This window comes from Salvelinus fontinalis, chromosome 39 (genome assembly GCF_029448725.1).
Source record: "Salvelinus fontinalis isolate EN_2023a chromosome 39, ASM2944872v1, whole genome shotgun sequence".
NCBI lineage: Eukaryota > Metazoa > Chordata > Actinopteri > Salmoniformes > Salmonidae > Salvelinus > Salvelinus fontinalis.
In genome coordinates, this window is record NC_074703.1 from 24,316,950 (window position 1) to 24,388,662 (window position 71,713).

Here is a 71,713-nt window from a genome sequence, read left to right on the forward strand (position 1 = left end):
GTAAAGGGTTTAAACACTGTTTACCATGCTTGTTCAATGAACCATAAACAATTAATGAACATGCACCTGTAGAAAGGTTGTTAAGACACTAACAGCTTACAGACGGTAGGCAATTAAGGTCACTGTTATGAAAAGTTAGGACACTTAAGAGAACTTTCTACTGACACTGAAAACCCCCAAAAGAAAGATGCCCAGGGTCCCTGCTCATCTGTGTGAATGTGCCTTAGGCATGCTGCAAGGAGACATGAGGACTGCAGATGTGGCCAGGGCAATAAATTGCAATGTCCGTACTGTGAGACGCCTAAGACAGCGCTACAGGGAGACAGGAAGGACATCTGATCGCCCTCGCAGTGGCAGACCACGTGTAACAACACCTTGTCACGAACCGGCTCAAAGCCCGTAACAAAAGGGAGACAACGTGGAGAAAAGGAGTAACAAAATATATATTTATTAACTAAAGTAACTAAGTATAATATACAATGGTGTGTGTAATCAGTAATCAGTAGTGTAAGTGAGTGTTTTGCATGCATGAATGTGATAACGCAGGGTGTTGAAAGATGCTAAAACAAACAACCAAAAAAACACCAAGAAACACAAACAAATCTATCAAGGTGTCTGCCTGGAGAGAGTCTCCTCCATGAATGGGGAAGTGGTGTATTTATCCTGGGAGACACCGGGCCCAGGTGTCTCCCATGTAGCTGACGACCCTCCCAACTCCGCCCACCGACATCCTAATAAGGAAACAAGAACAAAGAGAGAATACGGCAGACAGAGTGGGAGGGTCGTCACATTCCCCCCCATAAAACCGGGGACCAACAAGGACCCCGGAACAACATACCAGCCTCTGCGTCCCAAATTGATGAGGGGTTACGTGTGCACACTTCACATTTGCCCCAGCCAACCTCCTCCTCCCCAGACCTCAGCAACCTTTGTGCACGGGAAGCAATATTTAAGAGAGAAGACTACCCAGACCTCAGCAACCTTAGTGCATAGGAAGCAACATTTAAGAGGAAAGACTCCCCAGACCTCAGCAACCTTAATGCATAGGAAGCAACTTTTAAGAGGAAAGAAGAATACAAGACCAGGAGGGAACAGACAGGAAAGACAGAACCAGACAATACAACCATTCAAGAACAGGGCACACGAGATCACATCAACTACAAACTCCAACGAAAAGAACAAGGTCCTTCATTTTTTAACTCCCAACGATTCATAGCCACTTCCCAACGTAACAGACTACTCATTTCAATCTACCCTGCAATATACAATCGTCAGGACCAGGCACATCTTCCTCCTCATGCACAGATCTAGCATGACAAAAACCCAAGGAAACACCGGTATCAGCCAAACGAACAGGTTTACCATCCTCTGTAGACTCCCACTGTTCATTCTCAGAGGAACGTACATAATAGGGTTTTAACAAGTTCACATGGCACAGCTGGTGTGCTTTTCTCCGTTCTGGAGTGGCAACTAGATAATTTTGCTCAGTGTACTGGCGCATCACTGTATATGGACCTTGAAACTTGGCTTGAAAAGGAGAACCAACAATTGGCAGCAGAGCAAGAACCTGGTCACCCGGACTATAGTGAAGCTCAGTTCGGCGATCAAATATGCCCTTCATCCTCTCCTGTAAAGATGATAACTTCTCTTTAACCATTTCACCAGCGGCGTACAGGCGTCGCCGGAAATCACAAACATACGATAACAGGGACTGAGGAGGCTCGGGAGACTTCCAGTCATCCTGGAGAACAGATAGATGTCCAAACACAAGGTCATTTGGACTGAAACCCGTGCTCTCCTGTGAAACCTCCCTAGTGGCTAACAGTAACCAAGGCAACCCCTCCTCCCAATCATTATCCATCTCAGTACAATAAGCTCTCAACAAAGACTTAAGTGTTTGATGGAAACGTTCCAGTGCTCCTTGACTTTGCGCGTGATAGGCGCTAGACAAATTGTGTTTAATATGGAGCTGTTGGAGAACCTGACCAAACAGATTAGAGGTGAAATTAGATCCTTGATCACTCTGAATGACCGTAGTTTCTCTCAATGTTTGGAATACCTGAGTCAAAGCTTTTAACACAGACTTAGTCGTGATAGAGCGGAGAGGATAGGCAGCAGGAAACCTAGTGGTCTGACATCACAGTGAACAGGTAACTACTACCCTTTTTAGAACGAGGCAGAGGACCCACACAGTCAATAATCAGATACTCAAAAGGCTGGCTGAGTACAGGAATAGGAAACAATGGTACCGGCTTAATAGCTTGATTAGGTTTACCAGTTAATTGACAGGTGTGACAAGTTCTGATAAAATCAGAAACATCCCTTTTTAATCTAGGCCAAAAGAAATGTCTTAATATGCGATTGTAGGTTTTCCTCACCCCCATATGTCCAGCAACGTCATTGTGAGAAGTTTCCAACACCAGCTTACGAAGCTTAATTGGTACAACAACCTGACTAATTGCCTCCCCCAGAAAGCAACTACCATGAGACACCCACTTTCTCATCAGGACATCCTCTTGGAGAAAATAGCCATGGGCGACATCTCCCAACTGTTCCACAGGCACAATTTGGTCAATCAAACTCTTCTAATGTGGAGTCATCCCGTTGCGCATTGATTAGATCTGAGCGGGTTACAGATAACGGGATGACAGGGAAAACAGTGACATACTTCTTTGTATTATCATTAGTCGGCGCAGTAACCAGTTCGCCACGGCTCATAGAACGTGTCACTGCACACGCAGAGAACACCTCTGGGAAACTCTGTACACTCATCAGGAATCCCAACAAATGACGGCTTAGTGGAAACCACTAGAGATGGAAACACGACAGGCCATACACGATCACCAGCCAAGTTATTCCCAAGGATAATGTCGATACCCTCAATAGGCAACGAAGGACGCACCCCCACAACAACTTCACCCTTCACCCTTCACCAGCCCACAATCCAACATCAGTTTATGCAACGGAACTGACAGAGTGTTCAAACCTAGTCCCCTAATTAGAACACTATTCCCTGAATCAGTCTCGGCAGAAAAGGGTAACAGACTCCAACACAAATGATTCAGAGGCTCCTGTGTCTCTCAGGATCTTAACTGGCACTAGGTCCGTACTTCCTAACATAGACACAAAACCTTCCGTAATGAAAGGTAAATAGTCTGGATCAATATGTACTTTCACATGCTCCTGTACCTGAGGCAATGAGTCATGAGTGAACTGATGTAGAACAGGCGCAGCTAACGCGGTAGGCTTAGATTTAGCATAAGCACCCTTTGATCTGAGAAGTGGACATTCGTTTTTCCAATGACCTGAACCTCGACAGTAGTGACACTCTTGTCCAAAGTCAGCTTTTCCACGGGAGTCAGGCTCAACCCTAGTTGAATTGAACTCTGCCCGTGAACAAAAGTGTCTCGGTGAGCGAAGCCCAAATCTATCCAAACGCCCCCACTCATTCTGAATACGGGGCTCTGCAAAGACACTTTTGTGAGTCAACACATACTCATCCGCCAAAACCGCAGCTTCAGCGACATTCTTTACTTTTCGTTCGTTAATATAAGTGGCAATACGATCAGAGATTGTGTCCTTAAATTGCTCTAACATAATCAGATCACACAGCCCTTGGAGAGTCACAACTTCAGAGGCGGAACACCATCGATTAAACTGTACAGATAATTGTCGCGCAAACTCAACATGTGTCTGTTTATCATCCTTTTTTAAAGTTCTAAATCGTTGGCGGTAAGCCTCGGGGACCAATTCATAAATTTGTAACACAGCCGTTTTAACCTTATCATAACTGGCACTGTCGTGTACACTAAGAGCTGAATATGCTTCCTGCGCTTTACCAGTCAGCACACACTGCAACATTAAGGTACGGTCAGAATCAGGCCAACTCCTAGCGTCAGCAACACGCTCAAACAACGAAAAGAATGTCTCAGGGTCCTTTTCATTAAACTGAGGCAATAACCGTAAGTTCCCAGCAATATCAACTGTGTCCGGGGCACGACCAAAAGAGGAACGACCCCTAGGTAAATCTGGGTCACCTTCCCAGAACAAACTCTCCCCTGAGATCTTTCCTTCCCTAACCAACTCTATCCGTTCTTGTTGCAACTTGATTTTAGCATGCTCCATATCTAATTCCTTTTCATACTTTACACGATCATACTCTAGCTTCTCACGATCATACTCTAGCTTCTCACGATCATGCTGCCGATCATACTCTAGCTTCTCACGATCATGCTGCCGATCATACTCTAGCTTCTCACGATCATGCTGCCGATCATACTCTAGCTTCTCACGATCATGCTGCTGCTGTAACAGAAGTAGTTCTTTCTGCTGTTCAAAAAGAAGACTACTAGGACTAACCGATGGAATGGCCATTGTAACGTTACGGGGAGATAACTCCTCAGCAGAGGCTGGCCCAGTGGTAACTTCAAGAATACCACTCTCCATCAGATTGGCCTTCAATATCAACCTAATAGAATTCTTTAGACGTTTATCACTAATTTCAACCTTGTAGTATTCGTCGATTTTCAACAGCTGTTCTTTAGTACCGAATTCTAACAATTCCTCTGATGGAAAGCGAATGAACTCAAATAACAAAAGACGCCATAGTTACAAAAAAAAAAATTCTCACTCTTCCCCTCTGCTGAGCACACCAGACCACAACCCCAAGAAATGACAATCACCCTGAGTACCACAGAAGAGATGATACAGAGCTTCCCCAAAACCTACATTAACTCAACCCTAGTCTTCGTGCGGATTTGCGGTGGGTATTTACGCACTGTAGCCCGCTGGCAAGGAAATAAACCCCCCAGCATCCTGGCAGATTCCACCAAGCCACGGATGTGCCTCCGAGACAACTGCTCAGTCCACAGACACCACACAAAAATAACAAACATTAACCATGCCCAACATATTCTAAAAAGGAAACACGTCGCTAAACCTATCAGGGGTAAAAGGCTATAGCGGCAGGTAGCAAGTTCCACTACCCTACCCAAATCTCCCACTGAGGTACACAGCCGATTACTCACCTCAGACCGATGTCCCAACAGAAAGTAGAACAAGGGTTTCCAGGCTGGGCAGGGCCCTGGAAACTAACCAATGTACTCTCTCCAACGCAGCACACAAACCAAACAACAAAGGCAACCAATACTGGGCCTATCAAACTCAAACAAAAATATACAAACCAAACGCGTACCTCCACTTTCTCCCAAACCAATAAGTTCAATTATCCCGGACGAGCCCCCACTTGTCACGAACCGGCTCAAAGCCCGTAACAAAAGGGAGACAACGTGGAGAAAAGGAGTAACAAAATATATATTTATTAACTAAAGTAACTAAGTATAATATACAATGGTGTGTGTAATCAGTAGTGTAAGTGAGTGTTTTGCATGCATGCATGTGATAATGCAGGGTGTTGAAAGATGCTAAAACAAACAACCAAAACACCACCAAGAAACACAAACAAATCTATCAAGGTGTCTGCCTGGAGAGAGTCTCCTCCATGAATGGGGAAGTGGTGTATTTATCCTGGGAGACACCGGGCCCAGGTGTTTCCCATGTAGCTGACGACCCTCCCAACTCCGCCCACCGACATCCTAATAAGGAAACAAGAACAAAGAGAGAATACGGCAGACAGAGTGGGAGGGTCGTCACAACCTGCACAGGTTCGGTACATGCGAACATCACACCTGCGGGACAGGTACAGGATGGCAACAACAACTGCCCGAGTTACACCAGGAACGCACAAAACCTCCATCAGTGCTCAGACTGTCCGCAATAGGCTGTGAGAGGCTGGACTGAGGGCTTGTAGGCCTGTTGTAAGGCAGGTCCTCCCCAGACACCTCCCCAGGTCTGGGGCGGTGTGTCACAGCATCATCGGACTGGGCTTGGTGTCATTGCAGGCGGTCTCAACACTGTGCGTTACAGGGAAGACATCCTCCTCCCTCATGTGGTACCCTTCCTGCAGGCTCATCCTGACATGACCCTCCAGCATGACAATGCCACCAGCCATACTGCTCATTCTGTGCGTGATTTCCTGCAAGACAGGAATGTCAGTGTTCTGCTATGGCCAGCGAAGAGCCCAGATCTCAATCCCATTGAGCACGCCTGGGACCTGTTGGATCTGAGGGTGAGGGCTTGGGACATTTCCCCCCAGAAATTTCCAGGAACTTGCAGGTGCCTTGGTGTAAGAGTGGGGTAACATCTCACAGCAAGAACTGGCAAATTTGGTGCAGTCCATGAGGAGGAGATGCACTGCAGTACTTAATGCAGCTTGTGGCCACACCAGATACTGACTGTTACTTTTGATTTTGATCCCCTCTTTGTTCAGAGACACATTATTCCATGTCTGTTAGTCACATGTCTGTGGAACTTCAGTTTATGTCTCAGTTGTTGAATCTTGTTACGTTCATACAAATATTTACACGTTAAGTTTGCTGAAAATAAACGCAGTTGACAGTAAGAGGACGTTTCTTTTTTTGCTGAGTTTATATTGCCTGTTTGCATAAAATGTTTTAATTGTAATATGTTCACCTGCCCAGGGAGAAGGAAGAAGAAGGAAGGAAAGGAAATGAAGGAAATGCAGAGGGAAATGTACTATAAGTTCAATCTTGTGCAACACATCATTTCTCAGTGTTCTGAGATGTATGTTTTTGCTGTATGTCATCCCCGCCTAAAAAACACATGAAATAAATAGGCCTGTTTTAAGCCAATTTCTTGAGTTATTCACGCACATCTTCCAGTAGGATGTGAAAAATTTATTCGGCGTGGTCCTACAACTGTTTATTCTGTCTTGATGACTCCTCTGGTCATTGTCACGCCATGCAAGACATCACAAACAGATCAGGGATCAGGCTACAATTGAATGTGCTTCCTTATCCATTTGAAACCGTGTTGAAGCAAAGTGGTTCCAACGGGGACAAAGTAAGTGATGATGACTTCGGTTCCCTCTTCCCTCTCTCCCCCCAGGATTTTGGTCTGACGGCAGCGATTGCCTTCCTGTGGCTAGTGTGTTCCTCAGCATGGGCCAAGGGGCTGCAGAACGTGAAGGATGCCACCGGGACAGCGGGCATCACCTCCACACTGGCACTCTGCAAGGAGAGCGACGTGGCCTGCGAGGTCACTGACTTCGCCAACATGCGCACCCTCAATGTCTCGGTGGTGAGTAACTCAACCGTTTTTTTCTAATCTTCTTATAGATGATACTTGTTAGTCAGAATGTATCAAGTACACATTCACTTGAATTACGTGATACTTACATAGACAAAAAAGAGATGAAATGTAACATTTTCCTTTAGTTTTTCTGCACATCCAACAGAAATACTGTGTTTGCCATGCTCACTTCTGTTTGACCACATGGTCTCACTGTGACCAAAGCAATCTCTGCCTATCTCCTCTAGGTGTTTGGGTACCTGAATCTGATCGTGTGGGCTGGCAACGCCTGGATTGTGTACAAGGAGACCCGCTGCCACTCTCAGAAGTACACTGCCCAGCACGGGGCCGGGGCCGGGCGTGGACAACAAGTCCCTGCTGCTATCTAATACTCTACTCCACTTCCAATGCCCAAAATAGCCCCTACACACCCTAAGTACTCCTGTAGATCTGAGAGGATTGGATAGACACACTCGACGTTTTATGGTAATAGGCAGCTTCATCTTGCCTGCTGATTGTCTGAGTGGAAACAGCCATATTTTTACTGTGCCTTATTTATCAATATCTATGCTTTGTCAAATATATCTGTGCCTTCAATACCTGTACCAATATTGGGCCATGCCTTTCTGTGCCTTAGCATGCTGATGCTTTCTCTCCTCGTGCCTTCTCTAACTTCTAAACCGGTGCCTTCTCTTACCAGTAAAGCTCACAAACCCCTGGTACGTTCTCCTAAGCTGTGGTACAGACTCATTGACAGCATTTGTGCACTTTGACCTGCAACTACATTGTCTTTGTTCTGGGCATTTCTAGCAAACCCTAACCTGGGATGATTCAGATTCTTAAACAATGTGTCCTTTCACCTCATGGCCTAGAAGGAATCCTGATCTGTCCTCACTTGCCTCTTTTTGCCAAGTGTGGCAGTCATGCTTTTGTCCCTCTCCTTGCCCCAACCTGGGCTCAAACCAGGGACACTCTGAACACTTCAACAACTGCCTCCCACGAAGCATCATTATCCATCATTTTTTTTATTATGTTCTTTAGTCCGCCATGTTTTTTGTACTTTGTATTATGTTGTTTGTTGAACCACAGCCACTAAGAAATGGTGCACTGTCTGTGCATGTGCTGGCTTTATGTTTTGAAATCCCCTGTTTTTTTTATGATTGCTTAATCAATTATTATTTCCTGTCATTACCTTTGCATTTCTGATCTATTTTCTGTTATTACCTTTGATCTAATAAAAGTGTAGTAACTTGAAGTGCCTGCGTATGGAAGGCCAACGCTGAGTGTGTGTGTGTTTGTAATGTCTGGTATACTGGTTATGCCTCTGTCTTCCTCTTGTAATCACCAGACCAACTTGAGCTTGATGGAGGATTTTTATGTATCGGCCCTGTTGTGGAGAGAGACGGAGCTGTCCTTTCCACAACATGCAAATTATGAATGTCTTCTTTCTTTTTGAATAAAACCCAATGCATTTCCTACATTCTGTGTTTCCTTTTTTTTTGTATAGAAGTAGAATGGTCTCTCTCTCTATGGTAATATTTACTTCATTTACAAGCCATACTGGGGAGGTTGCAGGAGATTTCTGACCCAAAGACTCCTGAAGAGATAATGCAGCTTTTGTTTTATGGTCTGTCCTGTGACCTCACTGTTTACTGTTTGTCTGGAGAACAAACAGGATATCATCTGGTGAAGCTGCTCCAGTGTATCTGAGCTGATCACTGACATCTTTGATGCATCATTCCTCTCTTCCTTAAAGTGCTCATCTGACATGACTGGATCATTTAAATCTATGTGATCATTGCTTAGACCTACCAGACTGTCTTTGAGGGCGACAATTACTTCACGGAAGGATGAAATGATGCAATATTATAGTAGCCTATTGGAACATGGCTCAAGTTTTCCTCCCAGTGATGTCCTGCAGCTAGAGAACCACTGTTACATGCTCAGTCATGTGGTCTGTGGTAGTCCACACTGACACGTGCAGAAGGCATGGAGCCCTATTGGCTTTGTTTCCTGTTCCACGCCAGCCGACTATCACTGATCTATAACTAATGTTATAACACAGTCTGTAAATATAACACAGGTTTTACCACTCATCCACACATTTTTTTCCCATTCATTTCTCCAACAATCAATTGTTGAATGTTGTATGGGTACTGACTGTATGGATATTTCCACAAACATCGACATCGCCATACCAATGAGCCAATGTCGTAGGCTGTTTGTCTGTCCATCATTTCGTGGAGACGCTATTTCCAATTCCAACCACAAGAGGTCAATGCTGAGTCATATTTTGTTGTTGCTCCATGGCGCTGAAGAGCTCTTGTAACAATGTATATGATTCCTATGGCAAATTTGTGATCAGCAAAAGTGATATTTTATATAATAATGTGTATGGGCAGCAAAGGGTATTTTCTTTGTGTAGTGCAAAAGTATCCAATATTCTTGTCTGTAGTAAAAGTATTATTGACCGACTAGGATATTGCTGCTTCATAACGACTGCACATGTTGTTGTACTGTATTATACTGTAATATTGCTCATATATTGGTCAAGTGTGCTGTACTTTGGCTATTGCCAGCCTAAAATCTCCCACTGTTACTGAATCATTAACTAAAACATATTGAATATGTAAGACATCGGAATATATTTCAGCAAATAAACAATGGGTGAAATGCAATTTGAGAAAAAACAACACACGTGTCATTTATGTATCAGAAAAACAAACGTTTGAACTTATGAACTTCAGAAGCGCACACACCCCTTTGCAACCTTTCAACTCCTTACCGCCAGAGGCCGAGCGAAGACGGAACATTACGAAAATGACGTCAGGTTGCTCCGCTAGTCTCGTTTAGCTTACTGCGAAGGAGAGGAAAAAAGCAACCAACAAGAAGGAAGTGCAATGGCGACATTGGAACGCCAACTACCAAATCCGGATACGTTCCTGTGCAAACCTTGGTCAACTTTTATCAGCGCAGCAAAATTACACTATTCTGACAGTAAGTGCACGTCAATTTTGTCTTCCATTTCTATAAAAATGGCACGTGCGAACAGTGTTGTTGAACTGAGATTGAGTTAGCCAGCCGTGTCCTCCATGCATCTGTCAAAACTGGAAGATAACAACCAAATATTAAGTTAGTTACCAAATGCATAACAAATCGATACAACTCTCATGTTTACGAATGCTCTGTATTCATTTCTCTGATGCATTCTCAATATGTTCGTGATGTACATGGGTTAGTTTACTGCTGTCTGGCCAGGATAACTTTCGTTGCTTGTTGGTGACAGTTTGCTTGATTTATCAAGGCACCTTGTCAGTTAACGTTACAGCTGCGAGCCAGCTATTTATCTAGCTGGACTTAATGACACGTTTCAGCGTGGCGTGCGGGAGATTTGTGTTTTTTTTTCAACCACCAACTAACCTCTCGTACATTAACTCTAATATGAACCGTATTTTCTTACAGACTCACTCGTCGAAAACCGCTTGAAAGAGCTGTACAACAACTGGGACGGAACTAAACTCAGTAAAGAAGGTAAAGTTGATCAGAACGTGCTGTAGTGACTGTCACCTGAGCCTTGTTCTTGTTCGTGTGGACTGATGATGCTCTAGTTGTCACTCCAGTATTCTTGCCAATGTTCTTGCATATTTTAACACCACGGCCAAACAACAAGGCACAGCCTGTCAACTTCTAAGCTAAGCGATGATCGCAGAATACATATGTCCTAAAACTGTTTATTATGAAGATAACGTGTTTTATGTATGATCATGAATGTACGTGTTTGTTCATTACAAATGAATTGATATCTAGTGGCATGATATTGGTCAAGCAAGAAATGTCACGTGTGCATGAGTATGTTCCCTTCCTGCTTACCTAGAGTTTGTACCCTAGAGGCTCTTGGCTCCACCTACACTGTACAAATGAGGGGATTTGTTAACTAGAGGTTGGTGGGCCACCCAGAGTGACAGACAGGAGCCACACTCAAGTGCAGTACACTTCAGTACTAACTCCCCTGTCTTCAGTTCAGTCAGACTGTGAGTGCCAAAGCAGCCTCTCGCAGTCCCAGCCAGACTGGAATCACCAACATGCTCTGACTGCTGATCCCAGGCCAACACACTGAGACAGAGTAAGATTGACTTGGCCTTTAAACACTGATCTAAGGCCAGTTGTGTTTGCCCTGGACCCCCTAATGGATAAGGTAAGGAGATCCACTCACTGAGTCAGAATGGAGTCTCCCAGTGTTTTTGTTCCCCGGCCAAGAGTCAGGCAGGTTGTGAGACACACACACGCACACACGCGCACACACAGTCACACCATCAGCTGATGAGGTCACACCATGTGTCAAGCAGACAGTAATAGCTAACTGGCGCTGAAGATGACTGAGTGATGTCATTACAGTCCAATGACCTAATCATCTCTGAGATTAGTGCCAGACAGCGATTATGCCCATAGTTATATGGTAAACTCAGCTTTAGGCCTTCTCTCCACCACATAGGTCAACAGCGGATGCAGTCTATAATTCAATTCATTATCTGACAATGTTGTTTAGAGGATAAGTGAGACTTGACAATGCACAAATATATCGAAAAATGTTTTCCCTGCTTTAAACTATTTTCTCAGCGGGTGTCTGACAGACAGTGTGTTTCTCTCTCTGCCTGGGTAGCGCTCATTCACGAAAGACAGATTGTTTTAGCAGCAGTGTTTTGGCAGTTTCTGTCGTTTTGGCAGGCGAGCGCGGGAGTAAGCTACACACTGTTCTCATTTGTCTTGGCAGAGACCGATGAGAAAAAAAAGTGCTGCTTTTATAAGTACTATACTCGTTGTTTTTGGTTTAGGGATAGAGATTTGAAATAATTTCACTATTAGAATAATATCAGGATTTTTTTCTCTCGGATATCTGGATAGTCGGAATACATGTTTAAAACATTATTTATTTTTTTACTTGTTTTTAGTAGGAGGAATGACCTGTGTGTGTGTGTGTGTGTGAGAGAGAGAGAGAGACTGCGAGAGAGACTAAAAAGTAGCCACGCTGGCCCGTGCGCGTTAGACAATCTTGTAACAGTTAGCTGCTGCTTATTCCTCATGCCATGACTGCTTGTTTTGACTGCATCATATCGATGTACAGAAGATAGCTAAGCTAGCTAGCTAAATTAGCCAGCTAGGTAACTAGCTAACTGAGGCTACAGTTACTGCACTCCTCGTCCTTGTAAATACATGGCAACACCATGATTCCGATTGAACAACAGCCTACCTCTTAGTTGTTTGTTGTAGCCCACTCCTTCTTATTTAGCTAACTTTTAATTCTGTCATTGTAATTCCATTTTTCATTGATTATCTCACTTCACTTGCTACACTTGGAACCTCTGACTGTAGAGCAGCTTTGATTGGCCGACAAAATCAACAAGCGTGAAACGTGTGTAGGCTACCGTCATAGACGGCTACAGGTGTCTTTTTAAAAATCTTTTTTTTAATGGGGTGAACGTCATAAACACTACTTTTTAAAAGTTGGTTGTTTTATTAAATTAAACCATTTCCAATGTCATCCTTGTATTTAACAATGTCACATGGATAATTAAATGTACATACCAAGCATTTTCATTGTTAATTGTTAATAAATAGTGCGGCAAGTAGCCTAGAAGTTAAAAGTGTTGGGCCAGTAACTGAAAAGTCGCTGGTTTGAATCCCCGAGCCAGGTGAAAAATCTGTCTGTGCCCTGTGCAGCTGCTACTACTGTTAAACCTTTGGACGCCATCTACCGTAGTGCCCTTCGTTTTGTTACAGGTGACACTTTTGGTACTCATCACTGCATCCGATATCGAAAGGCAGCTGGACTTCACTAAAGACATAGATTTCTACATTTCATAAACTTCCATCTTATCTAACTTTGCTGTTGAAGTATAGACACCTGAGTTGCCTAACCTGTTCACAGGATTGGTTAACTGTTGAGTTTCCTAGGATCTCCACCGAGCTAGGTAAATCTGCTTTTGGTTTTAATGTACCGTATTGCTGGATGAAATCCATTTCATCTTGATGTTCTGGTACAGTTTAGAGTATTGATCAGGGATTTATTTGTGGAGGGATGTAACTGTTTTTCTAAGTGATTTGTGATGTTTTACCTGTACTTCCAATGACTGTGTTTTTGTATTGTAATGTGTGTATGTATATATATATTTGATTATGTTGATCCCCATTTAGTTTTTGCAGAAGCAGCAGCTACTCTTCCTGGGGTCCACACAAAACACAGAACATGACAAGTAACAAAACACCGATAGGCCGGTGGACAAGGACAGTCGCACACATCTTAAAATACAAAGATATACAATCGATCAGCAGGCATTATTGTATGTTTAGTGCTAGCCAGAGTGATGCTTCAGTCCTCACTTCCATGAGCCCTTGACTGGCTCTGAGGCTGCATTCTCCTTCTCCCCAAAGTGTACACTTGTGGAGAATTGGGACGCAGCCAAAGATCTCCTGACGGTCCGGGACAGCATGAGTACCGCCTCAGTTAGATACCCGCCAAGCATGACTGGCCTCGTATCTATTCCAGTCGACAGGTCAAGGCGAAGACGAACCCAATCCTCAGTTTTCTCACAGGTTGATGTTTATCGTCATGAGTTTTGTCCTGGAGGCAGCACTGAGCGATTTCCCGTTAGTTAGTTGTATGCATTGTGGGTAAGGTGAGGGTTAAGTTTAAAATGGGATTTGATGACTTTGTGGCACTCTGCAGAGCTGTCTCCAGAGCAAGATTCACGATGAAAAACGCTAACCTGCCCACCCCCCCGGGATGCAGAGTCCACATCGTGATGAGTAACATCTCTGAGTTGCCTGTTTGGAAGTAGGAAGATACATTTTGATTGGATCAGCTCAACCCCCCCCCCCAAACATTAACCATGGGAGGAAACAACAAGCTGCCCCTAGATCAATGTCAGTGCAGCTTTCTGATCCTTCTCCTAGCTCACCCCTGTCCCTGTTCCCGTCTCTGTCTCCTGCAGAGATGCACGTGTTTGGCCAGTTTCCCAACCAGGAGGATTTCTGTCTCGTCATCTGCAATGTCTGCAACCAAGTGGTCAAACCCCAGGGCATCCTCACGCACTACGGTAAGAACCCTAACCGCTACACACTACCCACTACCCAAACACACTACAGTAAGAACCCTAACCGCTACACACTACCCACTACCCAAACACACTACAGTAAGAACCCTAACGCCTGCCCATCACAGTAAGAGCCACCCAACATTGGTCAGTGCTGGACCAAATCCAAATCACATTTTATTTGTCACATGCTTCATAGACAACAGGTGTAGACTAACAGTGAAAGGGTTAATTACGGGTCCTTTTCCAACAATGCAGAGTTAAAGTTAAAATAATAAATCATTGAAAACCAGCTCTTGACGGTCCGTTTGCTTACGTTCTCGTTGATCCCCAGTGAGCGGAGCGCGCTTACATCTGCTGCTGGCTGGCTGCACATGTCCTAGAGCGAGGAGTCCGTCTGTGCCAAGAGACAGGCAAAACACACATGCATATGCACACACACGCACGCCCCCTTGAGTGCTCTCTCCTGCCCCCTGCAGGTTGCTGTGCCCAGCTGCAGTCCTCTCAGACAGGACCTAGACTTTTTCCTAACCACTTAAATGGTTATAACGCATGTAAATCTGACCTTAGATCTGTGGTTAGGGGAAACAGGAAAGCTTCCTCTCACAACAGCTGCTCACTGACAGGCTCTGAGGAGGTCAGGTCTGCTCAGGGGTCAATGCCTTTCAGCTATGCTCCTCCAGCGCTAGTGTGTGTGTGTGTATGGAGAAATACTATTTCTGCCAGCCAGGCTGCAGGAGTCAGACACATCTGTAGCTGGCGGCGGAGGCTGATTAAGCAGTTTAACGAAAAAGCTTTTGTGTTATTCAGAGGTGGGGTGTGTGTCATTCTGAGAATGTCTGTGTGCTAGATTGTTATTCATAGTGTGTGTGTGTGTGTTGTTGTCTGGTGACTGCCCTTATGGTCCTGGATTAATTGAGCTCCTTGGCGGCTCTGTCCTCTCAGCTTAGTTTCGTTTCCTGACTTTGATGTGTGGGCTGGCACTCACTGCAGTACAGTGTGTTGGCGAGGCAGTTAGTTGCTTGTGTGCTTGCTTTGGTTCCAGTGTGGGCAGTTGTTGTGTGTTGTGTTGGAGCAGCTGCAGTGATTGTGTGTGTGTGGTTTAGTGTAGTGGTAATTTGTGCTGCGTTGTGTGTGTCACGTTATGAAATGTATTGGCTGTTGCAGAAGGGTTTGGCTCTTCACTCTCTCTCCCCTCTCTCTTTGTCTCTCTCTCTTTCTGTGGTGGATGTCTTCCTCTAGCGCTGGCGGTGCGGATGTAAACAAACCCAGCTGAGCTCTGAGAAGCTGGCCCTGAGCTTCCTACTTCCTGTGGTTGCTAGCCTCACAGGGCTCTCACGCTAGCCACCGTTTCGCTCGCTTGGCAATGTCATGGCAACAGGCTTGAGGGAGTAGGTAGTCGTTGCCCCTAACCACTGATAAACACTAACCACTGATACAGGGTCAGATAGTTTTAAAACCCCTTAATCATGTTTTTAAGGTTAGGATAGGATATTTTGACCCTAGATCTATGTTAGGTGCCTTGCCTTGCTATGTTGTCTTAGGTCTCTCTTTATGTAGTGTTGTGTTGTCTCTCTTGTTGGGATGTGTGTTTTGTCCTATATTTATATTGTATTTATTTATTTATTTTAATCCCTGTCCCCGCAGGAGGCCTTTTGCCTTTTGGTAGGCCGTCATTGTAAATAAGAATTTGTTCTTAACTGACTTGCCTAGTTAAATAAAGGTTAAATAAAAAAATGAAAGGTGGAATCTTGTACCTTGGAAGGGGAGAAGCACAAGACATAGACTTGGGTGCATTGTTAGATGTACGCTAAACTACAGTTGTAAGTACCCAATGTGTGTGTGAATCTGGATGGGCTGCTGTGTAACTGCTGCTGCTGCTACTACTACTACATGCCTAAATGAGGTGGACTTTGGTCCTAGCTCCCAATACAGCTGCCCCACTGCTTTATCTTGCCTATTTACTCACCTGCACACACACCTGCCTGCCGGACGCAGTTACACGCTCACACACACCTTGAACATACGCACACACACGACTGCCGCCTGGCGTACACACACACACACAGAGGCCTTGACGCCTGCTTAATCTGTGTGCTCATTCATCCATAGTGTTCTAACGACCTGTTGGTATTTCAGCACTCATTGGCAGGGTCAGGTAATCTCCCTGTCATTCCCACACACTGTCATCTTATTGGCTCCTCACACTGTCAGTCACTAAACTGTGACCAACGAGACAGATTCTGTGGAGTGGGTGATACAGCCTGTCAGACAGTAATTGGCTGGGGACAGTTGGCAGGGTGGCTGTGGTGCCGGGGCCAAGTCTATTTAGGAAATTGCCAGGGCAGAACAAAGATGTTGATTCCAAAATGAATAATCGTGAAGAGTTTTATTTGCTGACAGCGATATAATGCATTATTCTATCCCCACTGCACAGTTCACAGGCATTCCACACAAATTTTAGTGCAAAGTCTGCATGAGTAGTAGATCTACAATAAGCATTTAATGAGGTGTGCGCGTGCGAGAGCACGTGTGACATGTGGGTGTGCGAGAGCGCGTGTGTGGGAGAACGTGTTTGTGTGTGGGTGGGTGTGCGAGACCGCGTGGGAGCGCCCGTGTGGCTGTGTTGTGTTTTTGACATGTCCCTCTGTCCTGATTAGGTGTCTGGGGAGTAGAGTCCCAGTGAGGCAGAGAGAGTAAAGGACCTCCCCACCTCCTCCTCCTCCTCCTCACCCCCCCCTCCTCCCAAAGACATGCATAGCCAGAACCGTAAGTCTCCTCTCCTTCAGTCCTCCTTCCTTCCTTCCTTCTCTATCCTCTCCTCTCCTCTCTCTGTTTCCACTCTACTGCAAAATGGATCACAGTGTTTCAGACTAATTTTTTCACTTGGTGGCACCAGCTCATGATTCGGTCGCACCCATAAAAAGAACGTTGTCACGCAATATACAGTCGTGGCCAGAAGTTTTGAGAATGACACAAATATACATTTTCACAAAGTCTGCTGCCTCAGTTTGTATGATGGCAATTTGCATAAACTCCAGAATGTTATGAAGAGTGATCAGATGAATTGCAAAGTCCCTCTTTGCCATGCGATTATTGCAAATATTGCTGCCAGTAAGATTGCACCTAAATCAACCATTTATCGGATCATCAAGAACTTCAAGGAGAGCGGTTCAATTGTTGTGAAGAAGGCTTCAGGGCGCCCAAGAAAGTCCAGCAAGCTGCGGGATCGGGGTACCACCAGTACAGAGCTTGCTCAGGAATGGCAGCAGGCAGGTGTGAGTGCATCTGCATGCACAGTGAGGTGAAGACTTTTGGAGGATGGCCTGGTGTCAAGAAGGACAGCAAAGAAGCCACTTCTCTCCAGGAAAAACATCAGGGACAGACTGATATTCTGCAAAAGGTACAGGGATTGGACTGCTGAGGACTGGGGTAAAGTCATTTTCTCTGATGATTCCCCTTTCCAATTGTTTGGGGCATCCAGAAAAAAGCTTGTCCGGAGAAGACAAGGTGAGCGCTACCATCAGTCCTGTGTCATGCCAACAGTAAAGCATCCTGAGACCAGTAATGTGTGGGGTTGCTTCTCAGCCAAGGGAGTGGGCTCACTCACAATTTTGCCTAAGAACACAGCCATGAATAAAGAATGGTACCAACACATCCTCCGAGAGCAACTTCTCCCAACCATCCAGGAACAGTATGGTGACGAACAATGCCTTTTCCAGCATGACGGAGCACCTTGCCATATGACAAAAGTGATAACTAAGTGGCTCGGGGAACAAAACATAGTTATTTTGGGTCCATGGCCAGGAAACTCCCCAGACCTTAATCCCATTGAGAACTTGTGGTCAATCCTCAAGAGGCAGGTGGACAAACAAAAGCCCACATTCTGACAAACTCCAAGCATTGATTGATCCTGCCATCCGTCAGGATGTGGCCCAGAAGTTAATTGACAGCATGCCAGGGTGGATTGCAGAGGTCTTGAAAAAGAAGGGTCAACACTGTAAATATTGACTCTTTGCATCAACTTCATGTAATTTTCAATAAAAGCCTTTGACACTTATGAAATGCTTGTAATTATAACTCAAAATTCCATAGTAACATCTGACAAAAATATCTAAAGACACTGAAGCAGCAAACTTTGTGGAAATTAGTATTTGTGTCATTCTCAAAACTTTTGGCCACGACTGTACAGTACCGTTCAAAAGTTTGGACACACCTACTCATTCCAGGTTTTCTCTTTATTTGTACTATTTTCTACATTGTAGAATAATAGTGAAGACATCAAAACTATGAAATTACACATGGAATCATGTAGTAACCAAAAAAGCTGTTAAACAAATCAAAATATATTTTATATTTTGAGATTCTTCCAAGTAGCCACCCTTTGCCTTGATGACAGCTTTGCACACTCTTGGCATTCTCTCAACCAGCTTCATGAGGTAGTCACCTGGAATGCATTTCAATTAACAGGTGTGCCATGTTAAAAGTTAATTTGTGGAATTTCTTTCCTTAACGCGTTTAAGCCAATCAGCTGGGTATTTACAAGGTAGTGGTGATATACAGAAGATAACCCTATTTGGTAAAAGATCTGGTCCATATTATGGCAACAACACCTCAAATAAGCAAAGAGAAACAACAGTCCATCATTATTTTAAGACATGAAGGTCAGTCAATACTAAAAATGTCAAGAACTTTCAAAGTTTCTTCAAGTGCAGTCTCAAAAAACATCAAGCGCTATGATGAAACTGGCTCTCATGAGGACCTCCACAGGAAAGGAAGCCCCAGAGTTACCTCTGCTGCAGAGGATAAGTTCAATGGATTTACCAGCCTCAGAAATTGCAGCCCAAATAAATGCTTCACAGAGTTCAAGTAATAGACACATCTCAACATCAACTGTTCAGAGGAGACTGCATGAATCAGGCCTTCATGGTCGATTTGCTGCAAAGAAACCTCTACTAAAGAACACCAATAATAAGAAGAGGCTGCTTGGGTCAAGAAACTTGAGCAATGGACATTAGACCGGTGGAAATCTGTCCTTTGGTCTGATGAGTCCAAATTTGCGATTTTGGTTTCCAATCGCCATGTCTTTATGAGACACAGAGTAGGTGAACAGATGATCTCTGCATGTGTGGTTCCCACCGTGAAGCATGGAGGAGGAGGTGTGGTGGTGCTTTGCTGGTGACTCTGTCCGTGATTTATTTAGAATTCAAGGCACACTTAACCAGCATGGCTACCACAGTCTTCTGCAGCGATACGCCATCCCATCTGGTTTATGCTTAGTGGGACTATCATTTGTTTTTCAGCAGCACAATGACCCAACATACCTCCAGGCTGTGTAAGGGCTATTTGACCAAGAAGGAGAGTGATGGAGTGCTGCATCAGATGACCTGGCCTCCACAATCCCCCGACCTCAACCCAATTTAGATGGTTTTGGATGAGTTGGACTGCAGAGTGAAGGAAAAGCAGCCTACAAGTGCTCAGCATATGTGGGAACTCCTTCAAGACTGTTGGAAAAGCATTCCAGGTGAAGCTGGTTTAGAGAGTGCCAAGAGTGTGAAAAGCTGTCAAGGCAAAGGTTGACTACTTTGAAGAATACAAAATATATTGTTTAACACTTTTTTGTTGTTGGTTAGTACATGATTCCATATGTGTTATTTCATAGTGTTGATGCCTTTTACTATTATTCTACAATGTAGAAAATGGTAAAGAGTAGGTGTCTAAACCTTTGACTGGTGCTGTGTATTTTTATAGTAATCTTATCAAGTAATTCCCAGTGTTTTATTAATACGTGTAATAGGCTCCTACTATTCAATAAATAAGTTGTTTCATCCAACATGTCCAAGCAGGAATGCATGATTCAAGATATTTTGATGTGCAACCTAATCCAGTGATCGTCATGGATTTGGGGTTGACAATTAGGATATTGATATATTTTACTGTCAAAATAGGGCTCCAGATGTTCTTTTTTATTTTTATTTTATTTTATGGAGATGAATTTGTCTACATCTTCATATATATGCATTAAGGGACAGTTAGAAAATTACTAGGGGGTGGGGGTAACTTTCTTTGCTTTGTTCCGGGCTCCTATTCGTCACACTTGATATTTGCCTTTCCAAAGGCCGCGAAACAACATGTTTCCTTGCCCATGATGAGGCTTTTTATCAGCGTAATTGACCTCACAATAAGCCAGTGTCGAGTAACTTCCATGACAGCTTTGTGGTGCTGAAATGGGAAGCAGCAGCCGCTGTGCAATCAATCAGGAGGTGGAAAGCACATGGTGCTGAAATTACGCTAATTTGAGTAAAAAAACTAAAAAAAAAACATTTCACTAATTAACTAACAAGGAAGGCTTTGTGTTGGAGCCTATTTCTTCCTATTTAAGAAATAAGAGGTAGGCCTACCTGTTTGGCCGACAATTATACGCTATGTTTAGATTTGTCGGACAATTCCTTCAATTGTGTCACCACTCCTTAAATACCTCTGTGTCCGTGAAGGGCTTTGGATGTTAAGTTAAAACCATTAAGGGGGCAGGTCTATGTGAGGGTATACCATAGCCTACTTTTTGTTAAAGAAAATTGCAAAAAGCCTACCCCTTGTTAGTTTAAGATTTTGAAGAAGTCAAAACTGATCTTTTAACAGCGCTTTTCTCTGATGCTAGAAACGAGCCACAAAATGGTACGAGAAAGACCAGACTCTTGCGTATGGGAATATCTTCGGTTTGCCTCTGATATTCGGAGGCTGAGCTGCGAATTTCTTTAGCCTCAAAGTCCAAAAATGTACTTTGCTAGGGAAGTAATCTAGTAGGCCTACAATGTGTAACTCTGTTGCTATCAATTGAGCTATTCACTTTCTGTAAAAGAGGAGTTTAAACCCAGGCAGCTTTTAAGGATGCACTTGTAACTAGGGTTGGTCGATATTCTGGTAGTATCGTCTATCGAGGATGATTGACAGCCATTGTCGATGGTGACGACATCATAATGTGACAGACGATATCTAACCTATTTCAACTTGACTGGCCCTATTAAAGAGATAAGCGGAGTCAGGTGGTGCACAGCAGGCCAGTGCATAGGTGACATTCCGAGGAAACTGTCTATATTCCTATTTGCTGTAGCCTATTTCAATGAATACCTTATATTTACAGAATGCAAGAGAACAATGTAGACATGGCCTAGTTTCAACAAAGCGGCGCTAAATGTCCAGTCGGAGAACTCTCTCTCCAATAGTGGATGATTTCTTCCACCGTGCTATTTCATGTTCAGACAATTAATATATCTAACGGAGTTCTAGGCTATCTCAAAATGTTACGTTTTTTTTATTTTTATAATCTACAAATATGGTAGGCCCAAGGTAATATTGAGAGGGATACAGTGCCTTCAGAAAGTATTCACACCCCTTGACTTTTTCCACATTTTGTTGTTACAAAGTGGAATTAAAATGGATTTAATTGTCTACAACAAGTAGTCTACAACAAATAGCCTGTCAACGTGGAAGAAAAATTCAAACGTTTAAAAAAAATAATAAAATAAAAATAAAACGCTATCTTGATTAGATAAGAATTCAACCCCCTGACTCAATACATGTTAGAATCACCTTTGTCAGCGATTACAGCTGCGAGTCTTTCTGGGTAAGTCTCAAAGAGCTTTGGATTGCGCAACATTTGCAAATATTTCTTGAAAAATTCTTCAAGTGCTGTCACTTTGACAACCATTCAGGTCTTGCCATAGATTTTCACGCATATTTAAGTCAAAACTGTAACTCGGCTACTCAGGACCATTCACTGTCTTCTTGGTAAGCAACTCCAGTGTAGATTTGGCCTTGTGATTTAGGTTATTGTCCTGTTGACAAGTTCAATCGTCTCCCAGTGTCTGGTGTAAAGCAGACTGAACCAGGTTTTCCTCTGGGATTTTGCCTGTGCTTAGCGCCATTCCGTTTCTTTTTTTATCCTGAAAAACGTCTCACTCCTTAATGATAACAAGCATAACCATAACATTATGCAGCCACCACTATGCTTGAAAAAATGGTGAGTAATGTGTTATATTGGATTTGCCCCAAACAACTTTGTATTCAGGACAAAAAGTGAATCGCTTTGCCATATTTTTTGCAGTATTACTTTAGTGCCTTGTATTCTGTACAGGTTTCCTTATTTTCACTCTGTCATTTAGGTTAGTATTGTGGAGTAACTACAATGTTGTTGATCCATCCTCAGCTTTGTTCTATCACAGCTATTCGACTCTGTAACTGTTTTCAAGTCGCCATTGGCCTCATGGTGAAATCCCTGAGTGGTTTCCATCCTCTCCGGCAACTGAGTTAGGAAAAACACCTGTATCTTTGTAGTGACTGGGTGTATTGATACACCATCCAAAGTGTAATTAATAATGTCACCATGCTCAAAGGGATATTTAATGTCTGCTTTTAAGAATTTTGCCCATCTAACAATAGGTGCCCTTTTTCTTGCGAGGCATTGGAAAATCTCCCTTTTCTTTGTGGTTGAATCTGTGTTTGAAATTCACTGCTCGACTGCGGGACCTTGCAGATAATTGTATGCGTAGGGTACAGAGATGAAGTAGTCATTCAAAAATCATGTTAAACACTATTATTGCACACAGAGTGAGTCAATGCAACTTAATATTATGTTTACTCCTGTATTCATTTAGGCTTGCCATAACAAAGGGTTAAATACTTATTGACTCAAGACATTTCAGCTTTTCACTTTTAATTCATTTGTAAATATTTTGAAAAATGTTATTCCGCTTTGACATTATGGGGTATTGTGTTTAGGCCAGTGTCAATTTTTGTTACATTTAATCCATGTTAAATTCAGGCTGTAACACAACAAAATTATTTCTATAAAAAGCTGAGACTCTCCTCTCTTCAACATGGACGACAGTAGTTGCTTCTAAAGCTGTGTTGTTCCTGCAATTTGGATTTTGAAATGTTTTACAATCGGAACACATTTATATCTCCTGGAGAGGAAAGTGGCTCATCGCATCATTAGGTCCCAGTGAAACAGGAGCAGGGCAGACACGTTATAGGAATCATGAGTGTAATGTACTTCACTGTTTGACCAAATCGTACTTTTAGCTGCCCAAAAAAGAGGAACGTTTGAGTGAGTGACTATGTAGAATGTGCGGCTCGCACCGATGCGACGACTAATAAAACTCAACTCGTACAGCCAAGTCAAATGGTTGCCGTGTGGAGCCATGGAATCCTTGCAAACATCACAGATCCATTGTGCGAATAACTGACTAGTCCGTGATCTACAGCGTTAAGACGTTCTCATGATGCTGGGTGTTTTACCAGTTGTGTTCACGCTGTGTATGTTCAGTCTGTGTTTCTCCTGACCCTCTGTGTGTGTGTGCGTGTGTCTTAGAGCGTCGGCACGGCTCCCCGTGTTCCTCCAGGGGTCCAGTGGCCTCTGTAAAGCCCAATGTGGCAGTGTCCCCCACCCCGGGTCCTACTCCCCCTCTGCCCTTCAGGGTCCCCAGAGACTACCCCCACTCTCGCTTCAACAAGGCCCCGCTCGCTGTCTACCCTCCCAAGGGTGTCCGCAGCAAGACATGGTGAGTACACACACTGGCCAAATCTTGTGAACATGCAGACATTTCCTGCATTGAACCCTGTCATGGTTATTATTATTATGAATTATTATACATTTATTTAAAAAAATCCAGAACTTTCCACTCAATCAATTAGCACCCCCCCCCCCCTCGGTATACAAATCCCAAAAGAAAGAAATGATCTCACTCCAATAAATTTTTATAGAAAGTTAGCAAAAATAGATAAGATCTTGCTACCATGGAAAGGAAAATACCTGTCAATTTGTGGGAAAATCACCCTGATTAACTCTTTAATCATATCACAGTTTACCTATTTGCTTATGGTTTTGCCTACACCTAGTGACCTGCTTTTTATATTATATGAACAAAAAATATTCAATTTTATTTGGAACGGCAAGCCAGATAAAATTAAAAGGGCCTATTTATATAACGAATATGAATTCGGAGGGCAGAAATTATTAAATATTAAAGCATTAGACCTCTCTCTAAATTGTCCGTTCTCTAGTAGATTGGTACGAATGTCTCATCCTATGTTCAAGAAGGGCCTTTTTCCCTTTATTCAGATTACACCTGCTCGCTTTCGGTTGTTTGAAAAGGAAATAATCTCCAAAATATCTTTATTTTTTAAACAAGCCTTAGAAAGTTGGTTGCAATTTCAGTTTAATCCACCTGAAAGGACGGAACAAATAGTACAACAAATATTGTGGTTAAATTCAAATATAGTAATTGATAAAAAAACTGTATTTATCGAAGAAATGTTTAAAAAATGTATAATTTTTGTGAATGATATCATAAATAGGACTGGTGGAGTAATGTCACACATGCAGCTAACACAGACATATGGAAATGTCTGCTCTACCCAAAATTACAACCAATTCATTGCAGCATTACCACAAAAATGGAAGAGGCAAGTAGAAGGGGAAAAAAGTAAGGAACTTGTATGTCGGCCCTATATTAAAGAACATAAATGGTTAAAGAAAAGTGTGATAAATAAAAACATATACCAATTTAATTTAAGGACCAAAAAACTGACAGCTGTGCCATATAAATTGCAAAATATTTGGGAAGAGATTTTCGATGTACCCATTCCATGGCACATCGTTTATGAATTGATACGCAAAACAACGCCGGATTCAAAACTTCACATTTTTCAATTTAAATTACTATACAAAATTCTTGCAACTAATAGAATGTTATACACTGCTCAAAAAAATAAAGGGAACACTTAAACAACACAATGTAACTCCAAGTCAATCACACTTCTGTGAAATCAAACTGTCCACTTGGGAAGCAACACTGATTGACCATAAATTTCACATGCTGTTGTGCAAATGGAATAGACAACAGGTGGAAATTATAGGCAATTAGCAAGACACCCCCAATAAAGGAGTGATTTTGCAGGTGGTGACCACAGACCACTTCTCAGTTCCTATGCTTCCTGGCTGATGTTTTGGTCACTTTTGAATGCTGGCGGTGCTCTCACTCTAGTGGTAGCATGAGACGGAGTCTACAACCCACACAAGTGGCTCAGGTAGTGCAGCTCATCCAGGATGGCACATCAATGCGAGCTGTGGCAAGAAGGTTTGCTGTGTCTGTCAGCGTAGTGTCCAGAGCATGGAGGCGCTACCAGGAGACAGGCCAGTACATCAGGAGACGTGGAGGAGGCCGTAGGAGGGCAACAACCCAGCAGCAGGACCGCTACCTCCGCCTTTGTGCAAGGAGGTGCACTGCCAGAGCCCTGCAAAATTACCTCCAGCAGGCCACAAATGTGCATGTGTCTGCTCAAACAGTCAGAAACAGACTCCATGAGGGTGGTATGAGGGCCCGACATCCACAGGTGGGGTTTGTGCTTACAGCCCAACACCGTGCAGGACGTTTGGCATTTGCCAGAGAACACCAAGATTGGAAAATTCGCCACTGGCGCCCTGTGCTCTTCACAGATGAAAGCAGGTTCACACGCACATGTGACAGACGTGACAGAGTCTGGAGACGCCGTGGAGAACGTTCTGCTGCCTGCAACATCCTCCAGCATGACCGGTTTGGCAGTGGGTCAGTCATGGTGTGGGGTGGCATTTCTTTGTGGGGCCGCACAGCCCTCCATGTGCTCGCCAGAGGTAGCCTGACTGCCATTAGGTACCGAGATGAGATCCTCGGAGCCCTTGTGAGACCATATGCTGACACATGCACATTTGTGGCCTGCTGGAGGTCATTTTGCAGGGCTCTGGCAGTGCTCCTCCTGCTCAAAGGCGGAGGTAGCGGTCCTGCTGCTGGGTTGTTGCCCTCCTACGGCCTCCTCCACGTCTCCTGATGTACTGGCCTGTCTCCTGGTAGCGCCTCCATGCTCTGGACACTACGCTGACAGACACAGCAAACCTTGCCACAGCTCGCATTGATGTGCCATCCTGGATGAGCTGCGCTACCTGAGCCACTTGTGTGGGTTGTAGACTCCGTCACATGCTACCACTAGAGTGAGAGCACCGCCAGCATTCAAAAGTGACCAAAACATCAGCCAGGAAGCATAGGAACTGAGAAGTGGTCTGTGGTCACCACCTGCAGAATCACTCCTTTATTGGGGGTGTCTGGCTAATTGCCTATAATTTCCACCTTTCGTCTATTCCATTTGCACAACAGCATGTGAAATTTATTGTCAATCAGTGTTGCTTCCTAAGTGGACAGTTTGATTTCACAGAAGTGTGATTGACTTGGAGTTACATTGTGTTGTTTAAGTGTTCCCTTTATTTTTTTGAGCAGTGTATATATGGGGGATACAATCATTAGATCATTTATTTTGGTATTGTCCGTATGTAGCTCGTTTTTGGTCACAGGTCCAGGAATGGTTGAAGAATTGTAACATTTGCGTAGAACTAACGCTACAGATAGCAATACTGGGTGATTTGAAAAGCCATAGTCAATCAATCAATAATATAATAATTATTTTAGCAAAAATGTTTATTTTTAATTTACAATCCGTGGAAGCTATGAGAATAGAAAGATTCAAATCTTTTGTGAAGCATCACAGCACAGTTGAAAAATATATGGCAAATAAAAATCCGAAATGGATGATGTTGGAAGATAGATGGGAAAGGTTGAGTGGAGCTGAAGGGTGGGACTAATAACAAGATAAACAATGTAGGGCATACGGGATCTGTGAAATGTGTATAGGTGCGGAGCTTTTGTGAAATAGCACAGTTACAAGTGGAAATCAAACTGGATGGACAACAGAAATAGAGGAAGGACTAAGAACAAACAAGAGAGAACTATTATAAAGTAGACTGTGTCTGTAAAATGTGTATATGATGTATAAATTGAAGGTAAAAACAGAAATGTTTATCAGTTTACTCCAATTGGGGGATCGGTGGTAGGGTTTGCGGGGAATAATAATAAAGGTATACTCTTTAAAAAAGTATGTATGTCTATATAGGTATGTGTATGTGTATATGTATGCATACGTGTATGGATATATATATTTACCCCCAAAAATATGGGGGATTGGAAATTATGCAGACAATTACATTGGAAGCAACATTCTTTCCGCAATATTAAGCTGATCCACCCCTAAAAAATTAAAATTAAAATTAAAAAATTTAAAAAATAATTAGCACCCCCCCTCTCTCTCATCCCTCTCTCTTGGTTTATCTGTTGCTCCATCCCTCTTTCTCTCTCCAGTGTGTCGTTGCCAGTTGTGAGTCTGGAGAAGATGCCATGTCTGGGCCGGGCAGAGGGAGGAACACACGTCAGAGTCCACTGCTTTTCTTCCACCCCCTCCTGCTCCTCCCCCTCCTCCCTCCTCCCCTCCCTGACCCCCCCAGCTCCCCTCAGGGGGTCTCAGGAAAAGCTGGTGAACGGTCGCGGCCCCACCACCCCCCCCTCCTCGGTGGACCGCCGGCCCAGCCCGGCCCGCTCTCCTGTGGACAAACGACCCTCCTCTACCCTCTCGCCCCTGGACCACCGCAGACCCTCCGCCTCCCACTCTCCCTCCCCTCGGACCCCTGCAACCCCTTCCCCCCTGGACAGGAAACAGCAGAATGGAACCAAGACCCCCAGGCCTCACAGGAGACTGTCAGGTGAGAACACAGTCTAACCACAGATCTAGGATCAGTTTACCCTACTCCCAATCCTACCTTTTAATCATTATCATGGTCCTGTGTGGCTCAGTTGTTGGAGTGGTGCTTGCAACGCCAATGATCATGGGTTCGATTCCCGCTGGGGCCACCCACAGGGGAAATGTATTAATGCATGATGTTAGTCGCTTTTGAATAAACGCGTCTGCTAAATAGCATATATTATATCTACGGTATTATAATCAGGGTTCAAAGCTGACCAGAGATCAGCCAACTTCATCCTCCTCCTAGGTGAGAACGTACAATGTATTAATGTACCTTTTATCTGGTATGCAATGTGTATCAACTTAAATTCTTCCACCAGTAACGTGCATATCTATCTAGCACCATAAAGGTCATGGTATAAGTATATACCCTATGTTTATAAGTGTAAAAGCCCTCCATATTCCTTATCTCCCTTAACCTTTAAAAGCTGCCCAGTGATAGGAGTGATGGGGCATGAACAGATTCATATGATGGGTTAGGAACTTGGCATGGGTGGGGGTTGTTTTGAAAGAAGAGAGACTGGAGGCTGTTGCTCAACACTAATCCTATGCACTGGGGCCTTGCTAATTCTACTGTGGAGGAGACTTCCCTCGTACCTCTCTCTCCAACTCTCCTATCTCTTTGTTCTTCCGCCTCTCTCTCTTTTTCCCTCTCTCTTCCTCTCGTCTCTCTTGCCTTTCTCCTTTCTCTCCTCTCTTCCTTTACTCCTCTCTCCCGTCTCTTTTCCCCAGTCTCTCCTCTCTCCTCTCCCTCCATATGTTGTTGTCGCTGTTCTGTGCGTCCCTCCAACTCTATGATTTAGAAGTAAGTGTAATTCATGAGCTACTGCTGCCAAGGCATCTGCTCCTTAAAAACCTTCCCACCGCTTGGGACTCCCAACTGGCCTCATCTACTCTCATCTCCTAAACACATCCTCCTGAGAGAGAGACACACACTTCTCCTCTCCCACACAAGCGGTAACACACACGCAGTAACACACACACACACACACACTTTTCATCTCCCGCATACACGCACTCAGACACATGAACATACACTCTCATCTCCCACACACACACACACACACACACACACTCACACCCAACCACTCCCATAACTCAGACTACCTAGCTAGATTATAGAGATTACATGTGGAAGATTACAGGAACAATTGAAGTGTTTAACTCAGGGGAAACTTCTCAGGAGAATTTGGGAAGTTTCAGTGAAAGAACAGTCTACTGTAGGTCTTATAGGACAACTTTGTAAGACACTTCTCTCCTGTCATTTACGATATATTGGCAAAAGATGACTTCGTGGGACTCCGGAAGGCAAAATTCTGAAATCAGCCGTGATGACCTGGTTTGATTTTTGATGGCTGTCTGGTGTTTACAGGGAGGGTGTTTGACCCTAACAAGCACTGTGGAGTCCAGGACCCGGAGAGCAAACGATCCTGCACGCGCTCACTTACCTGCAAGGTGAGACACACTGACCTCTAACCTCTGACCTCTAACCTCACTTCTCATTGGCTACACAGCTTATTCTGGCCATCAGTACGCGTAACTTTATTTTGCCTTGTGTGCTTTATTTTCCTTGATACCAGGGAAAACTAATTCTAAGTCTCATTTAAATGTGTTTTTATTGGCCTCTTATGCCCACTTCTCTTTGTTATTATATTGTGTGTGTGTGTGTTCCAGACTCACTCCCTGATCCACCGACGGGCCGTCCCAGGCAGGCAGAAAGAGTTTGATATCCTCCTGGCGGAACACAAGGGCAGAGCGAAGGAGAAAGATAAGGAGAAAGAGAAGGAGGGAAGGCAGAGGAGGGAGTCACAGGGGGGCAGTCAGAGCAGCTCTGCCAATGACACTACCCCCTCCACCCTGCCCCCCCACTGCCACAATGGCAGAACTGTCTCTACTCTCAAACTGCGGCTGGCTAATGCACACATACCCAGGTAGGGGGCAGCACTGAGGCCAAAAGTCAATGTATAGCTTCTATTCATTCAATGGAATCGTATACTTGTTATGGATATTTGTTCAATAAAGATGCTGTGTTGGCTTCTCAGGAATATTAGACCAAAGTTGCATATTTGCAAGACATTGTACTGCACTGTTGGAGCTAGTAACATAAGCATTTTGCTGCACCTGGAATAACACCTGCAAATCTGTGTATGCAACCAATTAACTTTGATTTGATTATTTTTTAAATCACTCAGTTCAAACTCACACCACTAGGGGGTGATGTAAACTACTGTTGATAGCAGAATCAGAATCCAAGTGAAACAAGGCGATTTTGACGCTTGTTCGTTTTGTAGGTCATGTTAGTGTCAAGTTCTAAACATTTTCTACCTTTCACTTTTTCTCCTCTTTCTTTCTCTCTTTTTCGCTCTCTCTCTCCCCCTCTGTGTGCAGGGTACCAGGTGGTGGGGGCGCTGCTGTCCTATCCTCCACCCCCGTCCCCCCAGCCTCAACCCAGGACCCCCCAGCCCCTGTCTGGCAGAGGGCAAGAGAGGACAGGGACGGTCGTTTGTCCAGTTATGAGGGCGACCCAGGAACACCGGAGGACCCTGACAGAGACATAGACGGAGACCGACCATCCTGCCACTACTCCCCTCACCACCCTCGACCGCTGGGGGTATGTACCTTTAGTCATCTAACAGACGCTCTTATCCAGGGTCACTTACAGGAGAAATTTAGGTTAAGTGCCTTGTCTACACAATATTTAACATTTAAGGTGCAAAAATATGTATAACTTGTACGAAGGGTGTGTAAGTAATTGCTCAATTTCAGCTGCTTCTAAAATATCTGTAAACTAATAAAGGACTTGTAAATCCTTTATAAAATGTACCCTTATCTGTCTCACACCCAGACTGAAATCAACCCTACGCCCCTTTCCTAGAGCTGATAAACCAAAAACTACCGACACGGACATTGCCCTCTTACCGACTCATTTTGGTTACATCTGTAATTTTCGGTGAATATGCTACACAACGTTCCTTTTGGATGTTTTTGTTCTAAAAAACATTATTTTGTCAACAGTAATGTCCGTTAACGTGCTTTCTGCAATGAAAGTACAGTGTCTTCCTAGTCCCTGTTTCGCTACCCGGTCTCACTCCCTTTCCCCACCAAGTGAACGGACAGATGCATTCTGATAAGCACAGGCATACAACCACTGATCAACATTTCAAAATGTAATTTTGGGGAAAAACAAAGTTTTCAAAATGTATTTTTCTGTTGTTAAAAAATAGGACATTCTCAGCTTTATGTGAGCATATTTGTTCCTCAGCTCTCAATATTGAGGAAATAACACCACTTTACAGTATCTAATTGAGATGATGTGCTGACGGAATGTGCCATTTGCAGTCAATACATCAAGTATTGATGCCTGCCAATGGAAAGTTTTTGTTGAGGCATTACATTTACTGTTACATCAATTACATGGCTATCTAGCAACAATGTCATATATTTAGGGTTAGCAATATGTGTTTTGAGTTACTACTTCCTCAGGTGGTGAATTATGTATCATATTGCCTAGGCCAATATGCACCAAAAAAAAGATGCAGGCAAATGAATCTATAAAAAGCCAATAAGAAATCTGATCATTCTGGATCCTATTTTGACAGGTTGCACATCAAAATATCCCTCATGCATTATCTGAACATGTTAGATGAAACATTGTGGCTAACTTTCATGTGTGTCCTGGCACTGGCAAAGCCAGTCGAGATCCCTGCTGCTAATGGAAAGTGACTGTGTATTTATCGTTATCGAGCAAAATGGGTCGGTTTATTGTGATATGGCTATGTCACTACAGTCCCTGGTTCCAATCCAGGCTGTATCACAACAGGCCATGATTGGGAGTCCCATAGGGCGGCGCAAAATTGGCCCAGCGTCGTCCGGGTTTGGCCGGGGTAGGCCGTCATTGTAAATAAGAATTGGTTCTTATTCGACTTGCCAAGTTACATAAAGGTTACATTTAAAAATGTAAAAAAGTAGGGGTATAACGATACACATATTCGTACTGAACCGTACAAATACTACAAATAATACATACAAATATTACAAAATATAAACACTAAACCTAATAGGCTATCAAATCAAATGTTATTGGTCACATACACATGGTTAGCAGATGTTAATGCGAGTGTAGCGAAATGCTTGTGCTTCTAGTTCCGACAGTGTAGTAATATCTAACAAGTAATCTAACAATTCCCCAACAACTACCTTATACACACAAGTGTAAAGGAATGAATAAGAATATGTACATAAAAATATATATTGATGAGCGATGGCCTAACGTCATAGGCAAGATGCAGTAGATGGTATAGAGTACAGTATATACATATGAGATGAGTAGTATAGGGTATGTAAACATCATATAAAGTGTCATTGTTTAAAGTGACTAGTGATACATTTATTACATCCAATTTTTAATTATTAAAGTGGCTAGAGATGAGTCAGTATGTTGGCAGCAGCCACTCAATGTTAGTGGTGGCTGTTTAACAGTCTGATGGCCTTGAGATAGAAGCTGTTTTTCAGTCTCTCTGTCCCCGCTTTGATGCACCTGTACTGACCTCGCCTTCTGGATGATAGCGGGGTGAACAGGCAGTGGCTCGGGTGGATGTTGTCCTTGATGATCTTTATGGCCTTCCTGTGACATCGGGTGGTGTAGGTGTCCTGGAGAGCAGGTAGTTTGCCCCCGGTGATGTGTTGTGCAGACCTCACTAGCCTCTGGAGAGCCTTACGGTTGTGGGCCGAGCAGTTGCCGTACCAGGCGGTGATACAGCCCGACAGGATGCTCTCGGTTGTGCATCTGTAAAAGTTTGTGAGTGTTTTAGGTGACAAGCCAAATTTTTTTCAGCCTCCTGAAGTTGAAGAGGTGCTGTTGCGCCTTCTTCACCACACTGTCTGTGTGGGTGGACCATTTCAGTTTGTCCGTGATGTGTATGCCGAGGAACTTAAAACTTTCCACCTCCTCCACTACTGTCCCGTCGATGTGTGCTCCCTCTGCTGTTTCCTGAAGTCCACGATCATCTCCTTTGTTTTGTTGACGTTGAGTGTGAGGTTATTTTCCTGACACCACACCCCGAGGGCCCTCACCTCCTCCCTGTAGGCCGTCTCGTCGTTGTTGGTAATCAAGCCTACCACTGTAGTGTCGTCCGCAAACTTGATGATTGATTTGGAGGCGTGCATGGCCACGCAGTCATGGGTGAACAGGGAGTACAGGAGAGGGCTGAGAACGCACCCTTGTGGGGCCCCAGTATTGAGGATCAGCGGGATGAAGATGTTGTTTCCTACCCTCACCACCTTGGGGCGGCCCGTCAGTCCAGGACCCAGTTGCACAGGGCGGGATCGAGACCCAGGGTCTCGAGTTTAATGATGAGTTTGGAGGGTACTATGGTGTTAAATGCTGAGCTGTCGTCGATGAACAGCATTCTTACATAGGTATTCCTCTTGTCCAGATGGGTTGGGGAAGGTTTTAATAGTCGCTGTGGGTACAACATCACCGATGCACTTGCTAATAAACTCGCTCACTGAATCAGCGTATTCATCAATGTTGTTGTCCGACGCTATGCGGAACATATCCCAGTCCACGTGATCGAAGCAATCTTGAAGCGTGGAATCCGATTGGTCGAACCAGCGTTGAACAAACCTGAGCACGGGCATTTCCTGTTTTAGTTTCTGTCTATAGGCTGGGAGCAACAAAATGGAGTCGTGGTCAGATTTTCCGAAAGGACGGCGGGGCAGGGCTTTGTATGCATCGCGGAAGTTATAGTAACAATGGTCCAGGAGTCTTTCTACCCGGGTAGCGCATTCGATATGCTGATAAAATTTAGGGTGTCTTGTTTTCAGATTAGCTTTGTTAAAATCCCCAGCTACAATAAATGCAGCCCTAGGATATGTGGTTTTCAGTTTACGTAGAGCCCAATGAAGTTCTTTCATGACCGTCGGGGTGTCTGCTTGGGGGGGGGGAGAATATACACGGCTGTGATTATAATCGAAGAGAATTTGCTTGGTAGATAATGCAGTTGGCATTTGATTGTAAGGAGTTCTAGGTCAGGTGAACAAAAGGACTTGAGTACCTGTATGTTGTTATGATCACACCATGTCTCGTTAATCATAAGGCACATCCCCCCCGCCCTTCTTCTTACCAGAGAGATGTTTGTTTCTGTTGGCGCGATGCGTGAAGAAACCATGTGGCTGTACCGACTCTGATAACGTATCCGGAGTGAGCCATGTTTCCGTGAAACGAAGAACGTGACAATCTCTGATGTCTCTCTGGAAGGCAAACCTTGCTCGGATTTCGTCTACCTTGTTGTCAAGAGACTGGACGTTGGCGAGTAGTAAACTCGGGAGTGGTGCGCGATGTGCCCGTCTACGGAGCCTGACCAGAAGACCGCTTCTTCTGCCCCTCCTACGGCGCCGTTGTTTTGGGTCGCCTACTGGGATCCGATCCATTGTCCTGGGTGGTGGTCCAAACAGAGGATCCGCTTCGGGAAAGTCGTATTCCTGGTCATAATGTTGGTAAGTTGACGTTGCTCTTATATCCAATAGTTCCTCCCGGCTCTATGCAATAAGACTTAAGATTTCCTGGGGTAACAGTGTAAGAAATAATACATAAAAAAAACAAAATACTTCATAGTTTTCTAAGAACGCGAAGCGAGGCGACTATCTCTGTCGGCGCCGGAAGATATGATACGTACGCTGCGTTTACATGCCTACACGTCTTGAGTAAATCTTAACTGAAAAAAAAAAAAACATTTCAGGCTATTCCGTTCAAACAAGCTATGCGCACATTAATCAAAATTAAAAATCTTCATTGTGGCATTTGAAAGTGCTCTTTTCTGAGGCGCACCCGGGAACTAGTTCTATGGTGGGGTCGATAAACCAGAATTGGAGTATACTTCATCGTTTACATCCCCCGTTTGGGAACATTTTGGCTTCCTAGTAGATTAGAACAGCGATGGACATAGAGGTGTGGGTAAAACGTTAACAGTATGTCGCCATGCTCAACGAGAATAGCCTATGCAGCTGCCAACACCTCAACTATGTTGACATCACCTCAGTATACCGCATGCAAGCAGCCCTTGGCAGCAGATTCTGACCTGACCAAACAAATTACAAGAGATAGGTAGGCTATGTTTATATTTTTTTTACAGTCTTTGGTTTATAGGATATGTGCCTATTCTCTGTGGTTGAGAACAGAGGGTTTCAGCACTTTGTGAAAGTGCTCGAGACACGTTACAAACTTCCCTCTTGCACCCATTTCAGCAAACAGGTAGTATCCGCTCTATATAAGCATACAAAAGCCACAGTTTTCAATGAATTGGCACTTACTTAATAAGTGTCATCACATTACCCCGGAGTGGGAGATGTACCATGCTACAGAAACGCTCACTTTATGAGTGTCACAATTGCACATCTTGCACTGAAGAATGCAGTGTCATGGTGCGTTCGTTACCAAGATGGAAGTGGGAGTTTGCCACTCGAACGGCCCTCCAACTGGTAATTACTAGTGGGGAACTCCTGAGCTCCCACTTCTCCCACATACTGACCTTTGACGTCACCTACTAAGGAAATGACCGCTAACAGCATTTTCAGCAGTTCAATGCAACAACGAAACATTGCTTTTTTATAAATCTATTCATGTGGATTTGGAACTGTATGACTGTATAATAGCAGTACTTTTAGTTTAGCCATTAGCCAATCTGCATTTCTCAATGAGTTCAAATCACACGAATGCATCCAACTGGTAAATTCCCACCTCCCATATGGTTACAAACGCAGCATCAGAGTGGAAACTTGAAGCCCGACATAACAATCCTGTCACGACAGACAATGCCAGGAACATTGTGAATGCTGAACATTGTGAATGGCATTTTAATCTTGCCGCTGTCCCGAAACCGAACCGAACCATGACCCCAAAACCTCAATGCGTACCGAACCATGGGTTTGGTGAACCGTTACACCCCTAGCTTGAAGCCATCCATACAGGCTGATTTGATCTCTTTTCTCCGACTGTGTTAACCCCTCCCTCCGTGTTTCAGGGCTGCACGTTCAGCAGCAGGCTGATGGGGCGTGGTCACTATGTGTTTGACCGGCGGTGGGACAGGATGAGGCTGGCGTTACACTGCATGGTGGAGAAACATGTCAACGCTCAGATGTGGAGGTGAGGAAAGTGTGCATCTATTGTTGTACCAGTATAAATGATTTGTCGGCCCGTGTTCTGGGGCTCTCGGCGCCACTCCAGTGTATTTACATCCAGCTTTAGGCCTCTGTGATGCTCTATGGAGAAAGTGGGTTCAGCTGTCTAGGGAAGACACACAGAGACTCATAGACACTATTAATAGGTGTGGAATGGCAGATGTTAGTATGACCTGGATCTGCTGAGGCTCTGGAATAGGACATCAGCAGCCAGCTCATATTCTAGACAGAAATGTCTCTGAACCCCTGTAAATCTACGGGTCAGTATTTCATTATGGCTCTGGTTTTCCTAACGCGCTGCCTCTGCCTGTCTCTGTCCTCTGCTGTGTTACAGAAAGGTGCCCCTGGCTGCTGAGAGCCCTCCCTCCCCCAGCTCTCTCACCCCTCCTCCCCCCCTTTCCTCCCCCTCCTTCCCTCCCTCCACCAACGGAGCCTTCCCCCTTGGATCCTACTCCACAGCCTTCCCCCAGAATGCATCAGCAGCAGGGTTGTTTGGCATCAGGGACCCCTCCCAGCGCCTGGCCCCTGTCTCCGCCCTAGGGAAACCTCGTAACGGCACTTCCACCAAACCCATCAGGCCCCCAGGGGCCACTGGTGGTGCGGCCAAGAAGAGGAGGACCACCCTTCCACCTAGTTCTGACACTCTCAGGGGGAACAAGAGCAGCTACCACACTCTGACTCCCACCCCCATGCTCAGCTCTGGCGTGCCCCCCCTTAGTGGTAGGAGAAAGACCTTAGGACACAGTGCCAGTGAGGTGGGGGTCAGGGCCGAGGACTGGTACTCCAACCCTGACCCAACCACCACCACACCCTATCCCCTCACTACGGACCACCCCAGCCCCCTGCCTCCTCCCAGCCCCCTGGCCTACGGAGGAGGGGTGGATGGGAGAAAGAGGAGGAGCCCCAGTGCGTACGGAGGAGGAGGGAAGCCCAGTAAGGTGACCAAAGCAGCAGGGCTGGACGGCATCTTCAGGAGGAACAGCACTGAACTTCTGGCCTCAGGCCCCGAGTCACCTCGACAGGTAAACACACCTAACTCACCTGGTTACTCGCATGGTAATTCACCTCACTTGACAGCTTCAAGTTAGCTTGGCTCAAATAAAAATAGCTTGCTGTCATGGATTATACAGATTGATGTCATTTTTGGATATGGGTTGAGCTTGACTGTCAACTTGAAACTTTCTCCATTTCTTGCCTTCCCTCTGCTCTTCCTCTCCCCCTGTTTCTTTTTTTCCTCTTGCAGTCCAAGTTGCATCCTTGACAATAACAGGAGACATGGACAGAATGCTGGGCAGCTGCATGGACTAGAATCTGTGACCTTTGACCCAATGTCAGTAACACAGGGTCCTGCCCTCTTAACAGTGATGTCACCCCGCCCACACATTGATCAGCCAATGGGCGGTTTTGCAGCGGTAGTCTCCATGGATACAGGGTGGAACACTCAAATCAAGACACTCATCATCACAAACTGCCCTCTGAAAAGGGAACCTGCTTTAGTTTGGCATCTTCATTACCGCTCTACATGCATTTAGACGTTTGTTGTTGTAGCTTCCTGTTCCTGTGTGGTCAGGTGACCAGGAAGGAATTCCCATGTCCAAAAACTTCCTCAGACCTGTCTTGACAGCCCCAGCAGACCTTCCTTCCTCACCACACACACACACCCTTCTCTCCAGCATGCCAGAGTTCAAAGTGCACTTGCTCTCCTCCTCCTGGACTCCGGAGGCGACACAACAACCTGTCTGTCACACAAGGGAAGACTTTATACCGACACTTTTTCATGAAATGTCTTGCAAAATAGGAAGAATTCAGGTTATCGAGAATTGTTTTTACTATTCGTCTCAAATGTTGCGACACAGTGTCAGGACCTACACCCTAAATGGAAAAACGATGGTGTTGGATTATTTTTTTTAAAATGTATAATAATTTATAATTTCTTAATTTTCTTACTGACCAGAGTAGAGCTACAAACGTTGAGCAAAATTATATTTGTATGTCAATTTAAAAAGTATTATTATAATCATAGTTATTGTTTGAAAATGTGTACATATATTTTATTATTTTTGTATTTATTAATAGTCTCCCCTTACTAAAAGACCTGCAGCTATAGTCTTTTACCCGCCAGGTGACATGTGCACCGACAGTGCGCTCTTAATACGATGGTTACTATTTTTAAGGCTGCTCTGCCGGTGGTTCTCCCTTTTCACACTTCTTCCAATGTTTCTATATGATATGTACATTACAGAAATGTACATATGGCACCAGCCATCTTCTTTTAATATTGCTGCTTCCACTGCGGTGTGTTCTTCTGTCCTGTCAGTGACGGACACGCTACAGGGACGTCACTGAGGCTGCATCTCAATAGTCGGAAGTGGCATCTTCTCCTCGTCTCCTCCTTCGTCTTTCCTCATCTGAAAACGATGGTGGCGTTTGGCGCAAATGTGGTGGTCGCCAGACAGGAATTTGACTTCTGCCTAGCGAGTTCTTGTGATAGGAAGTTACTTTAGATGACTTGGATGCGTATTTCAGAACGGTGGCAATGCCTCTACTGTTGCATACTGTAGGTGGGGAAGTCTGTTCAGTGGTTGCCTGAAGGTAGAATAATGCTTTTTCCCCATCCTCTCTCTTGCACTTTTTCCTCATATGCCCAGGTCGTTAAATCTACTTCTATTTCTATAGATATGTGCTCCCCACCAAGTATGAACTCTGGGGTGTGAAGACACGCACAATCAAGACAATTTCGTTTTTTTGTTTTGTATTTGTAATGAATTTCGAAAATGCTCTTTCGTTTTCTTTCACTCTGAAAATGTTGACGGTTTTGTAGATCGTCAGGAAAAAAATCCAATGTATTCCTTTCTTAGAGGGAAATGTAAGGCTGCAAAATGCGAAGACTGTGCAAGGGGTGTGTAGACTTTCACCAGGCACTGTGTATATTTGTAAAGGTGATTTGTCAACAACAGTAAATATGAAGACTAGGCCTGTACTCCTTGTGACGTCAATCCCCTCTGTAGGCCAGGGGTATTCAACTCTTACCCTACGAGGTCCGGAGCCTGCTGGTTTTCTGTTCTACCTGATCATTAATTGCACCCAGCTGGTGTCCCAGGTCTAAATCAGTCCCTGATTTAGATGGGAACAATGGAGAAGAAAAGAAATGCATTGGAAACTGGCTTTGAGGTCCAGAGTTGAGTTTGAAAGGTAGGCTATCTGAATCTCAGACAGAATGTGTCTGTCACCATGGCTAAGGGAAATCACAAACACTGTGGGTCTGCCTGGTCCAGGGGGAGGTACAGTGGGGAATGTTTCTATGCCTGCCGTTTGTCTTCAGACCCTGCCTCTGCAGCGGTGCACACTCTTCCAGGTCCTTAGGCCCTCGCCTGCAGCACTCCATATTTCTATAAGTGCTCATAGGTGAAACTATTGTCTCTCTTCACCATCTCGGTCAAATATGCTTGCTTTCTGCAAGTGGTCAATGTCGACATGTAACTTTTCCCAACATAGTATTAGCCCTACATATTATCAGTTTATAACTCCATCAATTACCAGTTACTGTTCGATCACTGAAAATGTGTGCACTGCTCTAATGGTTAGTCAGGTCAGGAGGCACCAATGCCCCTCTCCAGTCATTTAGGTAAACAAACGGCACGTGACTGACTCGGTATTATTCCTGAATGTTAACTTTGCTTCTCCTCCCCTCGCTATTTTTACTGCGTGTGGAACAGCAAATATGCCATCTAATTCAACTGCCTCAGAGGCCGAATCAAGTGTATGGGGAGTAGCAGTGCACTATGGGAAGAGCTCAATTGCATACTGCTCGTGTCCTCGCTCTTGTCTCCTTCTCAAAACCCATTGGATAAGAAAGCCAGAAGTTCCCGCCCACCTGACCTTCTCCTCCAATGGGTTGTGAGTGACGGCAGGAGAGGGGACACGAGTAGAATGCAATTGATGTCTTCCCTACGTGTTGGTCTGAAATGGCACGCTGTTCGCTGTAGTGCACTACTTCTGACCAATGCCCTAATATAAGTGCCCTGGGCAAAACAAGGGCACTGCATTGGGAATACAGTGCCTAAGTAGTGCACTATAGGGAATGACGCAGACTTGAGTAGACTAGTGGTTCAGTGCAGTCTCCTCCTTACTACTCACCCAGGACATGGATGTCTCTCTGTAAGTAAGGCCTTGTTTTTGTATTCACTGTAAATAAAGCAGAACCAGGTTCTTGTCGAGATCTTACTATGAAATAGTCACTGGTTCACCGTATCAGTCCGCGGTGGCGTCCATCATGTGCTTTCTACTCCTGGGTGACTCTTTTATCCTGTTGTCCCCATGGTGTTATCAACACGTTTAGATGGGGATTTTTAGGTTTGACTATGTTTTGGATAAAAAAATTATATATAAAATCATTTTTTGACCTGCTGTTTTGTCCTGTCCCTTCTTGATGGAATAACTCCACCCAGGTGCATGATTCAGCATAGCAGGATAGTAATTCCATGTGAGAATCTCAATTGCGTACTCCTAGCGTCCTCTCTCCTTGCCTCCTCAATACCCATTGGATAAGAAGTCAGAGGTCCCACCCCTCTGACCTTCTCCTCCAATGGGTTTTTAGAAGGAGGAAAGGAGAGGACGCGAGGAGGATGCAATTGATGTCTTTGTTTCCCTTGGGTGAAAGATGTACACAATGAATTATGCCTGAAAGGACAGACACCCATACATTTCCCTTTACTTGAATTAGTCCTCTGTACACTTGCAAAGTCCATTCCCCTCATTCCTGCAAGGGTGGCACTTTCAAGGCCCACCTAATATAAAATGTATGGATTGTGCCACATGGACTTGAGCAGTGAGTAAAGACCAAAAGTGGGTGTAGTACTGATGTTTAGGATATCTTTGAGTCCCCTTGTACACATGACCACAAACTATCACTTGGTATACAGTCTAGTAGGTGAGCCAGAATCCGTTTTGGAACCAGACCTGATCATTATGTCGGTGAACAAACACTGGCATCTGAGCTGTGTTGAGCAGGGAGCATCCTTCCGTTCGTAATATATCGAGTAATATAACAAGTCCTGGTGTGTAGGGATGGCTACTACAGAGCTGTGTTCATCCTATTCTTCACAGTAGCCTATCCATCCACCTGTAAAAAGTTCTGCGTTTATAGACTGTCTGTGTAGCAACAGGTGCTGCCTCATCGCAAGAATGGGTAGGCTTGCTGGAAGGCCTCATAAGAGCCTTTTCTGTTCACTTTTAAAAACAAAAGGGAATAGTTCCTAGCTATTCACAAGTAGGCCTATTTGTGTGTTGTAAAGTGGTTAGTATAGCAACACAAAGAGAAACTTGCGCTACAAAATGTCTAAAAGATGTCGGTAGGTAAAATGGCAAAGGCAGCTTGATGACATAAAAGGTTTCCAACACTATGCAGCATGTCAATGAATTCAGAGGGCTTTCCCCCCCATCGCAAACAGCATTCTTATGATAATGGTTTAATGCTGGTCCTTTGGTTAATTGTCTGGCCGATAGCGGTGGCCACCTTTTGTTGTATTTCTCACTGGGCCTAAAGGACAGGGTCTGGTCTCGGGGATTATAACTCAAGAGGTCTACTCAAATACCACAACAACTATATTTTTCAGAAGCCCCAATTTGTAGCCTACGCTAGGAGTTGGCTCCAACTACTTTTAGACTGTTTATTAATACTGTATTATGTGGACATTGGCTAAATAATATGAAGGCCTGTAATACCTGTCCTACTGAATCTAAAATAATGTCTAAAACACACATCACATGGTGAGATGTTGCAGGCCTACAGCCATAACTTGTAGACCTATGTTTGAATGATTAGCGTAATATTATTGATATTTATGAGTTAATTAAGCAATAAAGCATGAGGAGGTGTGGTTACCAACATAATTAGAGAAGTAAAAAATAAATGTGGCCAATATACCACGATGCAGTGCGGAGTGCCTGGACACAGCCCTTAGCTGTGGTATATTGGCCACATTTATTTGTACTTCTCTAATTATGTTGGTAACCAGTTTATAATAGCAATAAGGCACCTCTGGAGTTTGTGGTAGATGGCCAATATACAATGGCTAAGGGTTGTATCCAGGCACTCCAAATTGCGTTGTGCTTAAGAACAGCCTGGTATATTGGCCTTATACCACACCCCCTCATGATTATTGTTCAAATATACCATGGCTGTCAGCCAATCAGCATTCAGGGCTCGAACCACCCAGTTTATAGTGAATAATAGAAAATCTTTGCGCAAATCTTCGTGGCATTAGGCCTAGAGTGCACTGTTTGCCATGTCAACATTTTTATTCAGCACGTGATTAGCTAAGCGACACTTTCGGCGTTCACGACAGATTGCGGTAACATAGCAACAAAATGCTGTAGCACCTGCGAGATGGCATTCCATGGAACCTGTGAGTAGCCCCGTCTCTCCACCTATCCTAGCTCTTCACTATTAAGCACACTAGAACATTTAATGCTGAAAATCCTATTTTCCTAAATTAATTCACAACTGTTGTAGAAACTTTATTTCATTTTATCAATCCATATGGGTAAGCTATTTGGCAAGGTTGCTTGTATGCCAAAATTAATCTTGGCAATCCATAAAAACAAAAATTCAGACTGTGCCGGCAACCTGGACACAGGGGTAGACGTAACATAGTAAAAGTACATCTGAAACACTCCAATTAGTATGATATGTTACTTTTCATCAGTGGAGGTTAGTGGGAGGAGCTATAGGAGGAGGGGCTCATTGTAATGGCTGGAATGGAATTAATGGTACGGAGTCAAACGTGGCCATTGCAATGATCCCGTCCTCCTATAGCTCCTCCCACCAGCCTCCACTGCGTTTTATATAGAATGTATTAATTTGTGGCTGTCCATCATCCCTTTCTTACAACATATTACACATTTTCAATTCATACATTATGTTACGAATTTGCTAAATGTATGATGTTGATGTATGATGATGTTACGAATACCAATTAGTTGTAGCTAACGTTAGCTAGGTGGCTAATGCTAATGTTAGCTAGGTGGCTAATACTAATGTTAGCTAGGCTAGGGGTTAGGGTTAGGTTAAAGAGTTAAGCTTAGGGGAAGGGTTAGCTAACAAGCTAAGTAGTAGAAAAGTAGATTAAAAGTAGCAAGTAGTTGCAAAGTTGCTAATTAGGTCAAATGCTAAAGTTGTCCTTGATGAGATTCAAACACGCAACCTTTGGGTTGCTAGATTATCCAGTTATATGCACACCCATCCACCCCGACCAACCAGACCATTATTTTTTGCCTTAAGTAACCTTCTGTTTTATGTAAAAGTACCAAACATAACATATCACACTAATTTGAGTGTCCCGGATTTAGGATTTACTATGTTATGTCTAAGTCTATGAGACCAGGCTGGTGCCAATGCTGGACATGCGTTATTGCAACAAATATTAACATATCACTACAATTCATAATCTGCATTGACTAATTGTAGCTATGCTGTAGGACTAGTTATGCAATATGAAAATATAGGCTTATCTAATAGGCTACTGGAATGTTCTAGACTAAACTTTAAAAAAAATAAGATAAGATTATTAAAAGGGCTGTAGATGATGCGTTCTTTAGGGGAAATCCTGTCTTCCTGTGTATCAAGGGAAATGTTGAAATATATCAATGTATCATTATTATAATATAGGCCTATCTTATCACATATGAAAGTCATTTATTTGATCCTTAATGAAACAAATGAATCACTGGATAGACTACTCGTTCACTTCAACCCGCAGGTGAAGAATTGCAGGTTGCGTTTTGGTGGCAAGATAAATAACTTAGATTTATTGAAATAAATGTATTTTTTCTCAAAATTGTGGCATTCTGTTTGCCCTACCATTATATAAACTCCAAACACAGAAATTATAAATGGCCATGGTGCAACATTTCCAACAGTTCCAAATCGCCAGTTTATTCTTTACATTCTGCTTTAGCGTTTTACGACTTTTCCCAAGGAATAATGCACTTTTATCAACGATAAGAATGCGCGGAAGAGAACAAAACCAGCTAACGTTTCGGTTTAATTTGTGTGTCCTGGATTCTGGAAAGCCTGTGCGCGCGCTTAGTAAATGGAGCACTAAACGGCCTGAATTTGGCAACAGTGTTCCTCGATCACGGGGGGGTCAACTATTCCTCTCCTACCCCACAAAGTGCCAACGAGACTGGCATTTATAAAGAAAAGTAGAAGTGCTGCACCTTTGCGCAGCGGCCGCCTTTAGCTGAACGGTCCCCTCTGAGTGCACAAAGGCAGCTGCTGGAGGAACTGTTCAGCGCGAGAGACGAGCGCTGAGAGGCGTAATAAACAACCTCCGGCTAGCTACAGACAGGGACGCGGACTCGAAGTAGCTCCCCGGCCCAAGCCCGTAGCTTTACTCAGTGAAACCGGATTCCATCGTCAGGTTAAGACTTCTACAGGTAAGAACTATTCTTAACACATTTATATTCGCCCTAAATGTCTGATCGAAGACCTGGAACGCGTTATGGAAGCGTAAAAGCCCTCGCCTTGGCTCCCCGAACGTGGTTGTTTTTGCAGAAAATGGCGTCATCCTTCTCTTGTTCTGCCTGTCCATGGAGGGGAGAGGAATTGGTTTCGGCGACTCAAACTCGCCCTTAAATAATATTTCCAGGGCCTCAAATACGATGATAGTTACAACTAGATGTATTTAGTCATATTTCATTGCTAAAATTAGATTTGTTGGTAAAATCTAGTCGTTATAAAGACGCGCAAAGCCGGAAGGGTCACCGGTCTGTGCGCCAAGCTGCTTCTTGGAAAAGGTGGCACAGAGCCGCAAAGCGCAGCGTTTTACTTTCGTAATATCGTCCATTCGGGAGAGTCTTTACAAAGCCAAATATCTGAGAGTGGTTTAGGGATTTCCCTAAAATGGTGAAGGATGTGTTTATGTTAGTGTTGTACGTTCTCTTTGTATTTATTTTGTATGGGTTAGCCCGTTTTTACGCCGCACTCCCCTGCCATGCTGCAAAATGTAGAAGGGGCCTCTCTTTTACGGCTTGAAAGGTGCATTTTGTACTTGGCTCCTGCTTTGATCAAGTTAAGCTGGTCTTTTGTTGCTCAAAATACTGGCGTTTTGAGGCTGACAATATAACCGTGTAAAGGAGATTTTCGGGGATAATGGAGCAATGCAAATCGTGCCATGAGAAGGGTAAAATGTCCTGCGCTCTGGCTTCCAGATTGCCAGTGAGGACAGCCTGAATAAAATGGTCCTTTGGAACGTCACGTAGTTAGCACAAAACTGGGGAAGTTCAGTGCTGCGCAACGATATGCTGCTTTGCACATGTCCATTCCCGCAACGTCAACAGACGGCCTACTATCTCAAAATGTCGAGATACTACGCCAAAACAATTAGATACCTAAGTCCAATTGTTTAGATACTATCTCAATATGTTCAGATACTACTTCGAAATATTGAGATAGGCCTACATAAATCAACATTTTGAGATACTACGTTGACATTTCGAGATATAGCCTATATAGGATGATTCTTAGAAAAAAAAGTTGTATTGTCACATACACCGGATAGGTGCAGTGAAATGTTTTACAGGGTCAGCCATAGTAGTACAGCACCCCTGGAGCAAATTATGGGTAAATGCCTTGCTCAAGGGCACATATTTTTCACCTTGTCTGCTTGGGTGTTCAAACCAGCGACCTTTCAGTTACTGGTCCAAAGCTCTAACAGCTAGCCTATGTGCTGCCCCAGAGTGAAGAGCACAGAGTTTCATTTACATTACATTTACGTCATTTAGCAGACACTCTTATCCAGAGCGACTTACAAATTGGACAGTTCATACATATTCATCATGGTCCCCCCGTGGGAATTGAACCCTGGTCCCCCGTGGGAATTGAACCCACAATCCTGGCGTTGCAAGCGCCATGTTCTACCAACTGAGCCACAGGGGACCAGTTTCCCCTGATCTGGTAGGCAAACCTAACTAGGTAAAACTCCTGACCCTAGTTGTAGGGTATGATCTGGTAATAAATCAACTGTGAAACAGTTTTATATGGACTATGATGGGACCAACATTTTTTCTAATCAGGTCATATTTTTTATTACATTTTTTCTATGGGCCTCAGTTGAGGTTTGAAACATACAAAACGCTGTCAAACTGCAGCAAACTTGTACTTGTTCATATGAATTATAGATTTTTAAATGAACTAATGGGAAGTCCTTTACACAGACAGAGACAACTGCAGTTGGACAATAAAACTAACAGGGTTGCATCACGTAGACCTTTTCATGTGTAAATGAAGAGTTAATCACACAGCATGTCATCACTGTTGTGTTGATTGAATCATTCCAATCAATCATTTTGAATTGAACATGTCTAGGTAGCCTAGCCAGCTAAAGTTAGCATATAAACATTTACATTTACATTACATTTAAGTCATTTAGCAGATGCTCTTATCCAAACCAAATGTGTGCTGTAGTGGTGGTTGTTAGCTGCGGTTGTTATCAGTACCCACTGGGCACAGACGTCAATTCAACTTCTATTCCATGTTGGTTCAACGTCATTTCAACAACGTTGATTCAACCAGTGTGTGCACAGTGGGTAGGCTACAGTTGATCAGACTGAAGCACCCGAGGAATTGTGCACGAGTTGACAAATCAGTCTAAACGACAGTAGGCTACTATGTCCCATCTTTTCAATGCTTTTTGTTCAATATTTGTTATTAAACCAAATCAAAAGTGATAAGGCAAATGCCAGCTGACCTTTCGTTTGCTGGTGGCCCTGCTGTGCCGATCTCTGCAACGTGGATAGATGGAAATCGCCACACAATACTACAAATAAAGAAACATTTCCTATATATGTATGATCCATCTCAAAATGTTGATGTAGGTATCTCTCAAAATGCTGAGATGGTAGACTTAAAAAAAAAAAATTGGTGGCGGGAATGGGCTTCCATATATATCGGCAGCTGCGGAAACCACCTGTGTTTCGCCACAATATTTTTTGGCGAACCTTTTGTAAATACTTGGGGACTTTTGGAGAAAAGAGCACACAATACAGTATTCATGCAGCCCTTTATCCGGGCGCCCGTATGGTCTATGTATGAATGCAGTCCCAAGTTCCACTCCTCTCTATCGTCAGCTGCATGCGTCCTAGCAGAACGTAGCCAAGTGCTGGCTACCATAGATCCATGTTTAGCGAGGTCACTCGCTTTCCACGTCTTGTGTACACATCGTATAAGTCCGCTGTGTCATTTCGCGCCGATTGGAATGTATTGTGTTGATTGGGCCATCATATTCAAATCGTAACAATATCCAGACTGGCTACTGCACCCGTTCGCTCTCGGTGCACAATTTATTAAATTGGGCTGGCGAGTTATGCAACGAATCCTAACATAACATGCTGGCTAGTGGCTATTGGCATCGCCACATAGCCACTAGGGGGGGGGGGGGGGGGGGGGGGGGGGGTGGTGTTATAGTTTTAAATGCGGGTTGAATAGTCATCCAGCCACACTGAATTAGATATGTCAAATTTGCAATTCACAAGTGGCATTTGCGTCACAGCCCGCGGCCCTCGCACGCCCATGGGATATGGAGTTGCTAATGGTGACTGCTACCCGCTGAAAGATAACTATAAACCAAACGCCAACAATCAATGCGCGCTCGCTAGTGGAGACGAGTTGCAAATTGGAGATGTAATGGAACAGTGTAGGCATCGTTTTATGGTATTTTATTTTACAGGATTGGCAAAATTTCTTCCCCCTTGCGTGGAATGCGTAAGGGGATGGTGGCTGGCAGGCTCACAGGGACTTTTGTTAGTCAGCGAGGGCAGTTCACTTCGTCCTTCATGTTTGACGAGACCCATTGTGGAGTCGCTGGTGTCGATATCTCGCGACTTCTCAAAATATGGATATATTTTTTCCACTGTATGGTAAACGTACCAAAACATTTTGTTCGACCGTAAAGCACTTACGAATAGCGCACACATTAAATTGTAGATAAGGAATCATAAAAATAAGGCATCGTTTTTGATTAAAGCGGGGGAAACGCAGTGCCATTTCTGGTTTCGTCCCGAGTGGGGCGTATTATCCAACTGAACGTTTGGTTTTGTTATTGCGCCCCGTTGGGCACTGCGCATGTTAGTTACACTTGTCTCGGGTGATTTTCTGCTTTCAAACAAAAAGTTGTATTTTATTTTCTCATTGACTTTAAAATGAAAATTATCTGAATGCATTTGAATTTGACCATATTGTGGAGATGAGTGACATATTTTGGTAATGTTGGGTTATGATTTTAAAGTATAGGCCTAAACAGTGCCCACTTTAGAAACTGATTTCTAGCCCATTTTAAGAAGACTAGCCGAGGGCAAGAGAAAGTGTGCCTATATAATGCTATTATGATGTATATTTTTGGTCAAATTCTTCTTCAGATGAATTAAAATCACCAGGAGAGGGTTGCCTAACAACCGAATGTAAACATCCAAGGCCAGCCTATTGTCATGGTTAGATAGGGTTTAGATTGATTAAGTTGAGAATCACTCACTGTAAGGGCAGACCTGAGTTATGGTGTGCTGATGGTCTGTCTAGTGGGTGTGACTGAGGACAGCAGCCAGTCTCCACGTGAGGTTATAGTGTCTCACACTGGTTACAACGTGAACAGAGGCATCCGTTCTTTATTCCAGCACTTATACACTCATCCCTTTCACACAGAAATAATTGCTGTGAACTTTCCCGTCATTTCTTCATTCAATTATTTTCACTGCCTACTGCCTAGCTGCTGCAGTCTTGCGCAGGTGTGGGTTCAGTACTTTCAGTACTTTGTACAGCTTATCAGGCGACGTTAAAGGGGCAATCTGCAGTTCAAAAATAAATAACACATCAATGACCCCCGCCACGGATTCGGTGAATAGCTTAGGGATGAGGCTGGAGAAATGTACCCACTCTTAAAATAATAAACAAAGCTATGGGTGCAAGGACTGACCATCCATGAGAACATCATAAAAAAAAAAATTAAAAAAATGTTTTAACCATGTTTTGAAGCTATACAGTGTTTGTCTACAAAACATTGTTAACTAGCAAAGGAGTAAAACTTATATTTTGGTTTCTGATGGGGTAAGACAATTCAGCTAACTAAGGTCATGATGTATTTGAGTTATATTCTTCAAGAATCAATGGGACATTTGTATGTCCTGAATTTAAACGCAAAACAAAATAAATGACGTAGCAATCACAGATTTCCCCTTTAAATGACTCTGGTGAGTTTGTTCTGGTAGCAGTGTCTGTCTCTACAGGCCCACTGATAAATACACACTTCATCATATTACCTGAGTAGGAACAACTACTTCTGTCTCTGTCTCCATGGAAACGCCTGAGCGTGTTACCAAGTCTTCATCATCAGGTCACCTCTCTGATGATGGCTGCATGTTTTCTGATGAGCCTCACGACTTTGGATTGACTCCAGTGATACCCGGCCGTTCTGTCTGATGCTGTCAGAGAGCATTACCGCTGAACTCTTCACTGAACATGTTCTTCTATTTCTCCCCGCTCTGAAACGGCGATGACTATCTTCCTCCCAATGCGTTAGGCTAGTTTCGGAAGAATAGAAATCTGAAAACTAGTTTTGATCATATCTGTGCAAATTGAGGACAGGTACACCGACTTAAACCAAAACATTTGCAAAGTGCCTTACAGTAACCTAAAGTGAGTCAGCAAGCACTAGCACAGTGACCAGGAAAAACTACCTGGAAGGAAGTTAGTTTGAGAGGAACCAGACTCAGGACATGGGGGTTGACTCTTCAGGCAGTAGTGCTAGAATCAAATAGTTACTGTGGCGTCTTCTTTGACATGACTTCCAAAACATGGACTTTGTCACCACCTGGTGGTCAGTACGTGCTACAGTCAGAGATGGTACCGTTAATCAACTTCACAGTGCATTGAAATATAATGTGTGTATGGGGGGGGGGGGGGGGGGGCAAATGGTTTGGGCAGTCTCTGATAGAGGCACACACACAAACAGACTATTTTCTTGGAATAATACATGAAGACTTGGAAGTGTGCTGACAGTCAGGCAGGGGGATGTGATGGATGGAACTGCACTAGCCTGGGACCACCACTAGAGGGGGCTTTACCTCTATTTTCACCTCTGTGACAGCAACTAAACATGGTTTGGTGATGATGGAAAACACCAACACACACACACACACACACACACACACACACACACACACACACACACACACACACACACACTGAAACATGGGCTCATTCCAGTGTTGTTGCAGGTGTTTGGGTAGAGAGAGAGCAGCATGGTGAAGGCCAAATCCGCTCCGAGGAAGACCTCTCAGCAACACACGAAGGTAGAGACAAGACAGTTTCCCCCCTCAACCTCAGTATATATCCTACCAGTACACGGTCCCAATAGAACCCCAAATATATACTATCCCCTCCTCTCCTAAACAATAGCCCCTCACCCCCAGTGTACTATGTTTATATCCTGACTCCCAATCTACACACACCAGGAGAGTCCTCTCAGTGGTTCAGGTACCATCCCTGCACTCGTTCCTTTTTCCAGCCCACTCTGTCTTCCCCTTTTCCTTTTCACAGCGTCTGTCATACAGTAGTTAAGTACAGACCGTCTTCCTCACTGTTTACTCATCACTCAGAGAGATGACAAGTTCTGTCTCTCTCTCTCTCTCTCTCCTCAGACTTACAGGGCCTTCAGAAAGTATTCAGAGGGGAGGGGAGAGAGAGAGAGAGAAGCCAAAGGCCAGTGTAGAGTCCCTTATCTCTGACAGCCTAGTGTGTGTGTGTTAGCTGGGTGTGCAGGGAACCATCTCCATCACCCCGGAGAGAGAAACCGAGAGACAGACAGGCGAGAGTCTCACCCAGCCAGTAGTGGAACCACCACCCACCCTTATCAGACCCAACCAAACAATGCTGTGTCGAGATCAGCAACAGCACCGCTGAGCAAATAGCGTTTGGCATAATGATTCATTAGGTATCTTTACTCAGACCAATTATGCAGCGATGGAAGCAGTTCCGTAGCGCCGTGTACAGTATTTCTGTCTCTCCTATATCGGTATGGTTCTCCTATAACACGTATAGCGCTGGTGTTACACAGGCTAGTAGTAGAGTGTCTGTAGATGTACAGGTAACTGCCAAAATAAAGGAAACACCAACATAGAGTGTCCTATTAGGGCATTGGGGCACCACGAGCACAACCAGAACAGCTTTAAACCCCCTGTGCTCCTCTGAGACCTCTCTTTCAAAGTAACCGAGATCTTTTCTAGCCATGGTAGTCCAAATAATGGGCAACTGGTCATTTTTATATATCGCCCGTAGGCAAGATGGGATGTTAGTTGCTTAATTAAGTCAGGAACCACACCTGTGTTGAATCACCCGCTTTCAATATACTTTGTATCCCTCATTTACTCGTGTTTCCTTTATTTTGGCAGTTACCTGTACTTCTTTTTCTAACTCCGCACCCCACACCCTCTGTCCCAGTGTTTCCCTGACCATTGTATAGCCCCGGAATGTCTGTGAGGTTTAAAAGGTCAACTTCACCCTTCTCTCTGTCTCTCTCTGTCTCTCTCTGTCTCGCTCTCTCTCTCTCTCTGTCTCTCTCTCTGTCTGTCTCTCTCTCTGTCTCTCTCTCTCTCTGTCTCTCTCTGTCTCTCTCTGTCTCTCTCTGTCTCTCTCTGTCTCTCTCATCGCTCTCTCTCTGTCTCTCTCTCTCTGTCTCTCTGTCTCTCGCTCTCTCTCTGTCTCTCTGTCTCTGTCTCTCTCTGTCTGTCTGTCTCTCTCTCTGTCTCTCTCTTTCTGTCTCTCTCTCTCTCTGTCTCTCTCTCTGTCTCTCTCTCTCTCTGTCTCTCTCTCTCTCTCTCCGTCTCTGTCTCTGTCTGTCTGTCTACGTATCAGAGTTCCAGCAGGATGGAAGTGGAGATGGAGGAGATCCTCCAGGACGAGCCCCAACCTGAACCTGAGAGCCATGTTACCAGAGACCAGTGCTGCCAGACAGACGAGCCACAGCCCAGCAGCCCTAACCCAATGACTGACCTTAACCCTGGCCCTGACGCAGCCCCCAGGACACCAGGTAAGACTGCCCACTTGTCTACACCAACCTACCGTTAGTTTGATTGCAGTCCTTCAAACACACTGTGGAGCACTAGATACAATATATTTATTCAGTCATTGTTGGCCAGTCTGTCCTGACTGAGGAGAGGAGAGTGGCTGAGGAGACTGGGAGAGGAGAGTGGCTGAGGAGACTGGGAGAGGAGAGTGACAGAGGAGACTGGGAGAGGAGAGTGACAGAGGAGACTGGGAGAGGGACCGAGGCCGGGGAGACTGGGAGAGGGACCGAGGCCGGGGAGAGGGACCGAGGCTGGGGAGAGGAGAGGGACCGGAGAGAGGAGAGGGACCGGGGAGAGGAGAGGGACCGGGGAGAGGAGAGGGACCGAGGCCGGGGAGAGGAGAGGGACCGAGGCCGGGCAGAGGAGAGGGGCCGGGGAGAGGAGAGGGACCGGGAAGAGGAGAGGAGCCGGGGAGAGGAGAGGGACCGGGGAGAGGAGAGGGACCGAGGCCGGGGAGAGGAGAGGGACCGAGGCCGGGGAGAGGAGAGGGACCGGGGAGAGGAGAGGGACCGAGGCCGGGGAGAGGAGAGGGACCGGGGAGAGGAGAGGGACCGAGGCCGGGGAGAGGAGAGGAGAGGGGCCGGGGAGAGGAGAGGGGCCGGGGAGAGGAGAGGGGCCGGGGAGAGGAGAGGGGCCGGGGAGAGGAGAGGGACCGGGAAGAGGAGAGGGACCGGGAAGAGGAGAGGGACCGAGGCCGGGGAGAGGAGAGGGACCGGGGAGAGGAGAGGGACCGAGGCCGGGGAGAGGAGAGGGACCGGGGAGAGGAGAGGAGAGGGACCGAGGCCGGGGAGAGGAGAGGGACCGGGGAGAGGAGAGGGACCGAGGCCGGGGAGAGGAGAGGGACCGGGTAGAGGAGAGGAGAGGAGAGGGACCGGGTAGAGGTGAGGAGAGGGACCGGGTAGAGGAGAGGAGAGGGACCGGGTAGAGGAGAGGAGAGGGACCGGGTAGAGGAGAGGAGAGGGACCGGGTAGAGGAGAGGAGAGGGACCGGGTAGAGGAGAGGAGAGGGACCGGGTAGAGGAGAGGAGAGGAGAGGGACCGGGTAGAGGAGAGGAGAGGGACCGGGTAGAGGAGAGGAGAGGGACCGGGTAGAGGAGAGGAGACGAGAGGGACCGGGTAGAGGAGAGGAGAGGGACCGGGTAGAGGAGAGGAGAGGAGAGGGACCGGGTAGAGGAGAGGAGAGGAGAGGGACCGGGTAGAGGAGAGGAGAGGGACCGGGTAGAGGAGAGGAGAGGGACCGGGTAGAGGAGAGGAGAGGGACCGGGTAGAGGAGAGGAGAGGGACCGGGTAGAGGAGAGGAGAGGGACCGGGTAGAGGAGAGGAGAGGGACCGGGTAGAGGAGAGGAGAGGGACCGGGTAGAGGAGAGGAGAGGGACCGGGGAGAGGAGAGGGACCGGGGAGAGGAGAGGGACCGGGTAGAGGAGAGGAGAGGGACCGGGTAGAGGAGAGGAGAGGGACCGGGTAGAGAAGAGGAGAGGGACCGGGTAGAGGAGAGGAGAGGAGAGGCACCGGGTAGAGGAGAGGAGAGGCACCGGGTAGAGGAGAGGAGAGGGACCGGGTAGAGGAGAGGAGAGGGACCGGGTAGAGGAGAGGAGAGGGACCGGGTAGAGGAGAGGAGAGGGACCGGGTAGAGGAGAGGAGAGGGACCGGGTAGAGGAGAGGAGAGGGACCGGGTAGAGGAGAGGAGAGGGGCCGAGGAGAGGAGAGGAGAGGGACAAAATAAGTATTTTTTGGTTTGTGAACTACAGTAAATGAAGTGGATTTGTACTACACAGAAACACATGATTTTACATATACATTGAATTATCTTCATGGTGATGTATCCTAGGTACACAAAGGTAGAAATATGCAATATCTTACTTTTCATATTTGGGTACACTGGCTATTATTTTAATGCTCTCAGACCCCAAACAAATATAAAATTAGGTTGGACCGGACCAATTATGAAACAACAGACATCTATGTTTCACAAGTTTGGACGTCAAAGTACAGCACAGAACAGAACAGTAGAGTATAGTTCAGTACAATAGAGTTCAGTACAGTTTATTCAGTACAGTACATTAGTGTGCTCAACTCTGGTGTGGTCTACTGTGTACTGTACTGAATTCTACTGTACATTACTGGACTCTACTGTTCTTATCTATACTCAACTGTGCTATACTGTGCTCTCCTAACTTGTGAAACATGGACGTCAATGATTAGTTCAGATTAGTTGACTCGACCAAATCTGAATAATCCTGGACGTCTATTGGGCCGAGTGAAGGCTGGTCGGGACTCATGAATATGTCTACCGTTACTTATTACTTTTGGGAACGTTCATTATCCTTCTGGTCACGAGGGAGAAAATATCTTCCAGATATGTGGAGTTTTGGTAACAGTTGAAGGTACAAGGGGAAACTAAATATAAGTGTTTGATATTAGTTGGCAGGGACTTCAACATGATTGTGTTTTGATCATAGATGTTCTCTAAGACCCATTTCCCATCTGTTTGACCAGAAATCAAAGCCTTTCTTATTCCTAGTATTTAGGTTAGAAAATGGTTGGGGAGGGGAACAGAAATAGACTCTTAGCTTTCATTCGACACCCGATTGAACATGCTCCTATTGACCTCTCATGTTGGTAGTCGTGGCTCCTTTTACATGGAAATGCCCGGAAGCAATATGGCCGAAGCCTGTCCAGATCTTTCACGTCAGATGAAGGGGAGGAGAAGAGGAAAGGAAGATATGCTGGAGTATTGACGTGCAGCCGGAGACAGAGGGCCTCAGTCAAGGGCCCAATCCCAAATGGACCCCTATGCACTTGTGGAGATCTGAGAGGATTTGACAGGTGTAAGCAATATGGCAATAGCTTCCACCTTGCCCTCGGATATTCTAGGTGGACGTTTCACCGTATTTCTTAGGGGTCCATTTGGGATTGGGCCCTACTCTGTAAATATAGAGCCCAATAACTGTAGAGAACATGTGAAGTATCTGTTGCATCAACTCTGTCTGTGGCATAAAATTCACACACACACACACATATTCCCTGTTTGTCCGGCTCTAGCGGGGCGGAAGGGGTGAACTGGGGTGTATTCATTACGGAAACCGTTAAGAACCAAACGGATGCAAACAGAGCAAACGGAGCAAAACTGGGAGGGACCTAACTGAATTATTCCAATAGGAACTCGTTTGCGTTTTCCGTTTGGAGTAAACGCAACAGACGAAACGTTTTGCGACAGAATGGGCGTAATGATTACTCCCGTGTTTGGTGCTGGCTGTGTCGGCGCGTCTGATTGGTCACCATCTGACCCCGGGCTATAGGGGCGGTCAGATTAAACCAGTACCCGGGGAGGGGCCTACACACACACACACACACACACACACACACACACACACACACACACACACACACACACACACACACACACTCTCATTGACACACACACACACACACACACACACACACACACACACACTCTCTCTCTCATTCACACACACACACACACACACACACACACACACACATACACTCTCTCATTGACACACACACACACACACACACACACACACACACACACACACACACACACACACACACACACACACACACACACACACTCTCATTGACACACACACACACACACACACACACACACACACACACACACACACACACACACACACACACACACACACACACACACACACACACACACACTCTCTCTCTCATTCACACACACACACACACACACACACACACACACACACACACACACACACACACACACATACACTCTCTCATTGACACACACACACACACACACACACACACACACACACACACACACACACACACACACACACACACTCCGTGGCTGGGGGCAGAGTGAAGTGTTGTATTGAAGTGTGTGACCTTTGCAGGGTACTGCGTGGAGCCAGGCGACCCTCCTCTGTTGCAGCAGCAGCTCCAGACCTCCAAGTCAGGCATCCAGCAGATCATAGAGGTCTTCCGCTCAGGTAACATCTAGTCATGCTACTCGGAGAGCACGGAGGTCTTTTTAATTAGGAACCACAGTCATACGTTTTGTTATGAAACATGATTCAAGTGCAACAGCTGGCTTCTGCTCCTTCAATGTTTGCACATCTGAATGAAAAATAGTGATCGCTCCTCCACCAAACCATATGTATTTAATTACACCTCTCATAGTCCCTCAGGTATGCAAACACCGAAGGGTTGTAGGCTCTAGGAGTTGATGATCGACCAGTCCTATTTGTCCTGTCTGTCTGTATCCGCCAGCGCTCTCTAACACTGCCCCCTGGTGTTGTGTATGTGTAGGTACTGCCCAGCTGAAGCACATGCTGCTGAATGAGGTGGACACCATCTTTGAGTGTAAGACATGTCGCAGCTTGTTCCGGGGGCTGCCCAACCTCATCACCCACAAAGAGTACTACTGCCTCACCAGACTGTCCAAGCCCGACGGTAAGTGGCTACACCTCTCTAAGACTCTCTCTTGTTCTCTCTGTCTGTCTCTCTCCCTCTTTGTCAATGCTTGTCTCCCGCTTAATGCTTGTCTCTTTTTTTTCTCTGTCACTCACCTTACTCACTCACTCACCCATTTTACTCACTCACTCACTCACTTTACTCACTCACTCACTCACTTTACTCACTCACTCACTCACTTTATTCACTCACTCACCCACTTTACTCACTCACTCACCCACTTTACTCACTCACTCACCCACTTTACTCATTCACTCACCCACTTTCTCACTCACTCACTCACTCACTTTATTCACTCACTCACCCACTTTACTCACTCACTCACCCACTTTACTCACTCACTCACCCACTTTACTCACTCACTCACCCACTTTATTCACTCACTCACTTTATTCACTCACTCACCCACTTTACTCACTCACTCACCCACTTTACTCACTCACTCACCCACTTTACTCATTCACTCACCCACTTTCTCACTCACTCACTCACCCATTTTACTCACTCACTCACTCACTTTACTCACTCACTAACCCATTTTACTCACTCACTCACCCACTTTACTCACTCACCCACTTTACTCACTCACTTTACTCACTCACTCACCCATTTTACTCACTCACCCATTTTACTCACTCACCCACTCACTTTACTCACTCACTCACCCATTTTATTCACTCACTCACCCACTTTATTCACTCACTCACTTTACTCACTCACTCACCCACTTTATTCACTCACTCACTCACCCACTTTACTCACTCACTCACCCACTTAATCACTCACTCACCCACTTTACTCACTCACTCACCCACTTTACTCACTCACTCACCCACTTTACTCACTCACTCACCCACTTTACTCACTCACCCACTTTACTCATTCACTCACCCACTTTACTCATTCACTCACCCACTTTACTCACTCACTCACCCACTTTACTCACTCACTCACTCACTCATGGTCTTCGTTGGTCTACACTCACTCTCTCTCTTTGTCTCTCTCTATATCTCTCCATGTCTTTGTCTCTCTCTCTGTCTCTCCATGTCTCTCTCTGTCTCTCCATGTTTCTCTCTCTCTGTCTCTCTCTGTCTCTCTCTCCATGTCTGTCTCTGTCTATCTCTCCATGTCTCTGTCTCTCTCTCTCTCTCCATGTCTCTGTCTCTCCATGTCTCTCTCTCCCTCTCCATGTCTCTGTCCCTCTCCATGTCTCTCTTTCTCTCTCTCCATGTCTCTGTCTCCCTCCCTTTCCATGTCTCTGTCTCCCTCCCTTTCCATGTCTCTGTCTCCCTCCCTCTCCATGTCTCTCTCTCCATGTCTCTGTCTCTCTCTCCATGTCTCTGTCTCTCTCTCCATGTCTCTGTCTCTCTCTCCATGTCTCTGTCTCTCTCTCCATGTCTCTGTCTCTCTCCATGTCGCTCTCTCTGTCTCTCCATGTCTATGTCTCTCTCTCTCTGTCTCTCCATGTCTCTGTCTCTCTCTCTCTCTCTCCTTGTCTCTCTCTCCATGTCTCTGTATCTCCATGTCTCTGTCTCTCTCTCTCCATGTCTCTGTCTCTCTCTCTCTCTCTCCATGTCTCTGTCTCTCTCTCCATGTCTCTGTATCTCCATGTCTCTGTCTCTCTCTCCATGTCTCTGTATCTCCATGTCTCTGTCTCTCTCTCTCTGTCTCTCCATGTCTATGTCTCTCTCTCTCTGTCTCTCCATGTCTCTGTCTCTCTCTCTCTCTCTCCATGTCTCTGTCTCTCTCTCCATGTCTCTGTATCTCCATGTCTCTCTCTCCATGTCTCTCCATGTCTCTGTCTCTCTCTCTCCATGTCTTTGTCTCTCTCCATGTCTTTGTCTCTCTCCATGTCTCTGTCTCTCTCTCCATGTCTCTGTCTCTCTCTCCATGTCTCTGTCTCTCTCTCCATGTCTCTGTCTCTCTCTCCATGTCTCTCTCTCCATGTCTCTGTCTCTCCATGTCTCTGTCTCTCCATGTCTCTGTCTCTCTCTCCATGTCTCTGTCTCTCTCTCTCTGTCTCTGTCTCTCTCTCTCTGTCTCTGTCTCTCTCTCCATGTCTCTGTCTCTCTCCATGTCTCTGTCTCTCTCTGTCTATCCATGTCTCTGTCTCTCTCTCCATGTCTCTGTCTGTCTCTCTCTCCATGTCTCTGTCTCTCTCTCCATGTCTCTGTCTCTCTCTCCATGTCTCTCTCTCCATGTCTCTGTCTCTCCATGTCTCTGTCTCTCCATGTCTCTGTTTCTCCATGTCTCTGTCTCTCTGTCTCTGTCTCTCTCTCCATGTCTCTGTCTCTCTCCATGTCTCTGTCTCTCTCTGTCTATCCATGTCTCTCTCTCTCTCTCCATGTCTCTGTCTGTCTCTCTCTCCATGTCTCTGTCTGTCTCTCTCTCCATGTCTCTGTCTGTCTCTCTCTCCATGTCTCTGTCTCTCTCTCCATCTCTCTGTCTGTCTCTCTCTCCATGTCTCTGTCTGTCTCTCTCTCCATGTCTCTGTCTGTCTCTCTCTCCATGTCTCTGTCTGTCTCTCTCTCCATGTCTCTGTCTGTCTCTCTCTCCATGTCTCTGTCTGTCTCTCTCTCCATGTCTCTGTCTCTCTCTCCATGTCTCTGTCTCTCTCTCCATCTCTCTGTCTGTCTCTCTCCATCTCTCTGTCTGTCTCTCTCTCCATGTCTCTGTCTCTCTCTCCATGTCTGTCTCTCTCTCCATGTCTCTGTCTGTCTCTCTCTCCATGTCTCTGTCTCTGTCTCTCTCCATGTCTGTCTCTCCATGTCTGTCTCTCTCTCCATGTCTCTGTCTCTCTCTCTCCATGTCTTTGTCTCTCTCCATGTCTTTGTCTCTCTCCATGTCTCTGTCTCTCTCTCCATGTCTCTGTCTCTCTCTCCATGTCTCTGTCTCTCTCTCCATGTCTCTGTCTCTCTCTCCATGTCTCTGTCTCTCTCTCCATGTCTCTTTCTCTCCATGTCTCTTTCTCTCCATGTCTCTGTCTCTCCATGTCTCTGTCTCTCCATGTCTCTGTCTCTCTCTCTCTCCATGTCTCTGTCTCTCTCCATGTCTCTGTCTCTCTCTGTCTATCCATGTCTCTGTCTCTCTCTCCATGTCTCTGTCTGTCTCTCTCTCCATGTCTCTGTCTGTCTCTCTCTCCATGTCTCTGTCTGTCTCTCTCTCCATGTCTCTGTCTGTCTCTCTCTCCATGTCTCTGTCTCTCTCTCCATCTCTCTGTCTGTCTCTCTCCATCTCTCTGTCTGTCTCTCTCTCCATGTCTCTGTCTGTCTCTCTCTCCATGTCTCTGTCTGTCTCTCTCTCCATGTCTCTGTCTGTCTCTCTCTCCATGTCTCTGTCTGTCTCTCTCCATGTCTCTGTCTCTCTCTCCATGTCTCTGTCTCTCTCTCCATCTCTCTGTCTGTCTCTCTCCATCTCTCTGTCTGTCTCTCTCTCCATGTCTCTGTCTCTCTCTCCATGTCTGTCTCTCTCTCCATGTCTCTGTCTGTCTCTCTCTCCATGTCTCTGTCTGTCTCTCTCCATGTCTGTCTCTGTCTCTCTCACTGTCTCTCCATGTCTCTGTCTCTCTCCATGTCTCTGTCTCTCTCTATGTCTCTGTCTCTCTCTATGTCTCTCTCTCTCTCCATGTCTCTGTCTCTCTCTCTCTCCATGTCTCTGTCTCTCTCTCTCTCCATGTCTCTGTCTCTCTCTCTCTCCATGTCTCTGTCTCTCTCTCTCTCCATGTCTCTGTCTCTCTCTCTCTCTCCATGTCTCTGTCTCTCTCTCTCTCTCCATGTCTCTGTTTCTCTCTCCATGTCTCTGTCTCTCTCTCTCTCTCCATGTCTCTGTCTCTCTCTCTCTCTCCATGTCTCTGTCTCTCTCTCTCTCTCCATGTCTCTGTCTCTCTCTCCATGTCTCTGTCTCTCTCTCCATGTCTCTCTATGTCTCTGCCTCTCTCTCCATGTCTCTGTCTCTGTCTGTCTCTCCATGTCTCTGTCTCTCTCTCTCTGTCTCTCTCTCTCTCTCTTTATGTCTCTCTGTCTCTCTCTCTCTCTCCATGTCTCTCTCTCTCCCTAATGTAGTCGGTCCCTTTCTCTCCTCTCCTCCTATACTCTAACTGAATTCTCTTTCATGCTCCAGCCTCTGTCTTTGATCCAGCCTCAATATCCACTACTCTTCCATTCTCTATGACATCTGTCTATATCTAGAAATACAAGTCATCTAGGAAATCCTCTGTTATCTCATCTGTGTACTGAACTAGTGATCATATAAGGACAAAAAAGACCATGTCTGTGAAAACACAAAGATATGTTCAATTGGTATTTAATGATGTGGTTGAAACGTGTTTGCTGTTGCCAGTGTGCTCATTACATATCTTATTTGGAAACTGAAAAAAGGAGTGTGTTTTTGTTTTCTCCCTTTGGCAAGTTTGAAAATGTTCCTTCTCTCGGAATGTTCCTTAGTGGTGTGACGCCTCTAGGCTCAAAACCCATCACATTTGGGAGCAAATATTGGTGTCTGGTTGAGAACGTTCTCTTCCTCACGCCTTTCTCTTCCTCCTCCCTGGCCCCTTAGATCCAGTGGGCGAGGGTGACAAGCAGAGCGTGGCCATGAAGGACCTCCTGGAGGCCATCTACCCCAGGAAGGACCGTCCGGACTACGTGATGCGCCTGGAGCCAATCCAGACCTCCAATAACGCTGTGTTCCAGTTCCTGTCCTCCTCCGAGGAGCTGGCCCACTTCCCCCGGGCTCCACACACCCCGGGAGGGACCCGCACACACAGCCCTGGAGGGACCCGCACACACAGCCCTGAGCCCTGGGAGGAGCAGGGAGGGACGCCAGAGAATGGGCAGACGGGAGAGGGGGAGGAGAGGAGTGACCAGGAGGAGGAGGAGGGAGGAGAGGAGGCGGCGCAGCCCGAGGAGGAGGGGTCTACGAGCGGGGTGGGTACATACAGGAGAAAGCGTGCAAGCAGACACACACACACACACACACCGACGCTCATTGTAATACTCTCTCTCTGTCTCTCTCTCTCTAGGTGGAGGACGTTATCATCTCGTGCTGCCTGTGTGGTAAGGACTTTAACTCTCGCCGCAGCATTCGCCGCCACTGTCGCAAGATGCACCAGACCAAGCTGGAGGAGCTCCGGAAGTTCACCGAGATGCGCACCGTTCCCATCAGCCTCCTCTCCATGGTCAAAGGTCGGTCCCGCCCCTTGCACACGCCCAGCGGCAAGTCCTGCCCCGTCTGCTTCAAGTCCTTCGCCACCAAGGCCAACGTGCGGCGCCATTTTGACGAGGTGCACCGAGGCCTGCGCCGGGACACCATCACGCCGGACATCGCCACGCGCCCCGGCCAACCGCTGTCCCTGGAGGCCACGCCTCCCGGCAAGAGCGCCAACTCCTCCCCCACGAGAGGTCACACCCCAAAGAGCGGAGGAGCCGCGGGTGTTACCACCCCTCAGCCCCCCAAAGCCTCCATCGCGGTGCCCCCCGCCCCTTCTCTCCTGGCATCGGCCCTGTACAACCTGGCCTCCTGCCGCTGTCTGCTCTGCAAGAGGAAGTACAGCTCCCAGGTCATGTTAAAGAGACACATGCGCATCGTCCACAAGATCTACAACCTCAAGAACGTTAGCTCCGCCTCCATGACCACGGCCGCAACCACATCCACGGCGAGCAACAAAAACAACAGCAGCAAAACAACGACCAACACTGACAGCACCCCTAGCAACAGCACCCCTAGCAACAGCCTGAGCGTGAAAGAGGAGGCGCCGGAACCCTGGGACGACCCTGACTCCAGCCTCGCCTCGTCGCCTGGCGACACGGATAGGAAGGGCGTCGCCATGGCAACCAAGGCAGGTCAAACGATCAAAGTGGAAGAGGGTGGCGGCAGCCCCAAGACATGGACTCGTTCCACGTCCATCAACAGCACCGGTGGTACTAGTAGTGGGACTCTTGGGAGACCCTCTCAGAAGCTCTCGGTGGGGTTCGACTTCAAGCAGCTGTTCTGCAAGCTGTGCAAACGTCAGTTCAGCTCGCGCCAGAACCTCACCAAGCACATCGAGCTGCACACGGACGGCACGGACATCTTCATCAAGTTCTACCGCTGCCCGCTCTGCCGCTACGAGTCCCGCCGCAAGCGCGACGTCCTGCGCCACGTGACGGTGGTGCACAAGAAGTCGACTGGCTACCTGGCCAAGATCGTGCCCAAGCTGGAGTCGCGTGCGGTCAAGCGGCCGGCTGAGGTGGTCCTCAACTCTCCCCCCAATGCCAACAACAACAAGAGAGGAGGAACAACGGTCAAGGAGGAGGTGAACGGGTGCCACTCGGCCCCCTCTCCCCCTACGCCCCCAGTCACACGCAAACAGGAGCTCCTCAACAACTCCTCCTCCTACCCAGTCACACGCAAACAGGACCTCCTCTCCTCCACCTCCTCCTCCACTCCGGTCACTCGTAACCAGGAGAGACAGGAGAGGCAGCAGGAGGCCCAAACCGGGTCACCTGTCACCCGTAAGAACGACAAACAACACCCCGACACCCCCGCCCCGACGCCCCTCCACACGCGTCGCCATGACGCCCACCAGGAGAGCAGCAGCAGTAGCTCAGAGGTGCGTGTCACCAAGAACTTCTTGCTCCACGCGTGTGACGTGTGCGGCCGGGCCTTCGCCAAGAAACTCTACCTGGAGTCCCATAAGAGGAGCCACCGGAACGCCACGCCGCCCGGCGGCGCCAGGGCTAAGGGGGTCAGCACTCGGTCCAAGGCAATGCTCTGGTGAGCCTCACTACACATATGGTTGTCTTTGTCGATATCTTGTTGTCGAGAGAAAGAGGAAGTGATGTGTGAAATGGGTTGTTATGAAAGAGGGAGGGGTGGGGGGGGGGGACTGATAGAGATGGAGCCAGGAGAGTGGGGTTGGGGCGATATTACATCTATTGACGATGATAGACAGCCTATTTGAACTTGGTTTAGCCTATTTGAACTTGACTAGGTGGTGTACAGCAGGGCAGCACACGAGGGACATACCGAGTAATATCCTATTCCTGCTATAGCCTAGTTCAGTATGTTACATAGAGTGGAGAATTCCTCCTAATCAGAGCAAAATGTCCAGTCAGAAAATATTGTTTCTCTCTCTCTCTGTCTATGTCTATCTATGTCTATGTCTATCTATGTCTATGTCTCTCTATCTCTATGTCTATGTCTATGTCTCCCTCTCTCTCTATGTCTATATCTCTCTCTCTCTCTATGTCTATGACTATCTATGTCTATGTCTCTCTCTCTATCTCTATGTCTATCTGTATCTATGTCTCTCTCTCTCTCTATGTCTATGTCTATCTATGTCTCTCTCTCTATGTCTATGTCTATGTCTATCTATGTCTATGTCTCTCTCTATGTCTATGTCTATCTATGTCTATGTCTCTCTCTCTCTCTATGTCTCTCTCTCTCTCTCTCTATGTCTCTCTCTCTCTATGTGTATGTCTATCTATGTCTATGTCTATCTATGTCTATGTCTCTCTATGTCTATCTATGTCTCTCTCTCTCTATGTCTATGTCTATCTATGTCTATGTCTCTCTCTCTATGTCTATGTTTATCTATGTCTATGTCTCTCTCTATGTCTATCTATGTCTATGTCTCTCTCTCTATGTCTATCTATGTCTATCTATGTCTATGTCTCTCTCTCTCTATGTCTATGTCTTTCTATGTCTATGTGTCTCTATGTCTATGTCTATCTATGTCTATGTCTCTCTCTGTCTATCTATGTCTATGTCTCTCTATGTCTATCTATGTCTATGTCTATGTCTCTCTCTCTCTATGTCTATCTATGTCTATGTCTCTCTCTCTCTATGTCTGTCTATGTCTCTCTCTCTCTATGTCTATGTCTATCTATGTCTATGTCTCTGTCTCTCTATGTCTATGTCTATCTATGTCTATGTCTATGTCTCTCTCTCTATGTCTATCTATGTCTATGTCTCTCTATGTCTATGTCTATCTCTCTATATGTCTATGTCTGTCTATGTCTCTCTCTCTCTCTCTATGTCTCTCTCTCTCTCTATGTCTCTCTCTCTCTATGTCTATCTATGTCTATCTCTGTCTCTGTCTCTCTCTCGCTCTCTGTCTCTGTCTCTCTGTCTCTTTGTCTCTCTCTGTCTCTGTCTCTCTCTGTCTCTGTCTCTCTCTGTCTCTCTTTCTCTCTCTGTCTCTTTTGCCCTCAGAACAGCCTCAATTCGTCAGGGTATGGGCTCGACAATATGTCGTAAGCATTCTACAGGGATGCTGGCCCATCTCGACTCCACAGTTGTGTCAAGTTGGCTGGATGTCCTTTGGCACCTACTGCCATACCCCGTTCGAAGGCACTTAAATATTGTGTCTTGCCCATTCACCCTCTGAATGGTACACACGCACACAATCCATGTCTCAATTGTCTCAAGGCTTATAAATCCTTCTTTAACCTGTCTCCTCCCCTTCATCTACACTGATTGATGTCACCTAGATTCAACTGGTCAGTATGTCATGGAAGGAGCAGGTGTTCGTAATGCTTTGTACACATGATATGACAGCTAATCCTTATCTATCTTGCTGTTTTCAATTTCTTTGGGCTGTATTCCCTTCTCTCTCCATTTCGATAGGCATATTACTTTGGGCTAGGCTACGCTTTCATCTCAAAAAGCTGTTTGAATAGCCTAAAGACGTAAGTAGCCGGGGTAATAATGAGGGAGAACAAAAAATCAATAGCCTGTAGGAATATTGAATGGCAAGTCGAATCAAGTTTAAAGCTCACGAAGGAATAAATAATGTGTGTGATGCAGAGAAATCCCTCGACGCCAAGTGGCCAATCCTCGTGCTAGTTAAAGTTATGAACCTTGACCCATATCACAAATATTCAAACAGCCTAAGAAGGTTCGTTAAAGGTTAGTTAAAGGTTCCGCTTTCAAAAAGAATGAGTCCTTAGGCAAGGGCTATTCTCAATCACAGCTTTATGAGAGGTTGAACTAACAATATAAAGAGAGGAGGATGTGACAAATAAAACAAATGTTATCCAGGTCTGAGGACGATAGACTTTGCTTCTATCCAGCCCCTGATGTAGAACCTAGAACCTGTAGAATCTACGTCAAGACAGCCAGTTCCTCATCAGTCCACTGTCACTGTGCTCCATCATGTGCCCGACTCACAGACGCGCGCAAACCTGTTCCATGCCAAAAGTTCCACCAGAAAATAATATCTGAAAATATTTGCCTGCACTTAGCCTCTTTCGTCCAGTTGTAGCATGTGATTTCACGCTATAGTCCAACGGGGGATTTTAGCATTCTTTAGGGGGGTGGGGGGGAGTTGTCCAATAGGGGGCGATACCATCGTATGTCACGATGTTTTACGAGTACAGATGTCCTCAAGCGTTCTCCTCTCTTCACTCACTCTGTCTAGTAAAATATGGATCCTGTAGCCAGGCCCGGAAATATGGCCGAATCCGTCCTCCTCCGGGTTTACTCCCCCGGGCTCTGTGTGGTCTGTCTGAGGGCGAGCCTCTTTACCTGTGATTAAACTGTGTGTGTGTGTGTCTGTAGCTCAGTGTTAGTCACGGTGGGGTGTCAGGAGACCACAGAGAGGGGAAGAACGTTCTCTTTTAACACATTAGACATCATTGAAACCCTATTGGTCGGTCTGCTAGGACACACACACACACACACACACACACACACACACACACACACACACACACACACACACACACACACACACACACACACACACACACACACACACACACACACAGAGGCTGATTCAGGTGTCGCTTCTCCTCCAGAGAGTTGAACTTGTTTTCTCCCCTCTGGACGACTGTAGGTTTCAATCAACCGGAGCGAGCACAGACACCTGATTAAAGTGTGTGTGTGAGAGTGTCCAGACAGACAGTTGATTAGTGTGTTAGTGTTTATGTCTGGGAGGAGGCTAGTCCATGGGGTGGTGATGTTATAGCAGAGGAGAGGAAACAGAAACAGTGTTTAAACCGGCTCTAATTGACTGCCGAGCGCCTCCTAACAGCTGCTGTTGTCTCTCTCTCTCTCTCTCTCTGTCTCTCTCTCTCTCTCTCAGATCCCCAGTCTCGTCTCACTCCTGGTTCTTGGGAGCCTCCATCCTGAGAGGAGAGACTTAACGGATGAAGGAGCACCGCTAACGATGATGAAGCAAGTACCTGGACTGGAAAAGTGGTGGAAGCGAAACAGGGAGAGGGAGAGAGAGGGGAAGGGGTGAAAGAAGGGGAGACTTCCCATCCAAGGGACCAAAAGTATTGTTGGAATCCCGCACTAGAAGGAGGGATGGGAGCCAACGCGATGCCAGAGGAGTGGAGTCAGTGGACACTCAAGGAGCCATCTGTGGGGGCACTGATGCTATCACACTGCTGTGTGTAGGTTACCATCACTGTATGTACATGTAGATCCATATATATACACACACCTGAACCTGGTCTAGACCTGAGCCTGTATAAACCTTAGGGGCGGGGAGAGAAGAGGGCAGGGCTGGGAGTGCTCTTAGCACACCATAGATATCCCATATCTGACCAGTAGAGGGTGCTCCTGTTCTGCTTTATAGGATTAGATTTTAAGGTAGGGCTCTCCAACCCTGTTCCCGGAGACCTACCCTCCTGTATGTTTTCACTTTAACCCCAGAAGTATCTTACCTGATTCATCTTATGAACTAGCTAATTATTAGAATCAGGTGTGCTAGATTAGGGTTGGAGTGAAGCTACAGGACGGTGGCTCTCTAGGGACAGGGTTGGAGAGACCTCCCCTGTGTATGTTGTGAAGTTGTCCCAGCCCGAGCCAGCGGTAGTAATGTTAGTGGTTTATTTCCCCAGATCATAGTAAGCTATCCATCCACTGGGAAGGACTCCATACTAACTCAGTTCATCCAGATAGGATTTAGTTTTTCTGTCATTCCAAGAGATATGGTTTGGGTGATTAACTGACAGAGAAAGACATGTAGGTAGCTGACCAGCGATGCTCTGGCACATTGAAGAGATGGTGACCATTGATTGATTGATGAGTGGCTATGGCTGACTTTTTTTTTCACTAATTGGACTTTTGACCAATCAGATCGGCTCTAAAAAAAGCTCCGATAGGCCATTCTAATGAAACTAAAAAATAAAAAATGAATTTGGGCGTAATTTTCCCTGGAATTTCCTCTTGAATCACTGAGATTAGGATCTGTGCTTATCTATTTCATCATTATTATACTTTTTTAATCAGATATTATGCATTTGACCAACCTTTTCACAAAACTCTCATTACCGTAACAGTTTTCGAAGTCCCAAAAAGTTATATATATTTCTAATATTTGTTAATATTGCTCCCCTAATGACAGGGCCTGAGTTAAACATAACACTGAGAATTTTTATATTTCAAATGAAATTGTACAGTTATTATAAAATGAAATCCGACAACCCAATTTAAGCTCTTTAGCTGATTTGGTAATTACATTATTGAAACATGTCTTCAGACACTGTGTTTGTATGTAATAAATATTATAGTTTAATGTAAACTTAAACTAGTAATCAATTTTTATGATTTATGGACAAATGTATGATATATGTACAGCAACATAGTTTGTGTTAGGTTTTCTAAAGAAAACATTTATAATGACCTGAGAATTTACTTCGGACACGTTTCGGGAAATTAGAATTTGGGGTGAAAATGTACAAAATTCAGGGAAAATGTTACATTTACTTTCCCAATAACTAGATATCTTAGTCCTCAGAATGATAGTTAATTTTTGCAGATGCATCATGGTTTTGTAACTCAATTTGCTACAGACTTTTAAAAAAATGGTTTCATGAAAATCATGATGTGAAAAGATCCCATTGGTCAAAAAAACAATTGGTGAGAGGGAAAAAATCTGAATTTGGCTGCCTGTGTTAACATAGCCATAGTAACAGACCAAATGTACAATGTCTTGTTCAGTCAGAAAGCCATGGCACAATAGAAAAGAAACAGACCAAATTGTATTTTTCTAATGGAAAAGCTTGTTAAACTATCATATGGATGGTATAAACAATAGATATATTGGCAGATGTATAGGTGATGTATAGTTTTCGTTTGAATCTCCCTGAAAAGTAGATATATTGTATAGCCTACTGTTGGTTACATATGCTCCAGTATCTCTCAATAGTGAGCGATTTTGTTTTCCTCTATTTGTTCAAAGCACTGAAGAATCTGTTACGTTCAGACTCTCACTCATATGACTGTGTCAAAACCAGATGGTGAAATGACGTAGACAGTTTTCTCTCTTTCTTTAAAGGAGAAGATGTGTGTTTTAGCGGCACATCTGTGACCGAGCAGAAGGGAAATTAAGTGATTTTCCTTTTTAAGACTGATTTTCCTTATTTGTCATTTGCATTTAGATATAAAAGAGTGGAGACATTTTTCCAGGCCTACTAACTAACCTAAAGCACCTCCATAGTATAAGGAGAAGAGTAGATCAGTTAGGTTTTCTGTTGAAAAGAATGTAACCCATAAATCCATCCTGAAGAAATCAACTTTTACCCCAATAATAAACAGCCCAAAAGGAAAATGTGTTCTTGTGTTTTTATTTTGTAGTTGTGAAATGGACATTTCCCCCAGTATTTCAGCTAGAATCAATTGAGATAATCAAACCTTCAACATTTGTCAGGAAAGCTGTGAATGAACTATTCAGCTCATGGTTATTCCATCTGAGCTAGTTATAGCCCACCCTGTCTCAAACCCAGGCCATATTATGCAGCGTTGCTTGTCATGGGGCTTACGCACACAGACACACACCTCATTAATTCATTATGCCGGTGTCACGATACTGATGGTTTTTCAGAATTGATGGCTTCTACGGTTGTGGCTAGCACAGCTCCATCTAGTTGTCGCGTCAGGGACAAGTGTAGAATTTTAGCTAAGCCTAACCCTTTTCCTAACCTTGACCTAATTCTCAAAGGTGTTTTTCCATGACTGTATTAAGAATGTTGAAGGCTACAATGACTGGGAATGCATGTTTCTCTCCCTGTGCGCCACCTGCAATATGAAAGCACCTCGAGGGGAATATCATTTTCTCACAGAATACGAAAAGCTGACCAATTGAATAGAAAACTATTCTAATATGGAGTTGTATGATTTTGCTGTTGCTTACTCGTGTCGCTGGCTGAGGAAAATTACATAGATAATAAATAAAAAGTAATAAATACTAATAAAAAATTCCCAGAACCAAAGGTACTGTGTCTCAGCTCTGCCTGGCTCTCATTTGGAACATAGGTCCTGGCAGAACCTGAACCAATTTAACCCCTGGTGGTGATAGCCTACTGTCTCTGGAATTGGTGGCTTCTACGATTGTGGCTAGATGGAGTTCAGCTATGGACTTAACGTAGGTTAGGAGAACTAATGTAGCAGGTTAGGAGAAGTAATGTAGCAGGTTATGAGTAAAAGGTCTGAATACTTATGTAAATGAAATATATAAATTTTATTTTTAACAAATTTGCTAACATTTCTAAAAAACTGTTTTTGCTTTGTCATGGGTAGGGCTTTGTGGCTTTGTCGTGTGTAGATTGATGAGGGAAAAAATTAATACATTTTGTCATAATTCTAACATAACAAAGTGTGGAATAAGTCAAGAGGTCTGAATATTTTCTGAATGCACTGTATATGGTTTAGGGTTAGCGTTGGGTTAGCGTTAGGTAGGGGTTAGCGTTAGGTAAGGTTAGGGGTGAGGGTTAGCGTTAGGTAAGGGTAGGTGTTAGGGTTAGCATTGTGTTAGTGTTATGGTTAGTGTTGGGTAGGGGTTAGGGTTAGCATTAGGTAAGGGTAGGGGTTAGCGGTGGTAAGGGTAGGGTAGGGTTTAGGGTTAGCGTTAGCTAAAGGTAAGGATTAGGGTTAGTGTTAGGTAAGGGTAGGAGTTAGGGTTAGGTAAGGGTAGGGGTTAGCATTAGGTAAGGGTAGGGGTTAGCATTAGGTAAGGGTAGGGGTTAGCGGTAGGTAAGGGTAGGGTTAGTGTTGGGTTAGGGTTAGCATAATGTTAGGGTTTAGGGTTAGCGTTAGGTAGAGGTAGGGTTTAGGGTTAGCGTTAGGTAAGGGTAGGGTTTAGGGTTAGCGTTAGGTAAGGGTAGGTTAGGGTTTAGGGTTAACATTAGGTAAGGGTAGGGGTTAGCTTTAGGTTAGGGTTAGTGTTAGGTAAGGGTAGGGTAGGGGTTAAGACTTAGGGTTAGCGTTAGGTAAGGGTAGGGGTTAGCGTTAGGTAAGGGTAGGGTTTAGGGTTAACATTAGGTAAGGGTAGGGGTTAGCATTAGGTTAGGGTTAGTGTTAGGTAAGGGTAGGGTAGGGGTTAAGACTTAGGGTTAGCGTTAGGCAAGGTTAGGGGTTAGCTTTAGGTTAGGGTTAGCATTAGGTAAGGGTAGGGATTTGGGTTTAGGGTTAAGTATGGGTAGGAGTTAAGGGTTAGGGTTAAGTAAGTGTATGGGTTATGGTTTAGGGTTAGCATTAGGTAAGGGTAGGAATTATTAAGGGTTAGATAAGTGTATGGGTTATGGTTTAGGGTTAGCCTTAGGTAAGGGTAGGTTAGGGTTTAGGGTTAACATTAGGTAAGGGTAGGGGTTAGCTTTAGGTTAGGGTTAGTGTAAGGGTAGGGTAGGGGGTTAAGACTTAGGGTTAGCGTTAGGTAAGGGTAGGGGTTAGCGTTAGGTAAGGGTAGGGGTTAGCGTTAGGTAAGGGTAGGGGTTAGCGTTAGGTAAGTGTAGGGTAGGGTTTAGGGTTAACATTAGGTAAGGGTAGGGGTTAGCATTAGGTAAGGGTAGGGGTTAGGGTTAGTGTTAGGTAAGGGTAGGGTAGGGGTTAAGACTTAGGGTTAGCGTTAGGTAAGGTTAGGGGTTAGCTTTAGGTTAGGGTTAGCATTAGGTAAGGGTAGGGAATTGGGTTTAGGGTTAAGTATGGGTAGGAGTTAAGGGTTAGGGTTAAGTAAGTGTATGGGTTATGGTTTAGGGTTAGCGTTAGGTAAGGGTAGGGGTTTAGGATTAGCGTTAGGTAAGGGTAGGGGTTAGAGTTTAGGGTTAGCGTTAGGTA

The 71,713-nt window shown here is 45.3% G+C and overlaps 3 protein-coding genes across 6 annotated transcripts in view; all 3 read left to right on the forward strand.

Moving 5' to 3' along the window:
• LOC129838603 (synaptophysin-like protein 1) overlaps positions 1-8,629 on the forward strand; it is an 18,246-nt gene extending 9,617 nt beyond the window's left edge. Inside the window, exons 4-5 of the mRNA XM_055905685.1 lie at positions 6,967-7,158; positions 7,398-8,629. Coding sequence (XP_055761660.1) covers positions 6,967-7,158; positions 7,398-7,538 — 333 coding nt within the window. The 3' untranslated portion in view covers positions 7,539-8,629. The remainder of the gene's footprint in view (positions 1-6,966; positions 7,159-7,397) is intronic.
• Positions 8,630-9,989: 1,360 nt separating this feature from the next.
• LOC129838297 (ataxin-7-like protein 1) lies at positions 9,990-40,487 on the forward strand. 2 transcript variants are annotated; one of them, XM_055905186.1, is made up of 11 exons: positions 9,990-10,146; positions 10,612-10,680; positions 14,139-14,243; positions 23,611-23,800; positions 27,464-27,861; positions 29,275-29,357; positions 29,577-29,833; positions 30,291-30,513; positions 35,924-36,045; positions 36,415-37,102; positions 37,324-40,487. In XM_055905186.1, exons 1-11 carry the CDS (start codon positions 10,050-10,052, stop codon positions 37,339-37,341), a joined length of 2,250 nt encoding a protein of 749 aa, XP_055761161.1. In that variant the 5' UTR covers positions 9,990-10,049; the 3' UTR covers positions 37,342-40,487. The 2 variants fall into 2 exon arrangements, with proteins under 2 accessions (XP_055761161.1, XP_055761162.1); XM_055905187.1 differs by lacking the exons at positions 9,990-10,146; positions 10,612-10,680 and adding an exon at positions 16,901-17,009 and having other exon boundaries at positions 14,158-14,243.
• Positions 40,488-44,159: 3,672 nt separating this feature from the next.
• On the forward strand, positions 44,160-69,212 carry LOC129838503 (zinc finger protein 800-like). 3 transcript variants are annotated; one of them, XM_055905502.1, is made up of 8 exons: positions 44,160-44,519; positions 50,349-50,423; positions 51,985-52,159; positions 56,095-56,190; positions 56,510-56,653; positions 61,229-61,596; positions 61,692-63,424; positions 66,738-69,212. In XM_055905502.1, coding segments are annotated over exons 2-8 (2,568 nt in total). In that variant the 5' UTR covers positions 44,160-44,519; positions 50,349-50,372; the 3' UTR covers positions 66,739-69,212. The 3 variants fall into 3 exon arrangements, with proteins under 3 accessions (XP_055761477.1, XP_055761476.1, XP_055761478.1); XM_055905501.1 differs by lacking the exon at positions 66,738-69,212 and having other exon boundaries at positions 61,692-63,428; XM_055905503.1 differs by lacking the exons at positions 50,349-50,423; positions 66,738-69,212 and having other exon boundaries at positions 61,692-63,428.
• Positions 69,213-71,713: the final 2,501 nt, after the last annotated feature.

Bases quoted from the DNA above. Each gene is read 5' to 3' on its own strand.
- LOC129838297 (XM_055905186.1), top strand. From the start codon at position 10,050: ATGGCGACATTGGAACGCCAACTACCAAATCCGGATACGTTCCTGTGC. The intron at 27,862-29,274 runs GTGAGAACACAG...TGGTGTTTACAG, and splicing joins GCCTCACAGGAGACTGTCAG to GGAGGGTGTTTGACCCTAAC. The intron at 36,046-36,414 runs GTGAGGAAAGTG...GCTGTGTTACAG, and splicing joins GTCAACGCTCAGATGTGGAG to AAAGGTGCCCCTGGCTGCTG.
- LOC129838503 (XM_055905501.1), top strand. From the start codon at position 50,373: ATGGTGAAGGCCAAATCCGCTCCGAGGAAGACCTCTCAGCAACACACG. The intron at 56,191-56,509 runs GTAACATCTAGT...GTGTATGTGTAG, and splicing joins CATAGAGGTCTTCCGCTCAG to GTACTGCCCAGCTGAAGCAC. The intron at 61,597-61,691 runs GTGGGTACATAC...CTCTCTCTCTAG, and splicing joins AGGAGGGGTCTACGAGCGGG to GTGGAGGACGTTATCATCTC.